We start from the raw sequence: 71,796 nt of genomic DNA on the forward strand, positions 1-71,796 counted from the left end.
ATTGCATTCAAATCACCCCTGACAGATGGCCATCCAGCCTCTGCTTAAAAGCTTCCAAAGAAGGAGCCTCCACCACACTCCGGGGCAGAGAGTTCCACTGCTGAACGGCTCTCACAGTCAGGAAGTTCTTCCTAATGTTCAGATGGAATCTCCTCTCTTGTAGTTTGAAGCCATTGTTCCGCGTCCTAGTCTCCAAGGAAGCAGAAAACAAGCTTGCTCCCTCCTCCCTGTGGCTTCCTCTCACATATTTATACATGGCTATCATATCTCTTTTAAACCTCCTGAGGAAGAATCCCCACTAGGCTCCAAAACTGAACAGCTCTTCTCATTGAATTTCCTCAAAGGATGATACAGTTTAAGGGCATCCTATCACAAAACCTAGGGATTTAAGGGTTTCAGGACCAGAGAAGCAGATGGTGAAAACAGGAGAACTGGTTGCCTCAAGAGAGCATGCTTGGTCCATCAGTGTTTAACATTTACACAAATGACCACCCACTGCCAGAAGGGACAGAGAGTTTCATCTATGCTGACGATCTTGCCATCACCGCTCAAGCAGGGAGCTTTGAAATGGTTCAACAGAAGCTCCCCAAAGCTTTAGATGATCTTACTGCCTATTACAGGGAAAACCAGCTGATTCCTAATCCATCTAAAACGCAGATGTGTGCTTTTCACCTGAAGAACAGACAAGCTGTAAATACTGTTGTATTGTTTTAAATAATGTTCTATTTATTGTTTTAATTGTTGTTATATTGCTTATGTAGGTAAAGATAAAGGTAGTCCCCTGACATTAAGTCCAGTCATGTCTGACTCTGGGGTGTGGTGCTCATCTCCATTTCTAAGCCAAAGAGCCGGCGTTGTCTGTAGACACCTCCAAGGTCATGTGGCCGGCATGACTGCATGGAGCGCCGTTATATGTTATATGTAGTGGCATCAAATTGTTGCCAAATGTAAGCCGTCCTGAGTCTCCCTTCGGGGGTTGAGAAGGACGGGGTGGAAATACTGGAAATAAATAAATAAACAAATAATCTTGAGCTCTGAGGATTACCTGGGAAGGAATCCCACTGCAACACTGTAGCACACCAAATACCTGGGAGTCACTCTGGACCGTGCTCTGACTTACCAGAAGCACTGCTTGAATATCAAGCAAAAAGTAGGTGCTAGAAACAATATCATATTAAAGCTGACTGGCACAACCTGGGGATCACAACCAGACACAGTGAAGACATCTGCCCTTGCGCTTTGCTATTCTGCTGCTGAGTATGCATGCCCAGTGTGGAACACATCTCACCACACTAAAACAGTAGATGTGGCTCTTAATGAGTCATGCCGCATTATCACAGGATGTCTACGCCCTACACCACTGGAGAAATTATACTGTCTAGCCCAGGGGTCCTCAAACTTTTTAAACAGAGGGCCAGGTCACAGTCCTTCAAACTGTCGGAGGGCCGGATTATAATTTGAAAAAAACATGAATGAATTCCTATGCACGCTGCACATATCTTATTGTAATGCAAAAAAAAAACAATTAAAAACAATACAATAATTAAAATGAAGAACAATTTTAACAAATATAAATTTATTAGTATTTCAGTGGCAAGTGTGGACCTGCTTTTGGCTGATGAGATAGGATTGTTGTTGTGTGCTTTCAAGTCGCTTCAGACTTAGGTTGACCCTGAGTGAGTGCTGGGTAAATGACCTTGGAGGGCCATATCCATCCCCCAGGCCTTAGTTTGAGGGCCCCTGGTCTAGCCGGTATTGCACCAGCTGACATCCATCGGGAATTAGCAGCCAATAATGAAAGGACCAAGGCAGTGACATCTCTGGCCCAATCTCTGTTCGGATATTAGCCAACATGCCAATGCCTTAAATCAAGAAATAGTTTTCTAAGATCTACAGCAGTGTTTCTCAACCTGGGGGTCTGGACCCCTGGAGGGGTCACAAGGGGGTATCAGAGGGGTCTTCAAAGACCATCAGAAACCACAGTATTTTCTGTTGGTCGTGGATGTTCTGTATGGGAAGTTTGGCCCAATTCAATTGTTGGTAGGGTTTAGAATGCTCTTTATAGGTGAACTATAAATCTCAGCAACTACAACTCCCAAATGTCAAGGTGTATTTTCCCCAAACTCCATCAGTGTTCACATTTGGGCATATTGAGAATTCGTGCCAAGTTTGGTCCAGATCCATCATTGTTTGAGTCCACAGTACTCTTTTGATGTAGGTGAACTACAACTCCAAAACTCAAGGTCAATGCCCACCAGACACTTCCAGTATTTTCTGTTGGTCATGGGAGTTCTGTATACCAAGTTTGACTCAATTCCATTGTTGGTGGAGTGCGGAATGCTTTTTGATTGTAGGTGTACTATAAATCCCAGCAACTGCAACTCCCACAAGACAAAATCAATACCCTCCCCCAATCCCACCAGTATTCAAATTTGGGTGTATTGGGTATTTGTGCCAAATTTGGTCCAGTGAATGAAAATACATCCTGCATATCAGATATTTACATTACGATTCATAACAGCAGCAAAAATGACAGTTATGAAGTATCAACGGAACTAATTTTATGGTTGGGGGGTCATCATAACATGAGGAAGTGTATTATGGGGTCGTGGCATTAGGAAGGTTGAGAAACACTGATCTACAGAGACACTCGCAGGAACACCTCAGCAAACGAGAGTCCAAAAGTGGCAGGCTAAAACCCGGAACCTCAAGCCATGGCTGATACTGAATGAGAGACACAGAAGACTGGGCAACTTGGAAGGCGCTGAACAGGCTGCACTTTGGCACCGAGATGCAGAGCCAACCTTACGAAATGGGGCTGCAAAGTGGAATCCACGACATGCAAGTGTGGAGGAGAGCAAACCACAGATCACCTATTACAATGAGGTCTGAGCCCTGCCACATGCACAATGGAGGACCTTCTTACAGTGACACCAGAGGCAGTCCAAGTGGCCAAGTCAAAGGACAGTTACTATAATGCCAAATTTTTAACTTTGTTTGTGGTTTTTTAAATGCATTACAACTGTACCCTCAGTTTGCTTCCGATACGATAGATAATCACAAAACCCACCCTGCGCCCCTCGTGATGTGGAGTCGGCTTGGCTGGGGGTTTATTTTTAGCCTCTTTCTGCATCTGAAGGCCGGTCCCATTTGGCGCCCGGGCACCTGCCAGAACAGGTGGGCCTCTCTCGCTCTTTCCTTCCTGCCTGAGCCCTGGCTCTCCTGTGCTCGGCCTCCTTTGCCTCCCCCCGGAATGATATGGACACATTTTCCAATGTAAAGTGATCTCCAAGAGACAAGGCGGCAGGTGGGAGGCCTGGGTGGAAGTGACAGTAAGCGAGGAGGATGCTGTGCCTTCTCCCCCGCCCCCTCCCTCTTGCAGTATTGCAAAGCCCAACTAGCTCTGCTTGACTTCTGCAAGGTAATCAAACCCAAGGCTTGTTTTCAGTCAAACGCAGGCTGCCCTCTAGTGGGCATGTCCCTGATGTTTCATGTTTCCCTTTGATTCTAACACAGTGTTTCTCAACCTTCTTAATGCCGTGCGTGTTGTGGTGACCCCCCAACCATAAGGAACCATGCAGTTGCAGCAGTTCCTTAATGACACAGCCGGACTCGATCCCTTCCAGTCCGGCTTCCGTAGTGGGTACGGGACGGAGACTGCGCTAGTTGCCATCACAGATCAGGTTCGCTGCCAGATGGATCAAGGCGGATCAGCGCTGCTAGTGTTATTGGACCTCACAGCAGTATTTGATACAGTCGATCACAATCTATTGACCCACCACCTAGACATGACTGGGGTTAGGGGGATACCCCTTAAATGGGTGTCCTCCTTCCTCCAGAATCGGGGACAGCGTGTGGTGAGGGGAGGGATGGTTCCCAAGAGATCTCCACTAACTTGCGGGGTCCCACAGGGAGCTATTCTCTCTCCTCTATTATTTAACATCTATATGCAACCACTTGCCCGACTGGTGCAGAGCTTTGGGCTTGAGTGCCACCAGTACGCTGATGACACTCAACTCATTCTGAGGATGGAGGGCCGGCCGGACTCTGTACCCGAAAATTTCCATCAGTGCCTTGAGGTCGTTACTGGATGGTTGCGTGCCAGCAGGTTGAGGGTGAACCCAGCGAAGACGGAGATCCTTTGGCTGGGCCATCCGGGTGGGAGGGAGATCCAGCTTCCTACCCTGGATGGCGAGACACTACATCCGTCGCCTTCTGTAAAAACTCTTGGTGTCTTATTGGACCCTCTGCTCACAATGGAGGCCCAGGTCTCTGCTGTGAGCAGATCTGCGTTTTTCCATCTGCGTCAGGCTAGGCGACTGGCTCCCTTCCTATCTAGGAACGACCTGGCTACGGTGATCCAGGCGACGGTCATCTCAAGGCTTGACTACTGTAATGCCCTCTACATTGGCCTTACTTTGTCAGTGATCCGGAAACTGAAGCTGATGCAAAATGCGACGGTTCGTCTTCTCGCCGGGGTGCCGGCGAGGTGTCGTATCACCCCAATTCTACAACAGCTGCACTGGCTACCGATTGAGTACCGGATTACTTTCAAGGTGCTGGTACTAACCTTTAAGGCCTTATATGGTCTGGGGCCGGCGTACCTGAGGGCCCGCTTAACCCCCTACCAACCCCAGAGATTTGCTTGAAGTCCCCAACATCCGGACTTATCATCTGTCCTCTACTAGGCAGAGAGCCTTCTCGATTGTGGCCCCTTATTTATGGAAGGCCTTGCCAGTTGAAACCCGATCTATCCGAGACCTACTTGCTTTTCAGAAAGCCTGTAAAACCTTTCTCTTCCGACAAGCTTTCGATGGGTGAATAACTCGGGACTATGTCTGTTCTTGTTTTTATTGTATTTTAAAGTTAATTGTATCGTTTTAATCTACTGCTATAAACCGCTCCGAGCCAAATTGGGAGTAGCGGTATACAAGTCAAATTAATAATAATAATAATAATATTTTTGTTGCAACTTCACAACCGTAGTTTTGCTACTGTTATGAATCATCATGTACAAGGATTGAATGAAAAGTAATGCCTCCACCTTCGTTACTTAGGTTTGGATGGGAATATTTTAATAAATCAAACACAGAAATAATCCTTAAAATGTGCTCTTTAACTACCATTATTCACTTTCCCACACAATCACCAGACAATTGGATACATTTCTGCCAATGATGAACCAGTTTTCTGAAACCGTCACAGAAGAAGTCAACACTCTGTTTCCGCAACTAGCATCTCACAACGTCTTCATCAGAAGTATAATAATGTCCCCACATATCTTCTTTCATTATCGGGAACAGATGGAAGTCAGACAGTGCTAAATCTGGACTGTATGGTGGTGAGATCCAATCTCTGAAGTTTCAAGTCTGTGCGCTTTCATTTCAGGCATCAGCATCCTCAGTACCCATCGTGCACAGATCTTCCGATAGCCAAGCAAAGCAATATGACCCATACATTCTTTATTATTTAAAAAGTTGTTTATAAAAACTTTGAAAATTCCCCAAAAGTCCTATAAATGTCATTTCCTAATTGGTTCTATCATAAAAAATATGGCAAAAGGTTATTAAACTGCAAAAACTTTGTCTTTGCATGAGGGACATTGTGTTATAGCACATTTTGCTATCCACTCCACCAATTCAACCTTGTCATCCACCCACTTAACAAGGTTTTTGGTGCAAAAACAAAGGTCCTGGTGTAGAACCATTACTTTCAAAATAAGGACTACACAATTAAACAGGAAATAATACTTTCAAACTAGAAATGTATTTTCTTTATTATTAAAAAAAAGTTGTTTACAAAAACTTTGAAAATTCCCGAAAAGTCCGTGGATAAGTGAAACATTCTGAAATTTGGTGGACTAAGAGTAGTAAAAGTGTTCTAACGTTGTAGTGAGTTTCACCCCAGTAACTGTAAAAATGAAGGAGAAAGGAGCCCCTGAATTTACTCACTTATAGTAATTATGCGCATGGGCAATTACTATAACAAAATAGTAACAAATTTTGTTACTCTCATTTTCTAATGTTACATGCTGTATTTCTGGCATTGGAGAGGGATTGGCTGGTGCCTGTTGAAAGAGCGCTGTGGTTTTCTCGATGTTCAGCGAGAGGCCAAGCTTATTGTATGCTTCTGAAAAGGTGTTTAGAGTGGTTTGTAGGTCTTCTTCTGAATAATCACAGACTACGTTATCAACAGCATAATGGAGTTCTATAACAGCCATTGTTGTGGCCTCGGTTTTGGCTTTCAGACCGCTGAGGTTAAATACGAGGGGTGAATGAAAAGTAATGCCTCCACCTTCGTTACTTGGGTTTGGATGGGAATATTTTAATAAATCAAAAGCAGAAATAATCCTTAGAATGTGCTCTTTAACTACCACTATTCACTTTTCCACATAATCACCAGATAATTGGATACATTTTTGCCAACGATGAACAAGTTTTCTGAAGCTGTCATGGAAGAAGTCGACACTGTTTCTGCAACCCATCATGAACAGATCTTCTGATAGCCTAGCAAAGCAATAATGTGACCCACACGTTCTTGTGAAATGCCGATTATGCTTGAAATTTCTCTTTGAGTGATACGACAATCGTCCTGAATCAATCTGTCAACCTTTTGGTTGTGAAACTCGGTGGTTGCTGTCACAGGACGTCCAACTTTGTCACGCAAGTCAGATGTTCCCACCTCAACATCTTTAAACTTAGTTGCCCAACGATGCACAGTACTCACATTAACACAATCACTATAAACAGCTTGCATTCTCTGATGAATCTCCTTTGGGCTGACACCTCCTGTTGTCAAGAATTCAATGACTGCACGTTGATAAGTCGCATTGACCGACCGTCTGCACAGGGTTCCATACTTTGCACTTTAACACAACCATTAAATGCTAAGGCTTCCTTCCAAAATGGAACTGTAGAGGAAAGTCTACTGAACAATCCAGTACCTGCCACATACCAGCACTGCTATCTGTTGAGGAGTTACGAAGGTGGAGGCATTACTTTTCATTCAACCCTCGTAAATACCTGATATGCAGAATGTATTTTCATTCACTGGACCACATTTGGTACAAATATCCAATATGCCCAAATCTGAATACTGGTGGGCTTGGGGGGGGGGGTGCCATTTGGGAGTTGTAGTTGCTGGGATTCATAGTTCACTTACAATCAAAGTGCATTCTGAACTCCACCAATGATGGAATTGAACCAAACTGGGCACACAGAACTCCCATGACCAACAGAAAATACTGGAAGGGTTTGGTGTTGTAGTTCACCTACATCCGGAGAGCACTGTGAACTCAAACAATGATGAATGTGAGTCACACTTGGCATGGGTACTCAATATGCCCAAATGTGAACACTGGTGGAGTTTGGGGGAAATAGACCTTGACATTTGGGAGTTGTAGTTGCTGTGATTTATAGTTCACCTACAATCACAGAGCATTCTGAACCCCACCAATGATAGCATTGTGCCAGACTTCACACACAGAACCCCATGTTTTGGAGGGACTCGCTGCCGTGAGCCTCCCTCCAGCCTCACGCACTCTCCCTCACCCGCACATATACACCACACTGCCATGCGTTGAACACGCCTGCTCTCCGCTCCTCACTTGGAGTCTCAGAAACAGCCCTCCCCTTGGCTGAGAGGCCGGCCAATCACAGCGGAGGAAGCTTTTGGTGGGAGGATTCGCCGTCTGTTTCCAAAAAGGAAGAGACTCATAGAATCATAGAATCATAGAATCAAAGAGTTGGAAGAGACCTCATGGGCCATCCAGTCCAACCCCCTGCCAAGAAGCAGGAATATTGCATTCAAAGCACCCCTGACAGATGGCCATCCAGCCTCTGTTTAAAAGCTTCCAAAGGAGGAGCCTCCACCACACTCCGGGGCAGAGAGTTCCACTGCTGAACGGCTCTCACAGTCAGGAAGTTCTTCCTCGTGTTCAGATGGAATCTCCTCTCTTGTAGTTTGAAGCCATTGTTCCGCGTCCTAGTCTCCAAGGAAGCAGAAAACAAGCTTGCTCCCTCCTCACTGTGGCTTCCTCTCACATATTTATACATGGCTATCATATCTCCTCTCAGCCTTATCTTCTTCAGGCTAAACATGCCCAGCTCCTTAAGCCGCTCCTCATAGGGCTTGTTCTCCAGACCCTTGATCATTTTAGTTGCCCTCCTCTGGACACATTCCAGCTTGTCAATGTCTCTCTTGAATTGTGATGTCCAGAACTGGACACAATATTCCAGGTGTGGTCTAACCAAAGCGGAATAGAGGGGTAGCATTACTTCCCTAGATCTAGAAACTATGCTCCTATTGATGCAGGCCAAAATCCCATTGGCTTTTTTTGCCACCACATCACATTGTTGGCTCATGTTTAACTTGTTGTCCACGAGGACTCCAAGATCTTTTTCACATGTACTGCTCTCAAGCCAGGCGTCCCCCATTTTGTATCTTTGCATTTCGTTTTTCCTGCCAAAGTGGAGTATCCTGCATTTGTCACTGTTGAACTTCATTTTGTTAGTTTTGGCCCATCTCTCTAATCTGTCAAGATCGTTTTGAATCCTGCTCCTGTCCTCTGGAGTATTGGCTCTCCCTCCCAATTTGGTGTCGTCTGCAAACTTGATGATCATGCCTTCTAACCCTTCATCTAAGTCATTAATAAAGATGTTGAATAGGACCGGGCCCAGGATGTAACCCTGTGGCACTCCACTTGTCACTTCTTGATCAGTTTCTTCTTGATCAGTCGCAGTGGTCTCAGGAAGTGAATGAAGGTACTGCAAATCCCATCATCCATGGTGCATCATCCCACAAACCACAGCAGGATTTAGAGTGGGTCATGGGGGCTCTGTATGCCAAGTTCAATCTTGCTCTGTCATTGGTGAGGGTCACAGTGGTCTCATGAAGTCTGTGAAGGTACTGCAGGTTCCATCATCCATGGTGAATCCTCCTTCAAACCACTACAGGATGTAGAGTGGATCATGGTGGCTCTCAGTGCCAAATTTAATCTAGATTAGGCATTGGTGAGGGTTGCAGTGATCTCAGCAAGTGTGTTTAGGTACTGCAAGTCCCATCATCTGGGGTCCATCCCCCTCCAAACTGCACATGGATGTAGAGTGAGTTATGGGGGCTCTGTGGGCCAAGTTTGGTCTTTATCGGTCTTTGTTGGGGACCACAGTGGTCTTTGGGAACCGATGGGTTTGAAAGTACTACAAATCCCATCATCCATTGTCCCTCCCCCAAACCTCAACAGGAGGTAAAGGAAGTAATGGGGGCTCTGTGTGCCAAGTTTGGTCTTGATCAGTCATTGGATGAGGGTCACAGAGGTCTCAGAAAGTGAGTGAAGGTACTGCAAATCCCTCAGGCCCTTTCCTTTCCCCTCACATTGACTTGAGAATGTTAGAATGTTGAGGCTGGCCAATCAGAGACCATATGCAAATTGTTCCACAGTGGCAACCAATCAAAAAGCTGCCACAGCCTCAGGCCCTTTTTTTCTCTCTCTGTCACCTCAGAATGTTGGAATGTTGAGGCTGGCCAATCAGAGGCCATATGCAAATTGTACCACAGTGGCGGCCAATCAGAAAGCTGCCACATACACCTCCCTCCCGTCCTCCCTCCACATACAAACATTCACTTTTATTATGTACTAATGACTGATCAAGACCAAACTTGAGACACAGAGCCCCCATGAGCAACTCTACATCCCAGTGCTGTTTGGAGGAGGATGGACGATGAATGATGGGACTTGCAGTACCTTCATTCACTTCCTGAAACCACAGCGACACTCATCCAAATACAAATAAAGACCAAACTTGGCACAGAGAGCCCCCATGGCCAACTCAACATTCTGATGCGGTTTGGGGGAGAACAGATTATGGATGATGGGACTTGCAGTACCTTAAATCACTTTCTGAGACCTTACTTACCTACTTTCTTACTTACTTAGGCGATCCCTTGTTGGCCGAGTAGGATAGTCTTCCAGGATCAGAATTCTTGTGAGTCTGTAGGTAGCTATGGAGCCCTATTCTTGATCTGCATCTTCTTCCGCAGTGAGGGCATTGGTTTCCAGGTGGAAGGCGGTCTCGGTCAGGGTTGGCTTGACGCGCCTTCCTCTTGGCACGTTTCTCTCTTTCACCCTCCATTCGTACCTCTTCAAATTCTGCAGCACTGCTGGTCACAGCTGACCTCCAGCTGGAGCGCTCAAGGGCCAGGGTTTCCCAGTTCTCAGTGTCTATGCCAGAGTTTTTAAGGTTGGCTTTGAGCCCATCTTTAAATCTCTTTTCCTGCCCAGCAACATTCCATTTTCCATTCTTGAGTTCGGAGTAGAGCAACTGCTTTGGGAGACGGTGGTCAGGCATCCGGACAATGTGGCCGGTCCAGCGGAGTTGATGGCGGACGACCATCACTTCAATGCTGGTGTCTTTGCTTCTTCCAGCACGCTGACGTTTGTCCGCCTGTCTTCCCAAGAGATTTGCAGGATTTTCCGGAGGCAGTGCTGATGGAATCATTCCAGGACTTGCACGTGATGTCTGTAGACAGTCCACGTTTTGCAGGCATATAGCAGGGTTGGGAGGACAATAGCTTTATAGACAAGCACCTTGGTATCCCTATGGATGTCCCGGTCCTCAAACACTCTCTGCTTCATTCGGAAAAATGCTGCACTCGCTGCGACCCTCATCCAATGAGTGATCAAACCAAACTTGGCACACAGAGCCCCCGTGACCCACTCTCCATCCTGGTGCAGTTTGGAGGAGGATGGACCACAGATTATGGGACTCACAGTACCTTCACTAACTTCCTGAGACCACTACAAGTCATATAAATAACTGATAAAGACCAACCTTGATACACAATTCCTTTCTGAAATAACCCGGGCAGCACTGGGTCCCCAAGCTAGGGTTGCAGCAGTCTTGAGAAGTGAGTGGAGGTACTTGAAATCCCATTATCCATAGTCTGTCCTCCTCGAAAGTGCATCAGGATGTAGAGTGGATTATGGGGGCTCTGTGTGCCAAGTTTGGTCTTTATTGGTAACTAGCTTGGGGACCCGGCGCTGCCCAGGTTATTAGAGAAAGTGGGTAATGGCGGTTCTGTATGCCAAGTTTGGTCTTTATTGGTCATTGGATAATGGCTGCATTATTTTCAGGAAGTGAGTGAAGGAACTTGAAGTCCCATCATCCATGGTCCACCCTCCTCCAAACAGCAGCAGGATATAGAGTGGGTCATGGGGGCTCTGTGTGCCAAATTTGATCTTTATCAGTCATTGGATGAGGGTGGCAGTGGTTTCAGTAAGTTAATGAAGGTACTGCAAGTCCCATCATCCAAAGTCCACCTTCCTCCAAACTGAAACAGGATGTAGAAAGGGTCATGGGGGCTCTGTGTGCCAAGTTTGGTCTTGATTGGTCATTAGATGTGGATTGCAGCAGTCTTCGGGAGTGGAGGTACTTGAAGTCCCATCATCCATGGTCTGTCCTCCTCGAAAGTGCACCAGGATGTAGAATGGGTTATGGGGGCTCTGTGTCAATTTGGCCTTGATTGGTCATTGGATGAGGGTCGCAGTGGTTTCAGTAAGTGGTCCATCCCCCTTAGAACTGCGTCAGGATGTAGAGTGGGCCATGAGTACTCTGTGTGGCAAGTTTGGGCCTGGTCTGTGATTTGTAGGGGCTACAATGTTCTGTGGGAAGTGAATCGGGTGAAGGTACTGCAAATCCCATCATTAGTGGCCCATCCTGCCCTGGACCACACTGGAAGTCCCATCATCCATCGTCCCTCCTTCTCCAAACAGCATCGGGATGTAGAGTGGGTCAAGGGGGCTCTGTGTGCCAAGTTCTTGATCGGACATTAGATGAGGGTTGCAGCAGTCTTGGGAAGGGAGTGGAGGTACTTGAAGTCCCATCATCCATGGTCTGTCCTCCTCGAAAGTGCACCAGGATGTAGAGAGGGTCATGGGGACTCTGTGTGCCAAGTTTGGTCTTGATCAGTCATTGGCGAGGGTCTCAGTGGTCTCAGGAAGTGAGTGAAGTGACTGCAAGTCCCATCATCCATTGCCAAATTCTTCCAAACCACACCAGGATGTAGAGTGGGTCATGCCGGCTCTCTGTGTAAATTGTGGTCCTGATCCATCATTGTTGGCAGTTGTACTGGTCTTAGGAAGGGAGTGCAGGTATTGCAAGTCCCATTGTCCATGGTGCATCCTCCTCCAAACTGCACCAGGATGTAGAGTGGGTCATGGAGACTCAGTGTGCCAAGTTTGGTCTTTATCGGTAATTGGATGAGGGTTGCAGTGGTCTCAAGAATTGAGCAAAGGTACTGCAAGTCCCATAATCTATGGTTCCATCCCCGGCCAAACCACACCAGGACATAAGGTGAGTCATGAGAGGTCCATGTGCTAAGTTTGGTCCTGATCAGTCATTGGATGAGGTTAACAGCGGTCTCAGAATGTGAGTGATAGTACTGCAAGTCCCAACATCCATGGTTCATCCTCCTCCAAACTGCAGTAGGATGTAGAGTGGGTCATGGGGGCTCTGTGTGCCAAGTTTGGTCTGTATTGGTAATTTTCTGACCCAGCCCCTGGCCTTTTCCTTTCCTCTCTTTGTCATCTCGGAATCTTGGAATTGAGGCTGGTCAATCAGAGACCATATGCAAATCTCCTTCTCTCATGTCTCCATTTCTGTCATGAACCCTTTTCTCCACCAGGGGCTCCTGTAAAGCTGGCCAATCAGAGACCATATACAAATAGCACCACAGCGGCAGCCAATCAGAATCTTGGAACTTTCAGGCTGGCCAATCAGAATGCTGGCACATACACCGCCACACCGGCACACTTTTGTCCTCCGCATACAAACTTTGACTTTTATTATATACATACATAGATTGGATGAATGTTGCTGTGGTCCAGGAAGTGAGTGAAGGTACTGCAAGTCCCATCATCCATCATCCGTCCTCCTCCAAACAGTACCAGGATGTAGAGTCGCTCATGGGGGCTCTGTGTGCAAAGTTTGGTCTTGATCAGTCATTGGATGAGTGTCACAGTAGTCACAGAAAGTGTGTGAAGGTACTGCAAATCCCCCAGGTCCTTTCCTTTCCCCCCTCATCCACTTGAGAATGTTAGAATGTTGAGGTTGGCCAATCAGAAACCATGTGCAAATTTCCTTTCCCCTCTCAGCCACTTGAGAATGTTAGAATGTTGAGGCTGGCCAATCAGAGACCATATGCAAATTGTACCACAAATCAGAATGCTGCCACATACACCTCCCTCCTGTCCTCCCTCCACATACGAACATTCACTTTTATTATATACTAGCTTGGGGACCCGGCACTGCCCGGGTTATTTGAGAAAGGAATTGTGTATCAAGGTTGGTCATTATCAGTTATTTATATGGCTCGCAGTGGTCTTATGAAGTTCGTGAAGGTACTGCTAGTCCCATCATCTGTGATCCATCCTCCTCCAAACTGCACCAGGATGTAGAGTGGGTCATGGGGGCTCTGTGTGCCAAGTTTGGTCTTGATCAGTCATTGGATGAGGGTCGCAGGGGTCTCGGGAAGTGGGTGAAGTTACTTCAAGTCCCATTCTCCGTGGTCCATCCTCCTTGAATCTGCACCAGAATGTTGAGTTGGCCATGGGGGCTCTCTGTGCCAAGTTTGGTCTTGATCAGTCATTGGATGAGGGTAGCAGGGGTCTCGGGAAGTGGGTGAAGTTACTTCAAGTCCCATTCTCCGTGGTCCATCCTCCTTGAATCTGCACCAGGATGTAGAGAGGGTCATGGGGGCTATGTGTGCCAAGTTTGGTCTTGATCGGTCATTGGCTGAGTGTCGTAGCGGTCTCGTGAAATGAGTGTAGGTACTCCAAGTCCCATTATTCATGGTCCATCCTCCTCCAAACTGCAGTAGGATGTAGAATCAGTCATGGTTGCTCTATGTACCAAATTTGGTCTTTATTGGTCATTGTTGGGAGCCGCAGTGGTCTGTGGGAACAGAAGTGTTGGAAAGTACTACAAATGCCATCATCCATTGTCCGCCCTCCCCCAAACCTCACCAGGATGTAAAAGGGGTCATGGGGGTTATGTGTGCCAAGTTTGGTCTTGTTCAGTCATTGATGAGGGTTGCAGCGGTCTTAGAAAGCGAGTGGAGGTAGTTCAAGTCCCATCATCCATGATCCACCCTCCTCCAAACCGCAGTAGGATGTAGAGTGGGTCATGGGGGCTTGGTGTGCCAAGTTTGGTCTTTATCGGTCTTTGTTGGGGGTCACAGTGGTCCCTGGGAACCAAACTGTTTGAAAGTAGTACAAATCCCATAATCCGTGGTCCACCTCCCCCAAACCGCACTAGGACGTAAAGGGGTTCATGGGGGTTGTGTGTGCCAAATTTGGCCCAGGTGCGTCACCCGTTTTGGTCAGTGGCCTGTGAAAGTGGCAGCCAGTCAGAAAGCTGCCACATACACTTCTGTCCTTCCCCCCTTCCTCCCTTCATACATAAAAACAAACATTCACTTTTATTATATACTAACTGTACCCAGCCATGTGTTGCTGTGGCATAGTCTGTGGCAACCCCCTTCTACCCTCATGCTGGAAAAGCACAATCAAAACACTCCTGACAGATGGCCATTCAGCCTCTGCTTAATAACAATAATTGCTGGTAGGGTAGGAAGAGACCTCCAAGGGCTATCCAGTCCCGCCCCTTCTGGCAAATGGGAAAAGAACAATCTAACCACTCCTAACAGATGGCCAGCCTCAACTTGATAATGATGATGATGATGATTATGATGATGATAGAATCTTAGGGTAGGAAGAGACCTCCAAGGGCCATCTAGTCTAGCCCCTTCTGGCATAAGGGAAAAGCACAAATAAACCACTCCTGAGAGATGGCAATTCAGCCTCAGTATTATAATAATAATAATGATGATGATGATGATGATGATGATGATGATGAATCCTAGGATAGGAAGAGACCTCCAGGGGCCATCCAGTCCAGCCCCTTTTGGCAAATGGGAGAAGCATAATCTAACCACTCCTGACAGGAGGTCAGCCTCAGCTTAATAATAATAATAATAATAATAATAATAATAATAATAATAATAATAATAACAATAGAATCCTAGGGTAGTAAGAGACCACCAAGGTCCATCCAGTCCAGCCCTTTCTGGCAAATGGAAAAAGCATAATCTAACTATTCCTAACAGATGGCCAACCTCAACTTGATGATGATGATGATGATGATGATGATGATGATGGAATCCTAGGGTAGGAAGAGACCTCCAAGGGCCATCTAGTCCAGCCCCTTCTGGAATAAGGGAAAAGCACAATCAAACCACTCCTGAGAGACGGCCAGCCTCAACTTGATGATGATAATGGTGATGATGATGATGATGATGATGATGATGGAATCCTAGGGTAGGAAGGGACCTCCAAGGGCCATCTAGTCTAGCCTCTTCTGGAATAAGGGAAAAGCACAATCTAACCACTCCTGAAAGATAGCCAGCCTCAGCTCAATAATAATACGGCTCCGGCCCAGCATACCTGTCCGAACGTATCTCCTTCTACGTCCCACCTCGGAGTTTAAGATCTGCTGAGGGGGCCCTGCTCTCGGCCCCACCTTTATCACAAGCAAGGCTGGTGGGGACAAGGGACAGGGCCTTCTCGGTAGTGGCCCCTTGCCTATGGAATGCACTCCCAGTGGAGATTAGGTCATCAACATCCCTCCTCTCTTTCAGAAGGAAGCTAAAAACCTGGATGTGGGACCAGGTCTTTGCGTAAGCTGGCAGATGAACAAAGACAACCAATGACGACCAGAGTAGGAAAGGACAATGACGATGCTAGATGGATTACGGATTATGAATTGGTGAACACTGACCACAAGATGATTTTATTGCCTTTTTGCGCCGTTTTTGGCACTCTGGCTGCCCCATGGTCTACGGGAAAGGCGGGGGTGGGCTGATGGATGGCCCTGGGTCAAGCCACTGTGGAACAGTCCCATGGTCCTGACACAGATGGGCTTTCAGTCAGTGGGGAGAAGGAGGAGTCCTCTCTGCCAGCAACTACTCCTGGGAAAGGCAGGCCAGGCCTCTCCCAGGCGCAGTTGCTATGGCAGCCTCAGCACCAGCAGCATGGCGATGGAGTCGGAGAAGCCTCCTCCCTCTCCTGCTTCTGCTCCCTGGCTTGAGGCTTGAAAAGGCTTGGCGCTGCTACATTGGATGACCGTCGCAGTGGTCTCAAAAAGTGAGTTAAGGTACTGCAAGTCCATCATCCATAGTCTGTTCTCCCCCAAACCTCACCAGAATGTGTGCCAAGTTTGGTCTTTATTGGTATTTGGATGACTGTCGCTGTGGTTTCAGGAAGTGAGTGAAGGTGCTGCAAGTCCCATCATCCATAATCTGTCCTCCTCCAAACGGCACCAGGATGTTGAGTGGGTCATGCGGGCTCTCTGTGAGAATTGCGATCCTGATCCATCATTGTTGGCAGTTGTAATGGTCTCAGGAAGGGAGTGCAGGTATTGCAAGTCCCATCGTCCATGTTGCATCCTCCTCCAAACTGCAGCAGGGTGTAGAGTGCATCATGGAGACTCAGTGTGCCAGGTTTGGTCTTTATTGGTAATTGGATGAGGGTTGCAGTGGTCTCAGGAATGGAGCCAAGGTACTGCAAGTACCATAATCTATGGTCCATCCCCGGCCAAACCACACCAGGGCGTAAAGTGGGTCATGAGAAGTCTATGTGCCAAGTTTGGTCTAGATCAGTCATTGGATGGTCACAGCGGTCTCAGAAAGTGAGTGAAGGTATTGCAAATCCCTCAGGCCCTTTCCTTTCCCCTCTCATTCACTTGATAATGTTAGAATGTCTCAGAAAGTGAGTGATGGTACTGCTAGTCCCATCATCCATGGTCCATCCTCCTCCAAACTGCAGTAGGATGTAGAGTGAGTGAAGGTACTGCAAATCCCTCAGGCCCTTTCCTTTCTCTTTTCTTCCACTTGAGAATGTCAGAATGTTTTGTTGTTGTTGTTGTTGTTGTTGTTTTGTGTCAGGAGTGACTTGAGAAACTGCAAGTTGTTTCTAGCGTGAGAGAATTGACCTTCTGCAAGGACGTTGCCCAGGGGATGCCAGGATGTTTTGATCTTTTACCATCCTTGTGGGAGGCTTCTCTCATGTCTCCGCATGAGGAGATGGAGCTGACAGAGGGAGCCCTTCCCCGCTCTCCCCGGATTCGAACCTGCGACCTGCGGGTCTTCAGTCCTGCTGGCACAGGGGTTTAACCCTCTGTGCCACCAGGGGCTCCTGTTGAGGCTGGCCAATCAGAAACCATATGCAAATTTCTTTTCCCCTCTCAGTCACTTGAGAGTGTTGGAATGTTTTGGCTGGCCAATCAGAGACCATATGCAAATTGTACCCCAGTGGCAGCCAATCAGAATGCTGCCACATACACCTCCCGTCCGCCCTCCACATACAAACACTGACTTCTATTATATAGATAGAGAGAGAGAGAGAGAGAGAGAGAGATGTGTACGTTCCTTACGGTGTTGTTTGTTTTTTATTGTTCACCTTGGATGGTGAAGAGTTTTGTTGCCAAATTTGGTGGGTATTGGCCCAGTGGTTCTTTTGTTTTTAAGGTACTCACGACGACAAGAGCATTTATATATATGTATTAGACATTGTCCCACACAGACTTTGGCAAGGCTGAGGACGTATGCTGGTGTTTTGTATGTCTCACTGGCCAGCTTCTTAGAACAGACCAATGCACATGGGTTGTTTTCTCTCTGTTGTGAATATAGGATTCCGCGAAGAACCAGGTTATTTATTATCATCATAAGGACTCCTTTTGTCCTTCTCCAGATCATGTCCCCCTGAGAAGGCCTTCCTTAGGACGCTCTGATCCCTTCCATTGGTCATCTCTCCCTCTAAAGCAGCTTTTATATATCTATACTGCCATCATGTGGTTGCACTTGTGCACTGAAATCATACAGATCTAGAAGCTGTAGCTAGCTATTTCTATTTCTATACTGCCCCCTTGTGTCTGCATCTGAGCACTGAATACATACATACATAGGCATGTGCAAAAAAATCGGAGAGCGTTGTGGGATCAGTTTCTTATGATTCGTAGTTACGATGCAATATCCGACACACATGCACGTTCTGTACCAAAAATTTAAACTTACCCCATACTTTTTTGTTTTAGTTTTGTAAATCTTGCAAGGAAGCCCAAAAAACAAAAACAAAAAGACTGCCTTAGTGCCTTGCCTTTCCTCTGTAAATTAATGGTCTCTCACCATTCACTTTTCCACATATTCACCAGACAATTGGATACATTTCTGCCAACAATGAACAAGTTTTCTGAAGCCGTCACGGAAGAAGTCGACACTCTGTTTCCGCAACCAGCGTCTCACAACGTCTTCATCAGAAGCATAATAATGTTCCCGCAGATCTTCTTTCGTTATCAGGAACAGATGGAAGTCAGGCGGTGCTAAATCTGGACTTTACGGTGGTGAGATCCAGTCTCTGAAGTTTCAAGGCTGTGCGCTTTCATTTCAGGCGTCAGCATCCCATCGTGCACAGATCTTCCAATAGCCAAGCAAAGCAATAATATGTCCCATACGTTCTTGTGAAATGTTGATTACGCTTGAAATTTCTCTTTGAGTGATACAACAATCGTCCTGAATCAATCTGTCAGCCTTTTGCTTGTGAAACTCGGTGGTTGCTGTCACTGGACTTCCAACTCTTTGTCACGCAAATCAGATGTTTCCACCTCAACATCTTTAAACTTACTTGCCCAATGACACACAGTACTCACATCAACACAATCACTATAAACAGCTTGCATTCTCTGATGAATCTCCTTTGGGGTGACACCTCCTGCTGTCAACAATTCAATGACTGCACGTTGCTTAAGTCACATTGACCGACCGTCTGCACAGGGTTCCATACTTTGCACTTTAACAACACAACAGTTCAATGCTAAGGCTTGCCGCCAAAATGGAGCTGTAGAGGAGGGTCTACTGAACAAGCCAGTACCTGCCGCATACCAGTACTGCTACGAAGGTGGAGGCGTTACTTTTCATTCAACCCTCGTAAATATCTGATATGCAGGATTTATTTTCATTCACTGGACCATATTTGGTACAAATACCCATTACACCCAAATTTGAATACTGGTGGGATTGGGGGGGGGGGGTCATGTTGCCATTTGGGAGTTGTAGTTGCTTGGGGACCCGGCAGTGCCCAGGTTATTTGAGAAAGACATTGCGTATCAAGGTGGGTCTTTATCAGTGCTCTCAGGAAGTTCATGAAGGTACTGTGAGTCCCATTGTCCATGGTCCATCCTCCTCCAAACTGCACCAGGATGTAGAGTGGGTCATGGGGGCTCTGTGTGCCAAGTTTGGTCTTGATCAGTCATTGGATTAGGGTCGCAGTGGTCTCGGGAAGTGAGTGGAGATCACCTACAATCAAAGTGCATTCTGAACTCCACCAAAGATGGAATTGAACCAAACTTGGCACATAGAACTCCCATGACCAACAGAAAATACCGGAAGGGTTTGGTGTTGTAATTCACCTACATCCAGAGAGCACTGTGAACAATGATGGATGTGAGTCACACTTGGCATGAGTACTCAATATGCCCAAATGTGAACACTGGTGGAGTTTTTGGAAATAAACCTTTACATTTGGGAATTGTAGTTGCTGGGATTTATAGTTCACCTACAATCACAGAGCATTCTGAACCCCACCAATGATAGCATTGTGCTAGACTTCACACACAGAACCCCATGTTTTGGAGGGACTCGCTGCCGCGAGCCTCCCTCCAGCTTCGTACGCTCTCCCTCACTTGCACATGTACACCACACTGCCATGCGTTGAACATGCCTGCTCTCTGCTCCCCACTTGGAGTCTCAGAAACAGCCCTCCCCTTGGCTGAGAGGCTGGCCAATCGCAGCGGAGGAGGCTTTTGGTGGGAGGATTCACCGTCCGTTTCCAAAAAGGAAGAGAAGGACAAGCGGAGAGATTTCCAGCCTTCTCTAACAAAGGGGTTCCAAAGACCATTAGAAATATATGTTTTCTGGTGGTCTTTGGTGACCCCTCTGAAACCCCCCCAAGGGTCCCGATCTCCAGGTAGAGGAACACTGTTTTAATACCATGTATTAGAAATGCTCCTTGTTTTAGACATGGTCCCACACAGACTTTGGCAAGGCTGAGGACGTATGCTGGTGTTTTGTAAGTCTCACTGCTCAGCTTCTTAGAACAGACCAACTCACATGAGTTGTTTTCTCCCTGTTTGTGAATATAGGATTCCGCAAAGAACCAGGTTATTTATTATCATCATAAGGACTCCTTTTGTCCTTCTCTAGATCATGTCCATCCTTACCTATCCCACTAAGAAGGCCTTCCTTGGGACGCTCTGATCCCTTCCATTGGTCATCTCTCCCTCTAAAGCAGCTTTTATATATCTATACTGCTGGCATGTGGCTGCACCTGTGCACTGAACTCTAGAAGCCTGTAGCTAGCTATTTATATTTATATACTGCCCTCTTGTGTCTGCATCTGAGCACTGCATACATACATAGGCATGTGCAAAAACATCGGAAAGCGTAAGTCGGATCAGTTTCTTATGATTCGTAGTTACAATGCAATATCCGACACACATGCATGTTCCGCATCAAAATTTAAACTTACCCCATACTTTTTTGTTTTAGTTTTGTAAATCTTGCAAAGAAGCAAAGCCCAAAAAACAAAGCCAAAAAGACTGTCTTAGTGCCTTGCCTTTCCTCTGTAAATCAATGGTCTCTCACCATAAGGTGAGGAGCCCCCGGTGGCGCAGTGGGTTAAACCCCTGTGCCGGCAGGACTGAAGACCAACAGGTCGCAGGTTTGAATCCGGGGAGAGGCAGATGAGCTCCCTCTATCAGCTCCAGCTCCTCATGCAGGGACATGAGAGAAGCCTCCCACAGGGATGATAAAACGAGCTCCCTCTATCAGCTCCAGCTCCTCATGCAGGGACATGAGAAGCCTCGCACAAGGATGATAAAGCACATCAAATCATCCGGGCATCCCCTGGGCAACGTCCTTGCAGACGGCCAATTCTCTCACACCAGAAGCGACTTGCAGTTTCTCAGGTCGCTCCTGACACGACAAAAAAAAAAAAACATAAGGTGAGGGGAACAGAGGGAGCATGTTTTCTGGGAACAGCACAGAAATCTGGAAAATGCAGTTTGGCAAGGGAGGGGTTCTATGCCAGAGAATTCAAAAGACTGTCCTAAACTACATTTCCCAGAATGCAGTGCACTGATCAGCATCAGAACTCTAGCCAGGCAGGGTTCCAAGAAATTATGATCTTTGTTCCTATAAATGTCATTTCGTAATTGGTTCTATCATTAAAAATATGTCAAAAGTTTATTAAACTGCAAAAACTTTGTCTTTTCATCAGGGACATAGTGTTATAGCTCATTTTGCTATCTACTCCACCTTGGTTCCTTTCTCTCTCCATGGGTGTTGAATGACCCCGCCCACTGCCTCTCCCATAATAATTTCCTACCCATTCCTATGGCACACAACAAACAGGAATTGTTCCGAATGCTCTTTGATTGTAGGTGAACTATAAATCCCAGCAACTACAACTCCCAAATGACAAAATCAATTGCTCCCAACCCTACCAGTATTCAAATTTGAGCATATTGGGTTTGTTGTTTATTTGTTCAGTCGCTTCCGACTCTGTGATCTCATGGACCAGCCCACGCCAGAGCTCCCTGTCAGCTGCCACCACCCCCAGCTCCTTCAAGGTCAAGCCAGTCACTTCAAGGATACTATCCATCCATCCTGCCCTTGGTCGGCCCCTCTTCCTTTTTCCTTCCATTTTCCACAGCATAATTGTCTTTTCCAAGCTTTCCTGTCTTCTCATTATGTGGCCAAAATACTTCATCTTGGCCTCTACTATCCTTCCCTTCAATGAGCAGTCAGGATTTAGTTCTGAAGTATGGACTGGTTGGATCTTCTCGCAGTCCAAGGCACTCTCAGAACTTTCCTCCAACACCACAGTTCAAAACATCGATCTTCCTTCACTCAGCCTTCCCTAAGGTCCAGCTCTCACATCCATAGGTGACTACGAGGAATACCATTGCTTTAACTATGCGGATCTTCGTTTCCAGTGTGATGTCTCTACTCTTCACTATTTTATCGAGATTGGTCATTGCTCTCCTCCCAAAAAATAAGCTGATTTCCTGTCGGCAGTCATCTTTGCACCTAGAAATACAAAGCCTGTCACTGCCTCTACGTTTTCTCCCTCTGTTTTCCAGTTATCAATCGGTCTTGTTGCCAGGATCTTGGTTTCTTTATGGTTAACAGCAACCCAGCTTTTGCACTTTCTTCTTTCACCTTGCTGAGAAGGCTCCTCAGTTCCTCCTCATTTTCAGCCATCAAAGTGATATCATCTGCATATCTAAGGTTGTTAATATTTCTTCCAGCAATTTTTACCACAGCCTTGCATTCGTCAGGCCCTGCACAACGCATGATGTATTCTGCATGCAAGTTGAATAGGTTGGGTGAGAGTATACAACCCTGCCGTACACCTTTCCCAGGCCTGAACCAGTCTGTTTTCTATGGTCAGTTCTTACTGTTGCTACTTGGCCCTTATACAGATTCCTCAGGAGACAGACAAGGTGGCTTGGTCTCCCCAGACAACCAAGAACTTGCCACAATTTATTATGATCCACACAGTCAAAGGCTTTAGAATAGTCAATAAAACAGAAATAGATGTTTTTCTGAAACTCCCTGCCTTTCTCCATTATTCAGCGGATATTGGCATATTGGGCATTTGTGCCAAATTTGGTCCAGTGAATGAAAATACATTATTATTATTATTATTATTATTATTATTATTATCTTTATTTGTACCCCGCTAGCATCTCCCGAAGGACTCGATGCGGCTTACAAAGGCCAAGGCCTCAATAAAGCAATAGCATAACAAATACACAACTTAAAGCAAATCAAAACATTAAAGCAATAACAGAAACAACAAAAACAATACACCATAACACAATAAAACTAGGGCCGGGCCAAATGTAATGGGTACAGATTAAAAAGTGCTGGGGGATATACATCCTGCATATCAGATGTTTACATGACGATTTCTAGTAGAACAGTGGTTCTCAACATGGGGGTCGGGACCCCTGAGGGGGTCGCGAGGGGGTGTTAGAGGGGTCGCCAAACACCATCAGAAAACACAGTATGTTGTGTTGGTCATGGGGGTTCTGAGTGGGAAGTTTGGGCCAATTCTATCATTGATGGGGTTCAGAATGCTCTTTGATGGTAGGTAAACTATAAATCTCAGCAACTACAACTCCCAAATGTCAAGATCTATTTTCCCCAAACACCACATTTGAGCATATTGAGTATTTGTGCCAAGTTAGGTCCAGATCCATCATTGTTTGAGTCGACAGTGCTCTCTAAATGTAGGTGAACTACAACTCTAAAACTCAAGGTCAATGCCCACTAAAACCTTCCAGTATTTTCTGTTGGTTGTGGGACTTCTGTGTGCCAAGTTTGGTTAAATTCCATCGTTGGTGGAGTTCAGAATGCTCTTTGATTTTAGGTGAACTATAAATCCCAGCAACTACAACTCCCAATTGACAAAATCAACCCCTCGCCCAACCCCACTAGTATTCAAATTTGGGTGTATTGGGTATTGGTGCCAAATTTGGTCCAGTGAATCAAGATACATCCTGCATATCGGATATTTACATTACCATTCGTAACAGTAGCAAAATTGCAGTTATGAAGCAACAACGAAAATAATATTATGGTTGGGGGTCACCACAACATGAGGATCTGTATTAAGGGGTCACGGCACTAGGAAGGTTGAGAAACACTGTAGTAGAAGCAAAATGACAGTTACGAAGTACAACAACAGAGAGGAAACAAACAAGGACATCCAATCACCTCTCAACAAAAGTTTGCTCCAGGCGTTGTCAGGCCATTAGATGCTGCGCCTGTACCTTGGGAAGTCTGACTTGGCCACGGTAGTCCATGCTCTGGTTACATCCCGTTTACTGCAACGCTCTACGTGGGGTTGCCTTTGAAGACGGCTCGGAAGCTCCAACTAGTCCAACGTGCGGCAGCCATGTTACTAACAGGAGCGGAGCGCAGGGAGCATACAACTCCTTTGCTGCACCAGCTCCACTGGCTGCCGATTTGCTACCAGGCTCAATTCAAAGTGCTGGCGTTGGCCTTTAAAGCCCTAAACGGTTCTGGCCCAAGCTACCTATCCAAACGTATCTCTGCTTATGAACCCACCAGGACTCTAAGATCTTCTGGGGAGGCCCTGCTCTCGATCCCGCCTGCATCACAGGCACGGCTGGCGGGGACGAGGGACAGGGCCTTCTCTGTGGTGGCCCCTCGGCTGTGGAACGCCCTTCCCATGGACATTAGATCAGCCCCTTCGTTAATGGTGTTTCGAAGAAAACTAAAAACCTGGCTGTTCGAACAGGCGTTCGGTTAAACAATGCAATGTACACGATGAATATAGGAAACGGAATTATGGAAGACGAATTGGATCACGATTCTAGTTACGAGACGTTAATGTGTTGTTATTGATGTGTCATTTTGTATATTATGCTGTTAATGGTTTTTAAATTTTGTATGCTGTTGGATTGACTTTTGCTCTTGTTGTAAACTGCGTTGAGTCGCCTACAAGGCTGAGAAATTGCGGTATACAAGCAAAGTAAATAAATAAATAAATAATCAAGGTGGTCAGTTGAAACATTCACACCTAGCTCCAGCAGACAAGAGTCCTTTGTCCCACCCTGGTCATTCCACAGATATATAAACCCTTTTTCCTAGTTCCAACAGACCTCACTACCTCTGAGGATGCTTGCCATAGATGCAGGCAAAACGTCAGGAGAGAATGCTTCTAGACCATGGCCATATATCCCAAAAAAAACTACAAAAACCCAGTGATTCCGACCATGAAAGCCTTCGACAATACAGCAACGAAAATAATGTTATGGTCACCACAACATGAGGAATTGTATTAAGGCATTAGGAAGGTTGAGAACCACTGGGTTAGATATGACAGAGTGCTGTCATCCTTTCCAGCTGGATTGAATAAAATTACCTCGGTGGCTTCTTCTTCAACTGGTGAGATTTCTTGATTGGGGAACATTGGCATAGATAAAGGACATATATCTGCCCTATTCTTGACTGTTGATGTCTATTCATTGCATGTTTATATCATGCAATGTGACTCCCTGTGACTTCCTCTCACATATTTATACATGGCTATCACATCTCCTCTCAGCCTTCTCTTCTTCAGGCTAAACATGCCCAGCTCCTTAAGCCGCTCCTCATAGGGCTTGTTCTCCAGACCCTTGATCATTTTAGTTGCCCTCCTCTGGACACATTCATATCTGTTCCTTTCCCCTTCCCTCTCCCCTTCCTGCCAGAAAAGGAGCTTAGAGCAGGGAGCTTCTTAAGCCACGCCCACTTCGGTCTTCCCGGGGACACGCCCCCCTCCGCCAGAGGCCTAGAGCGCCATGGTTAGAGGCGCTCTAGCCCTCCGCCAGAGAAACCCGGAAGTGGGCCGGAAGTGGATTAGGAAAAGAGTGCCTTTCCCTCCCACGTGGCTTCCAGAGGATGCCCAGAAGCCCTGCTATGGAGGCCAGTGGAGTGGCCCCTATTAAAGCCCAGTGAGTATTATTATTGCTGAAATATTACTGTTTAAATCTTAAATGTATTGTTTTCATGGCTTCTTTTGTGATTATTTAAAATAGTATTATTTAGATTTTTATTTATGTCAATATAGGGAAATATTATTTCGATTTTTATTTGTGTGTATTGCTTGAAATATTACAATCTGGAGGTTTGTATATGCCCTATTCGGATGTATTACTTGCGTTATCATTATTTAAATTGTTGTATTTTTTCGGGCTGTATGGCCATGTTCCAGAAGCATTCTCTCCTAACATTTCGCATGCATCTATGGCATAGATCATAGAATCAAAGAGTTGGAAGAGACCTCATGGCCATCCAGTCCAACCCCCTGCCAAGAAGCAGGAATATTGCATTCAAAGCACCCCTGACAGATGGCCATCCAGCCTCTGTTTAAAAGCTTCCAAAGAAGGAGCCTCCACCACACTCCGGGGCAGAGAGTTCCACTGCTGAACGGCTCTCACAGTCAGGAAGTTCTTCCTCATGTTCAGATGGAATCTCCTCTCTTGTAGTTTGAAGCCATTGTTCCGCGTCCTAGTCTCCAGGGAAGCAGAAAACAATTTATTTATTTACTTTACTTTACTTCTATACCGCTGTTCTCAGCCCGGAGGCGACTCACAGCGGTTCACAAGACACAGGTCACAGCACAATTCAATGTACCAATATAAAAACAGTTAATAACCTAATCTAATTCACAGTTAGAACACAATTACTATCATAACCAGTCACTAGCGTCTCATCACTGAAAACATGATCCAGATTCGTCATCCGTTGTTCCATTCCTATGTCATTTCCAGTCATTGCACTAATTATTCGAACTCCTGCACAAATAACCAGGTCTTTACTTTTTTGCGGAATACCATTAGCGATGGTGCCAATCTGATGTCTGTGGGAAGGGCGTTCCACAGCCGGGGAGCCACCACCGAGAAGGCCCTATCTCTCGTCCCCGCCAGCCGTGCTTGTGAAGCTGGCAGGATCGAGAACAGGGCCTCCCCGGAAGATCTCAAAGTCCTGGTGGGTTCATAGGCCGATATGCGGTCGGATAGGTAGCTTGCTCTCTCCTCCCTGTGACTTCCTCTCACATATTTATACATGGCTATCACATCTCCTCTCAGCCTTCTCTTCTTCAGGCTAAACATGCCCAGCTCCTTAAGCCGCTCCTCATAGGGCTTGTTCTCCAGACCCTTGATCATTTTAGTTGCCCTCCTCTGGACACATTCCAGCTTGTCAATATCTCTCTTCAATTGTGGTGCCCAGAATTGGACACAATATTCCAGGTGTGGTCTAACCAAAGCAGAATAGAGGGGTAGCATGACTTCCCTAGATCTAGACACTATGCTTCTATTGATGCAGACCAAAATCCCATTGGCTTTTTTTGCCGCCACATCACATTGTTGGCTCATGTTTAACTTGTTGTTCACGAGGACTCCAAGATCTTTTTCACACGTACTGCTCTCGAGCCAGGCATTGTCCCCCATTCTGTATCTTTGCATTTTGTTTTTCCTGCCAAAGTGGAGTATCTTGCATTTGTCACTATTGAACTTCATTTTGCTAGTTTTGGCCCATCTCTCTAATCTGTCAAGATCGTTTTGAATCCTGCTCCTGTCCTCTGGCAGGCTTCTTCAGAGGTTGTGAGGTCTCTTAGAAACTAGGAAAATGAGGTGGAATATCCAGGGTGGGAGAAAAATCAGGGCCATCTCCATCTGTATGGATGGAGCACCCAGTAGTGCAGCGGGTTAAACCGCTGAGGTGCAGAACTTGCTGACTGAATGGCCGGTGGTGCAAATCTGGGGAGCGAAGTGAGCTCCTGCTGTTAGCCCCAGCTTCTGCCAACCTAGCAGATCAAAAACATGCAAATGTGAGTAGCTCAATAGGTACCATTTCAGTGGGAAGATAATGGCACACCATGCAGTCATGCCAGCTGCATCACCTTGGAGGTGTCTACAGGCAACACTGGCTCTTCGGCTTAGAAATGGAGATGAGCACCACCCCACAGAGTTGGACACGACTAGACATAATGTCAGGGGAATCCTTTACCTTTACCTATCATCTGTATAATCATATTAATAATAATAATAAACTTTATTTATACCCCACTACCATTTCCTCAAGGGACTCGGTGCGGCTTACATGAGACCGAGCCCACAACACATCAATAATAAAACAATAGCAAACAAACAATACAAAACAGTTAAAATACATCTCATAACAAAATAAAATATAATAAAATATAAGCAGTACATTAACACAACAAGCATTTAAAACCTATGGCTGGGCCAAATGTAAAATTAAAATTTAAAAATATTTAAAAAATAACGCTAGGCATGAGCAAGGTAGGAGATAACTGGGATGGAAACTGGGATGTATGCAGATGATGCCCCATTCTATCACTCCTTTTCACCTGATGCCAAGGAAGTGGTCCTTCTCTTGAGCCATTGTCTGAAGGCAGTGATGGACTGAATGAGGGTGAACAAGTTGAAGCTCAATCCAGACAAGACAGAGGTACTGCTGTTGTCTCGGAGGAGGGATTTGGGAATGTCATTCCAACCTGAGCTGGATGGGGTTGCACTCACTCTGAAATCACAGATGCACGGTTTGGGGGTCATCGTAGACTCTGCTTTAAACCTGGAAGCCAGGATGGCAGCGGTGACTAGGTAGGCATTCACACAACTAAAACTTGTGTGACCGTTCCTGGATACTCCAGACCTGGCCTCGGTGGTGCAGACATTGATTACCTCCAGATTGAACTATTGGAATGCACTCTACATAGGTCTGCCCTTGAAAAGCATCTGGAAATTGCACTTTGCTCAGACTTCTACTACGCCTATCCTGAAGCAGCTCCATTGCTTGCCTGTCCGGTCCCAGGTTCAATTCAAGATGCCAGTCATTGCATATAAAGCCCTATACAGCTTTGGGCTGCCCTATTTGGAGCACCGTGTCCCCCGATATATCCCAGGGCGCAAACTTAGATCAAGCGGAGAAACTGGAATCATCACACGAGCCATTACCAGTATATATTGTCAAAGGGTTTCATGGCTGGAATCACTGGGTTGTTGTAGGTTTTTTCGGGCTATATGGCCATGTTCTAGAGGCATTTCTCCTGACATTTCGCCTGCATCTATGGCAAGCATCCTCAGAGGTTGCTCAGAGGTCCCACCCTGGTCATTCCACAGATATATAAACCCTTTTTCCTAGTTCCAACAGACTTCACTACCTCTGAGGATGCTTGCCATAGATGCAGGCGAAACGTCAGGAGAGAATGCCTCTAGAACATGACCATATAGCCCGAAAAAACCTACAAGAACCCATTACCAGTATGCGTTTACACATAAGTAGAGAAGGCTCCTTCTCGCATGCTTGTGTTATTATTATTATTTAAATATTATTGAGAGTTTTATTTGTCTTATTATATTGAATTATTATTATTATTGAGAGCTTTATTTGTATTGTAACTGAACAGCCATTGTATGAATCTTTTTTTCTTCTCTTTTCCCCCCTGCTAGATATCTTTCGACAAAAGAAGCGTTTCGCTCTTGCCTCGAACAGGAAGGCGAGTCCAAAAGGAACAAAGAGGCAGAGGAGAAGGAGGACATTCTGGAGAAGAATGCGGAGCAAAGCAAAGAAGAACCTCTTCCCAAAATTCAAAAAGTGGAAGATGATGAGAACCATAAAGCAGGGGAAGAGGATCAAAGCAAGCCAGGGCGAAAGCGGGCAAGAGGGCAGAACAAGAGCCGGCCCTGCATGAAGCCCACCCACTTCGAGAAGGTCCGCCTGTGTCCCTCGGTGGTCCAGGTAAGGCAAGAAGGGCTCTTTGTGGGACAGAGAGACACGGCTCCGATGTTAGTGTGCAAAGCTTCAGAGGTCGATGGGTTGCTGTGATTTTTCGGGCTGTGTGGCCATGTTCCAGTAGCATTCTCTCCCGATGTTTCGCCTGTATCTGTGCCAGGCTTTCTCAGAGGTTTGTTCAGAGTTCTGTGAGAAATGAGGCAAGTGGAATATGTGTGTATCTGTGGAATAATGTCCGGGGTGGGAGGGAGTACCCTGGTCTGTTTCAACCAAATGTGAATGGTACAGTTAGCCAGCTGGATTAGCATTGAGTAGTCTTGCAGCTGCAAAGTCAATCAGTGTTGCTGCCTGGAGGCATCCTTTGTTTGGGAAGTGTTGACTGGCACTTGGTTGTTTGTTGTCTAGGATCCCCTTGTTTCCAAGTGGTGTTCCTTATTTATTTATTTATTTACTGTACTGATTTTAGAGTTTTTTTTAATACTGGTAGCCAGATTTTGTTCATTTCCATGGTATCCTCCTTTATGTTGAAATTGCCCACGTACTTGTGGGTTTCAATGGCTTCTCTTTGTAGTCTGACATGATGGTGATCAGAGTGGTCTAGCATTTCCGTGTTCATATTCTGTTTCCAGGTTGGTTCATCAAGAGCTCTGCTATCGCCGACTTCTCTAGTTGAATTAATCTGCAGTAACTTTCATGCCACTCTGACAAATATCGCGTCAGACTACACAGAGAAGCCACTGAAATCCACAAGCACATGGACAATTTCAACAGAAAGGAGTAAACCATAAAAATGAAAATCTGGTGACCAGTATTTAAAAATACCAGAATCAAGACAGTAAATAAAGAAACAGAGGAACTCCAGACGGCAAACAATCAAGTACCAGAGTTGTAAGTTTTTTCAGGCTGTATGGCCTTGTTCTAGAAGCATTCACTCCTGATGTTTCGCCTGCATCTATGGCAGGCATCCTCAGAGGTTGTGAAGTCTGTTGGAAACTAGGAAAAATGGGTTTATATATCTGTAAAATTTCACAGGTATATAAACCTCATTTTCTTAGTTTCCAACAGACCTCACAACCTCAGAGGATGCCTGCCATAGATGCAGGCAAAACGTCAGGAGAGTATGCTGCTGGAACATAGCCATACAGCCCAGAAAACTCACAGCAACCCAGTGATTCTGGCCATGACAATATAGTGAATGTCTCTACGGGGAAAAACAGTTCCAAGACACACTTCAGAGGTTCGTTTTGTAATTTGGAGATTTGTACTATTTGTTGTTAATACAAATCTCTGAATTATTAATCAGAATGGGAACTTCTCCTGCACCCCACCCCCACTCCGAAGCATTACGAAATGAAACAGAAGCTTCCAAGACGTTTCGGAGAGATTACTAAAGATTGTTGTTTCAAAGCATTTCAAGCTGTAATTTTGTTTAAAAATCCTAAAAATCAGTAGATGAGCGAATCTTTCTGAAACTTTGCAGGATTTGTTCCCTGCTTTTGTTGTCTCATTGTGCAGAAATTCAAGGGGATACCCCTTGTAGGAAGGGGTCCTCCATTATGGCAAGTTGAATGGCCATCTGTCAGGAGGGATTGGGTGGTGAAATAATTGGGGAGACATCAAGCCCAAAGATAATGCTTTTTCTTGTTGAAGGAGCGCACCGAGAAGTGTTTCTTCGGCCCACGGTGCCGCTTCCTTCACGATGTGGAGGAATACCTGGCGGCGAAGCCCCCGGACCTGGGCGACCGCTGTGTGCTCTTCCAAACCTTCGGCAAGTGCACTTACGGGGCCACATGCCGCTTTGCCAGCGCGCATTTTGGGTCGGACCGGAAGAACGCCGTGGACACTGAGCGCATGAAAGAGTGGGAGGGGAAGACAGCGGTCCGGAACAGTCTGAGCAAGGAGCTCCAGCAGAGGCTGCGCAAAAGGAAGTTCCCCTTTGAGAAGGCGCAGAAATACCTCCGCCACCTCAGCAAAACCAACGCCGGGGACCGAGACGGGTTGGACTGCAAACCTATTGATGCTGAAGCACCAGATGCGGAACAGCTGCCAAATGAAGACACCGCATCACCAACTAGGCTGGATTCAGATCCTCTGGTGGATGCGATGCTTCCCAAAACCTTGGGTGCTGTGACGGATGAAGACCTCGTGAAGCTGAGACCCAGTGAGAAGCGAAAGGTACTTCTGATGACCACATTCCCTCCTTTTTTCCTTTGTTTTCTATTTCTGATACCTGGGAGTGACCACTAGAGGGTGTTGTTTTCTAACCATGGAATGTAACCGTAATATAATATATAGATTTCATACCTGGGAGTGACCACTAGAGGTGCTGTTTCCTAACCCTAGAATGCATCAGGAATATAATATATAGGTTTAGTACCTGAGATCAACCACTAGAGGTGCTGTTTCCTAACCCATCTATATAAATAAAAATGTAATGTTCGTTTGTGGTATTCACAGAACTCAAAAACCACTGGGGGAATTGACACCAAATTTGGACACAAGACACCTAACAACCCAATGTATGTCCTTCACTAAAAAAAAAATGATTTTGTCATTTGGGAGTTGTAGTTGCTGGGATTTATAGTTCACCTACAATCAAAGAGCTTTTTGAACCCCACCAACGATGGAATTGAACCAAACTTGGCACACAGTTCTCCCATAACCAACAGAAAATACTGGAAGGGTTTGGTTGGCATTGAGCTTGAGTTTGGGACTTGAAGTTCACCTACATCCAGATATCATTGTGGACTCAAACAATGATGGATCTGGACCAAATTCTACATAACTCAACATGCCCAAATGTGAACACTGATGGGGTTTGGGGAAAATAGAATCTTGATATTTGGGATTTGTAGTTGCTGGGATTTGTAGTTCACCTACAATCACAGAGCATTCTGAACCCCACCAACGATAGAATTGGGCCAAACCTCCCACACAGAACCCCCATGTGAGCCACAGCAACGTGTGACAGGGGAGGGCTAGTCAGGAATATAATACAGGGTGAGGCAGCATAACTTCCTTTTTTCAAAACTTAATAAAACCCATTGTATGAATCAGAAATTTTTATTTTTTTATAATGTAGGCGCATACCTAAAGTTTTGTTTTATGTAGTTTTGAAGATCAAATTAGGTGATGTCCCCATTCTCCATTCTCTATACACTGAGTAAACCAATTTTTGGCATTTGTCATGACTCTTGCCAGCATGGCAGGCATTATGTTGGCAATTTCTTCCTGGTTATTGGTTTTCAAATCTTGTAGGGTCCTTGAAAATCACAAGGGGCCAAATCTGGAGAGCGGGCTGGCCACTCCAAATCCGCTCGAAAAATAGGCCTCAACGGCAAAAGCACGCTTCTCACTGTTCCAATGCATGATGGCGGCTGAACAGTGTCAGGACAAAACTTTATACTCCCGCCTCTCAAACGAGACCACTAGCGCTCTGCTCTTCAACCGACTGAATGGCATGCATTTTAAAAAAGGAAGTTATGCTGCCTCACCCTGTATATAGATTTAGTACTTGGGGGTAACCACTAGAGGTGCTGTTTCCTAACCATGGAATGTATCAGGAATATAGTAAATATGTTAAGTACCTGGGGCTGACCACTAGAGGTGCTGTTTTCTAACAATGAAATGCATCAGGAATATAGTATGTGTGTACATTACCTGGAACTGACCACTAGACATGCTGTTTGCTAACCAGGGACTCCATCAGGAATATAATATACTAGTGTCCACTGCCACACTTTGCTGTGGCCCAGTCTGATGATCTGGAAAATAAAGTAATGAGAAAGTGTTGGTTTCTAATATATGTAATTTCTTTATGCTTGTGGGTAAACGGTATTTCTTGCTGTTTCTTTGCCAGTGTTGATGTGGAGAGTGTCTGGTTTGCCCACCCTGGAACATGCAACATATCATTGTCCTTCTTTAAGGATCCCTTTCAAATCTATGATATGATATTATTTATTTATTTGCAGTATTTCTATACCGCTTTTCTCACCCCTAGGGGGATACTATATCTGTGTATGTGTGAATCATATCTATCTATCTTTGTCTATATGGCTGGATGGCTCTGTCAGGAGGACTTTGATTATGTGTTCTTGTCCTGATGAAGGGAGTTGGACTGGATAGCCTTAGGTATTTTCTGTTGGTCATGGGGTTTCTGTGTGGGAAGTTTGCCAAGATTCTGTCGTTCGTGGGGTTCAGAATGCTCTTTGATTGTAGGTGAACTGTGAATCCCAGTGACTACAACTCCCAAATGTCAAGGTCTATTTCCCCCAAACTCCATCTGTGTTCATATTTGGGTGTATTGAGTGCTTGTGGCAAGTTTGGTCTGGTTCCATTATTGTTCAAGTCCACAGTGCTCTCTGGATGTAGGTGAACTGCAACTCCCAAACTAAAAGTCAATGCCCACCAAACCCTTCCAGTATTTGCTGTTGGTCATGGGAGTCCTGTGTGCCAAGTTTGGTTCGATTCCATCGTTGATGGAGTTCAGAATGTTCTTTGATTGTAGGTGAACTATAAATCCCAGTAAATACAACTTCCAAATGACAAAATCATAGATTTTTGAGTGATGGTCACTCCTTGTGTTGTGAGATGTTTTGTTGCCAAATTTGGTGTGATTTCGTTCATTGGTTCTTTTGTTTTTAAGGTACTCATTATGCACAGAGCATTTTTAGATAGATAGATAGATAGATAGATAGAGTACCTGGGAGTGACCACTAGAGGTGCTGTTTGCTAACCATGGAAAGTGTCAGGAATATAGTAGATACGTTTAGTACCTGGGAGTGACCACTAGAGGTGCTGTTTTCTAACCATGGAACGAATCTGGAATATAGTAGATACGTTTAGTACCTGGGAGTGACCATAAGAGGGCACTGTTTTCTAACCATGGAACGAATCTGGAATATAGTAGATACGTTTAGTACCTGGGAGTGACCATAAGAGGGCACTGTTTTCTAACCATGGAACGAATCTGGAATATAGTAGATATGTTTAGTACCTGGGATCGACCACTAAAGAGTGCTGTTTTCTTTTCTTTTTCTCTGCCAGCTGGATCTCAATGGCAAGCTTTATTTGGCTCCTTTAACTACGGTAAGGAGATGGCGAGTGAGCCCTAGCTGCTGGGCTTCAACACTCTGTATGAGTCACACTTTCTCAGCTTCAGGAAGGCAGAAATAGCACACACTCTTCTTGTTTTCCTCAATCCCGCAGTGTGGCAACTTGCCTTTCCGGAGGATCTGCAAGCGCTACGGGGCAGACGTCACCTGTGGAGAGATGGCCGTCTGCACCAATCTGCTGCAAGGGCAGTCGTCCGAATGGGCTTTGCTGAAGAGGCACCACACCGAGGACCTCTTCGGCGTCCAGGTGAGGGCAAGACGGCTTTGGTTGTGCCTTTCTTGCCTGGCCGAAAAGGGTTGGACTGGATGGCCCTTCGGGTTTCCTTCCACCTCGAGGATTCTAACATCCTATTGTCCTATTTCTTCATGAGGCTGGGTAGCCATCTGTCGGGAGGGTTCCATGCTTGCCCCTTGGAGTGCATCCGGTGTCACTGTGAGACGATCCTCCATTGTATATGTGGCAGGGTTCAGACTGCATTGTAGTAGGTGATCTCTGGTTTGCTCTTCTCGACACTTGCATGTCGTGGACTCCACTTCGTGGCCCCATTTCTTAGGGTTGGCTCTGCATCTCGTGATGCCAGAGCACAGCCTGTTTAGCGCCTTCCAAATTGCCCAGCCTTCTGTATGCCCAGGAGGAAGTTTCTCATCTAGTCTCAGCCACTGATTGAGGTTCTGGGTTATAGCCTGCCACTTTTGAACTCTTGCTTGCTGAGGTATTCCTGTGAATAGATCTTAGAAAACTATTTCTTGATTTAAGGCATTGGCGTGCTGGCTGATATCCAAACAGAGGATGGGCCGGAGATGTCACTGCCTTGGTCCTCTCAGTCCCTGGCAGGGACAAGAGACAGGGCCTTCTCAGTGGTGGCCCCTCGGCTGTGGCACGCCCTTCCTACAGATATCAGATCGGCCCCCTCCTTATTGGCATTTCGGAGGAAAGTGAAGACCTGGTTGTTCGAACAGGCATTCGATTAGGCATTGTAATTGATTATAGGAACACGGAATAACGGATGATGAGATTGGATTCTGATTCTATTGATGAGACGTGGATGATTTGTCATATTGCTGTTTAATTGTTGTTATGTTATTGTTTTTAAATGCTCCAATGGTTTTGTAATGTGTGTATTGAAATTGCTGTTGTTAACCGCTTTGAGTCGCCTAAGGGCTGAGAAAAGCGGTATATAAATGAAGTAAATAAATAAATAAGAAGTAAATAATTATTGGCTGCTACTTCCCAATGTATGTCAGGTGGTGCAATACCAGCTAAACAGTATAATTCCTCCAGCAGTGATGGGCGTAGACATCCTGTGATAATGTGCCATGTCTCATTAACGTGTTTTAACGTGATGAGATGTATTCCACACTGGGCATACGTATTCATCAGCAGAGTGGCAAAGCACAAGGGCAGATGTCTTCACTGTGTCTGGTTGTGATCCCCAGGTTGTGCCAGTCAGCTTTCGTATGATATTATTTCTAGCACCCACTTTTTGCTTGATATTCTAGCAGTGCTTCCTGTAAGTCAAATCACAGTCCAAACCTCTTTATTTACAGCTGGAAGGCGCCTTTCCGGACACAATGACCAAGTGCGCCGAACTCCTCAACCGTACCATCGAGGCAGACTTTGTCGACATCAACGTCGGCTGCCCCATTGACCTCATCTATAACAAGGTAGCTGTCCCTTCCACCCCATTGCTCCCTATCTTATGTATTAGAGTTCTTCTCCTAGTGTAATCGAGAGCCCCTTTTCTTTCTTCTTCTCAGGGCGGAGGATGCGCCTTAATGGCCCGCACCAACAAGTTTGAGCAGATCGTCCGTGGCATGGACTACGTGAGTGACCCAAGCCTTTGGAAGCGTAGCACTATCCTGCTAGAACGTATAGAAGAATAGATATAGGGTATATATACAGTCTCCTCCTGTATTGGGGCAGGTGCTGGACGTGCCACTGACAGTCAAGATCCGGACCGGCCTCCAAGAGAAAGCCCACTTGGCCCACAAGGTCATCCCCAGGCTCCGGGAATGGGGAGCCTCCATGGTCACGGTGAGCGGCTTCCTTTGGAGAACTCTTCTTTCTCCTCTTCTTCCTCTGCCTCCTCTTCCTCTTCTTTTTTTCTTTTTTCTTCTTTTTCCCCATTTTCTTCCTTCCTTTCTTTTCTTCTTCCTCCACCTCTACTTCTTTCTCATTTTGCTCTCCTTTTTCTTTCTTTTTCTTCTTGTTGTTCTTATTTTTCTCCTTATTTCTCCTCTTCCTCTTCTTTCTTTTCCTCCTCTTCTTTTTTCCCTTCTTTTTCTTCTTTTTCTCCTCCTCCTCCTTCTTCCTCCTCCTCTTCATTCTCTTCTTCTTTTGCTCCTGCTTTTCTTCCTTTTCATTCTCTTTTTCTTCTTCCTCTTCCTCTTCATTCTCTTCTTCCTCTTCATTCTCTTCTTTTTTCTCCTCCACCTCTTCTTCCTCTTTATTTTCTTTTTCTCCATCTCCTTCCTCCTCTTCTTCTCTTCTTCCACCTCCACCTCTTCTTCATTCTCTCCCTTTTCTCCTTCTTCTTCATTCTCTTCATTCTCCTTTTTTCCTCTTCTTCGTTTTCTTTTTCTTCTTCTCCTTCCTCCTCTTCTTCCTCTTCTTCATACACATTTTCACTTTTATTATGGATATAAAAGATTATTATTAGTAATCAACCCCTTTCAGACTTTAGACAAACTGCAATCTTCCTGAAGTAGTTGTTGTTGTTGTCGTCATCACCACTCCCTTCACATTAGTTGCAACCTTAATAATAATAATAATAATAATAATAATAATAATAATATAAACTTATATAATTAATAATTATTTTATTTTATTGTATTATTATTCTATCATAGTAAGTATCAGGTGGTATGGAGGTGCCTATGCTCAGGAAAGTGCTTGAAAAAATCAGATACAATCAAAGCCTTCCTGACAGATGGCCATCCAGTCGAACCTCTACTACTACTACTACTAATAATAATAATAATAATAATAATAATAATAATAATAATAGCAACGGGCGACAAAAGAATTGCCGAGAAGCAACTGGAAAAGCTGACACAATATGAGGATTTAAAGATCGAACTCCAAAGACTCTGGCACAAGCCAGTCAAGGGGGTCCGGGTAGTGTTCGGCACACAGGGTGCAGTGCCTAAAGACATTGGCCTGCACTTAAATACAATTGGCGCTGACAAAATTAAAATCTGTCAGCTGCAAAAGGCCACCCTACTTGGATCGGCACGCATTATTTGCCGATACATCACACACTTGGGAAGTGTCCGACATGTGATTAAATACAGAAGACAGCATAGTGATCTGATTTGCTGTGTACTAATCTTGTTGTGTATCTAATAATAATAATAATAATAATAATAATAATAATAATAATAATAATAATAATGTTTTTCTGACCCCGGTAGCTTCATGGCCGCTCGAGAGAGCAAAGGTACACAAAAGTGGCCGACTGGGAATACATTGCGGAGTGTGCCAAAATTGCCAGCCCGATGCCTCTCTTTGGTAGGTCTGGCTTTCCTTCTTTCCTCCTCTCCCTCAGCTTAGGCTTTCTTTCCTAATCCCTCCTTTTTGTTTCTCCTTCGTCCCAGGAAATGGGGATATCTTCTCATTCGAAGATGCTGACCGAGGCCTGGAGACGGGTGTTTCGGGGCTGATGATCGCCAGGCAAGTGTCTCTTCTGTCTTTTGTTGAGAGAAATAATAATAATAATAATAATAATAATAATAATAATAATAATAATAATATTTTTTCTATTTTTGCAATGGGCTTGTCACCCTTTGTATCCTATTCTTTCTCCAAATTTGGAAACAATAATATACATTATTGTTGTGGTTGTTGTTGTTGTTTCCATTATTGCAAGGGTCTTGCCCCACCCTCTGAGTCCGAGCCATGGCCAGCCTTCTTAGCTTCCACAATCAGGCGGGATTATATGTCTCCGTCCTTCCTTCCTATCCACAGGGGAGCCCTGATCAAGCCCTGGATCTTCACCGAAATCAAGGAGCGCCGCCATTGGGACATCTCCTCCTCCGAGCGGCTGGAGATCCTTAAGGACTACACCCACCACGGCTTGGAGCATTGGGGCTCCGACACTCAAGGCGTGGAGAAAACCCGCAAGTTCCTGCTGGAATGGCTCTCCTTCCTCTGCCGGTAGAGGAGCCCTTTCCTATCCATGCCTTTAGGCCTTTCCAACAGGAAGGCACCATCTAATCCCTCCCGCCAGATGGCCATCCAGTCCGAACCCTTTCTAACATTACGAAGAAAACCTTATTCTTCCCAACAGTCCGATCATCTTCTGCCAGGCAGTAAGGCACAATCTAATCCCTCCAGATGGATGGCCATCCAATCCAACCCATTCTACCATTACAGACACTATCTAATCCTTCCTGACAGATGGCATTCCGGTCTGACCCCTTCTTCCATTAAGGAAGGCACCATTCAATCCCTCCAGACACATGGATTGCATATCCAACTCCTTCTACCATTATGGATACCATCTAATCCTTCTAAACAGATGGCCTTCCAGTCCAACCCCTTTCTGCCATTACTTAGGACACTATCTAATACTTCCTGACAGAGGCCATCCAGTCCAACCCCTTCTACCATTACAGACACTATCTAATCCTTCCTGACAGATGGCCTTCCGGTCCGACCCCTTCTACCATTAAGGAAGGCACTATTCTACCATTACGGCACCATCTAATCCTTCCTAACAGATGGCCATCCAGCCTCTGCTTTAAAAACCTTCAGAGAAGGAGGCCCGGTCATATGTATCTCACTGTCGGAGAGCTCTGACGGTCAAGAAGTTCTTCTGAATGTTTGGGTTGAATCCATTGCTTCATTGATTTGTTTTTTTCCCTCTTTCTCCCAGGTACATTCCAGCCGGTTTACTGGAGCGCTTGCCACAGCGGATCAACGAGAGGCCCCCATATTACATGGGCCGGGACTACATGGAGACCCTCATGGCCAGCCAAAATGTGGACGACTGGATCAAGATCAGGTAGAAGGATGCTGACTAGGGCCGCTGGGATTTGTAATTCAATGAAATTTTGAAAGCCCCACAATCCTCACTTGGATCTAATTCTGTCTTCTCGTTCTCTCGCTTTTTTTCACCGCAGTGAGATGCTTTTGGGTCCCGTCCCGTCCGGCTTCATTTTCCTGCCGAAGCACAAGGCCAATTCGTACAAATAGGGTCACCGCTGGAAGCATCCCAATGGAAACGGGTGGCTCTTTTGGTTTCTTGGATCATAATAAAGAAAAGAAAGACTGTGTTTTTAACCTTTGTGTTGCGCAAAGCCTTCCCTGCTTCCAGCCTTGAAGCTCATCCACTTGCTTCTCGCTTGCTGTCTGTTATTTTATTTTTTATCCAGTGTTAGAACTCATTCTAATGCTTAACATCTCGAGTCCAGAGTTTGGGGAGTTTTATGTATTGTGCCAGAAGTGAATTGAGGGTACAGTTGTAATGTATTTAGGAACACAAACACAGTTAAAAACTTGGCATTATACTAAATATCCTTTGACCAGAAGCTGGCCGCTTGGAGTGCCTCTGGTGTCGGTGTGAAACGGTCCTCCATTGTGCATGTGGCAGGGCTCAGGTTGCATTGAAGTAGGTGGTCTGTGGTTTGCTCTTTTCCGCACTCACATGTCATGGACCCCACTTTGTGGCCCCATTTCTTAAGATTGGCTCTGCATCTCGTGATGCCAGAGCAGAGTCTGTTCAGCGCCTTCCAAGTCACCCAATCTTCTGTGCACCCAGTAGGGAGTTTCTCATCAGGTGTCAGCCACTGATAGAGGTTCCAGGTTTTCGCCTGCCACTTTTGGACTCTTGCTTGCTGCAGTGTTCCTTCAAGTATCTCTGTAGATCTTACGAAGCTATTTCTTGATTTCAGTCATTGGCGTGCTGGCTGATATCAGGTGGTGCAATACCAGCTAATCAGTATAAATTCTCTACTGGTATTGGGCGTAGACATCCTGTGATAATATGATATGTCTCATTAAGAGTCACAGCCACTGTTTTAACGTAGTGAGGTGTATTCCACACTGCGCACGCATTCTCGGCAGCAGAGTAGCCAAGCTCAAGGGCTTCACTGTGTCTGGTTGTGATCCCCAGGTTCTGCCAGTCAGCTTTCTTTGATATTATTTCTAGCACCCACTTTTTGCTTGATATTCAAGCAGTGCTTCTTGTAAGTCAGAGCATGGTCCAGAGTGACTCCCAAGTATTTGTGTGTGCTGCAATGCTCCAATGGGATTCCTTCCCAGGGAATCCTGAGAGCTCGAGGTGCTTGTCTGTTCTTAAGATGAAAAGCATGCACCTGTGTTTTAGATGGATTAGGGATCAGCTGGTTTTCCCTGTAATAGGCAGTAAGGGCACCTAGAGCCTCGGAGAGCTTCTGTTCAACCGTTTCAAAGCTCCCTGCTTGAGCAGTGATGGCACAATCGTCAGCATAGATGAAACTCTCTGTCCCTTCTGGCAGTGGCTGGTGATTTGTGTAAATATTAAACATTGCTGGATCAAGCACACTCCCCATTTTTCTGCTTCCGCCATCTGCTTCTCTGGCCCTGGAACTCAACATAAAAGCTCCTGTTTTGTAGCAGATTTCCTATGAAGCGAGTGAGGTGATAGGATCGGTATAGGAGGGGGCGAAAAAAGTATAACATCACTAAATGTATAATATCATAGCTATGATTCTGCACCTTATTGACCAGTGTGGAAATCACCTCTTGGATACACGGCAAACTCTTGAAACTCAGCAGGTGAAAGCCAAGAGTAAGGTGACAACAACTAGTCTGCAGTGTCTTTCATGTTTCTTGATTTGTTTTTGGACAATGCTGCATTTGGTGGTCCCTATGTGGACTTGTCCACAGCTGCATGATATAGAGTGAAAGTGTTCTTACATCAAGGGAACCACTGGCCGCATAGGGAAGCTGATGAGGAAACACAACTTTCAAACTATCTACAGACCCGCTAAGAAAATCCAACAAATGCCACATTCGGCAAAGGACAAGAGGGAACCTCTCACCTCTGCAAGAGTCTGTATACCATGCAGCTGTGGACAAGTCTACTTAGGGACCCCCAAACGCAGCAGCATTGCTCAGACACGAATCAAGGAACGGAAAAGGCACTACAGACTAGTTTAACCAGAGAAGTCAGCCATAGCAGAGCACCAGATAAACCAACCCAGACACAGCATATTATCTGAGAACACAGAAATGCTGGACCACTCTAACAACCACCATGTTAGACTACACAGAGAAGCCACTGAAATCCATAAGCATGTGGACAGTTTCAACAGAAAGGAGGAAACCATAGAAATGAACAAAATCTGGCTCCTAGTGTTTAAAAAAACTCTAAAACCAGGACTGTAAAGAAAGAGCAACACTCAGAAAATGAGAATTACAATCAATCAGGGCCAGCTAACACCTCCCAACAAATGCTTTCCCCCAGGCAAGAAGCAGCCAGACTTTGAAACTGTAAGGCCATTAAATGCTAATCAAGATGGCCTATTACAGCATTCACACCTACATCCAACAGATTAGTTCTTTCTCCCAACTTGGGACATTCTACAGATAGATAAACCCCACTTTCCTAGTTTCCAACAGAACTTATCACCTCTTGAGGATGCCTGCCATAGATGCAGGCAAAACGTCTGGAGAGAATGCTTCTGGAACATGGTCAGACAGCCCAGAAAACTCACAACCCACTGCATTGTATGACATTATTAGCCACTTTGGGACCCATTAGGGAGAAATGCAGAATATAAATAAATATTTTATTATTATTATTATTATTATTATTATTATAAATAATAATATTGGGCTGTCCCTTTTTCAGGAAAGAGACAGGATCAAAATTTAAGAGAATTTCCTCTTCGAAACCCCTTCCTTCACTAATGGATCCATCATGCCACTTCTGCACCCAGGAGGTCTTCTTGTGGGAACGCGTGTCAAGCAAGTTTGCTCTAGATGTCTCATCAGTGGGGTTCAGTGTGCTCTCTGGCTGTAGGGCAAACTACAACTCCCACTATGGTGAGTCAGTCCCCTCAAACCCCTCCAGTGGGTTGAGTTTGTCATGGGGGTTCTGTGTGCCAAGTTTGACCCAGGTCCATCCTCGGTGGAGGCAGGGCTGTAGCCAAGGGGGGGGGGGGTTAGGGGTTCAACCCCCCCCCCCCCCCAAAATTTCAGATTCAAAAACTGGTTTACTCATGAATTTTAACTGCAGTTTATCCAAATCCCCTTACTAAGTCTATGAGAAGCAAAAATTAAAGAAGTCCCTCCAGAACTCAAGCAAATTTTGCCAATTTATTCACAGTCATTACTTGTAGCAATAGCTGATATAGTGGAGGCAACCAAGTTGGCGTACCCACAACTGCTAGGCAAAACCTAAGGCAGTGGTTCTCAACTTGGGGTCCCCTGATGTTTTTGGCCTACAACTCTCAGAAATCCCAGCCAGTTTACCAGCTGTTAGAATTTCTGGGAGTTGTAGGCCAAAACACCTGGGGACCCACAGGTTGAGAACCACTGGCCTAAGGCATGGGAGGGATTTGAAGCCCCCCCCCCCCCAGCCATGAAGGAGACGAGAATATTGATTTAATTCAGTCTATATAAAATATAGAATGAATCATACTATTTAAATTATTTTGTGTTGTGGAACTACGGTCCTGGGTGGAGGTCACCGTTTCCCTGGTTGTGGGTAAACTACAACTCCCAGAAAGGAAGGTTGGTTGCCACCAAACCCCTCCAGTAATCCAATTTTGGCATATCGGGTATGCATGCCAAGTTTGGCCCAGATCCATCAGTGTTTGGGTTCACAGTGCTCTCTGGATGTGGGTAAACTACAATTTCCCCAAATCAAGGTGAATTTTCCCCCAAAAAACTCCCATATTTTTTGCTGGTTGTGCGGGCTCTGTGTGCCAAGTTTGTTCCAGGTCCATCATTGGTGGAGTTCAGAGTGCCTACCACAGATGCAGGCAAAACATCAGGAGAGAGTGCATGGCCAGACAGCCCGGAAAACTCACAGCAACCCACCGTATTGTATATTGTGAGGTGCTTTGGGTCCCGCTAGGGAGAAAAAGAGGGATATAAATAAAGATTTATTATCATTATCATTACTATGATTATTATAAATAATCATAATAATTTATTGTTGAAGGCTTTCATGGCCGCAATCACTGTGTTGTGAGTTTTATGAGCTGTCTGTCCATGTTCCAGAAGCATTCTCTCCCGACACTTCCCCTGCATTTATGGCAGGCATCCTCACAGGCTGTGAGGTCTGTTGGAAACTAGGAATATTGGGTTTATATATCTGTGGAATATCCAGGGTGGGAGAAAAATTAAGGCCAGCTAATCACTCCCCAACAAAGGATTCCCCCAGGCAGTAAGAAGCTAAACCTTGAAGCTGCAAAGCCATTAAATGCTAATAAAGGTGGCCAAGTGTAACATTCACACCACCTCCACCAGACAAGAGTTCTGTCTCCCATCCTGGACATCATTCCACAGATATATAAACCCCATTTTCCTAGTTTCCAACAGATTTCACAACCTCTGAGGATGCCTGCCATAGATGCAAGCAAAACGTCAGGAGAGAATGCTCCTGGAATAATGGCCATACAGCCCGGAAAACTCACAGCAACCCACTGTATTGTATTATATTGTGAGCTGCTTTGGGTCCCGTTAGGGAGAAAAGAGGGATAAAAATAAATATATTATTATTATTATTGACACAAAAGCACACTATGTCACAGCAAACAAGATCTCTATACTGGATTTCGTATCACAAAATCACAAGTCAAACACTTCCCAAATGTCTAGGACTGTGTGATGTATTTTCGAATGATGTGCGCGCAGATCCAAGTAAGGTGGCCTTTTGCAGTTGGCTGATCATGATTTTGTCGATGTTTATTGTTTCCAAATGCCAACTGAGATCTTTTGGCACGGCACCCAGTGCGCCAATGACCACTGGGGCCACCTGTACTGGTTTATGCCAGAGCCTTTGCAGTTCAATTTTGAGGCCTTGATAGCGGCTGAGTTTTTCCTGTTGTTTTTCCTCAATGCGACCGTCACCTGGTATGGCGACATCAATAATCCAGACTTTTTTCTTTTCCACAATCGTGATGTCTGGTGTATTGTGTTCAGAGGCAGCCCTAGGTAATTTTCAACGGTAAGCAAACAGTATTTTGGTGCCCACCCCTCCCCCCCAAACCAATCATTGATATATATTTTCTGTTCATCATGGGAGTTCTGTGTGCCATATTTGGTTCAATTCCATCATTGGTGGAGTTCAGAATGCTCTTTGATTGTAGGTGAACTATACATCCCAGTAACTACAACTCGCATATGTCAAGGTCTATTTTCCCCCAAGAGCGCCTCAAGAGCGCCCCTGGGTAAAATCAACTATACTGCAAATGCTTACTTTGCGTAATGGGTTGAGTCGCCCCTGATTGTGTTCCAAAACTTTGTCTGTCTGGATTGAAAAGTCCCACAGTATTTTTGCATGTTCATTTTCCACTACCTTTGCGGGTTTATGGATACACCAATTCTTTACTGCTGGCAGGTGGTACTTGTGACAATAATTATTATAAATAATAATAATAATAATAATAATAATTTATTGATTAATTATTATTATTATTATTAACAACAAAGTCGAAGGTTTTCATGGCCCGAATCACTGGGTTGTTGTGAGTTTTTCAGGCTGCATGACCATGTTCCAGAAGCATTCTCTCCTGACCTTTTGCCTGCATCTATGGCAGGCATCCTCAGAATACAGATATATAAACCCCACTTGCCTAGTTTCAAATAGACCTCATAATCCCTGAGGATGCCTGCCATCAGGAGAGAATGCTTCTGGAACAATGGCCAGACAACCTGGAAAACTCACAAGAACCCAATAATAATATTCTGTTGTGTCCCTAGTTCAGGAAGAAGGCAGGACCAAAATATAAGAGGATTTTCTCTTCGAATCCCCCTTCTTCCCAGATGGATCTATGAAGCCACTTCTGCACTCAGGAGGTCTTGGTTTGCTACAGGAGCTTTGGCGCAGACGCGTGTCTGCCCGCACCTGTCTCGTGGGAACGCGTGTCGGGGGAGGAAAAGGGGGGAGGGGGTTCTAGAGCTCCTCCCGCGTCCGTCGTCACTTCCAGTGCGGATGTCGCTGCGGTCACATCCGCCTCCTCGAGAGGAGGAGGAGGAGAAGGAGCCCCAAAGCTGCTGCTGGCCAAGCTGGTGCGTAATGCAGAGCGCACGGAAAGGCAGCTTCGGGGGCTGTTTAGAAGGGGTTTTGAGGCGGAGGGTTGGGGGCGGAGGGGGCCAAGGGGGCTGAAGGCAGCTTGGGGGGACCCTTGCCCTCGGACTAAGCCCTTTTGGGGGGAGAAAGAGGGAGCCGGAGGGGCGCCAAAGCCACGAGAAAGAGCAGCAGACCGAGTCGCGCCCCGTGCGCCTTCTCCCATCACTGTGCGCCCAGGTGAGTCTTTTGGAGAGGTTTGGGGGGACCCTCTTTCCTCCTCGCTTGGGGGCCCCACCAAAGGGGAATCGCCCCTCAGTTGGGGGGAAAGGGAAGGGGAAAGAAGGATCTTTGGGGAGGCCTGCCTTTTAGGCTGCATCCTTAAGGAGTTTCGTGTCTACACTCGAGGAAAGCCAATACTCCCGCTCTCTTCTGCTTTGGTCAGAGCTCCTCACCTGGTAACGCTTTTGTGTCCGGTTCTGAACATCAGCCAACAGTGGGATGCAGCAGCTGAAGAAGCCAACCCGATTCTGGGCTGCATCTAGTGCATCATGTGGCAGGAAGTTCCACAGGGTATAGAAGTCGGAAGGTACCCCTAAAGGTCATCTAGACTACCTATTTGGAAGGCCATCTTGTCTAGTGCAGAGCAGGAAGGGGCACCCAAAGGCCATTTAGTCCATACCTTCATAGTGCATCTTGTGGCAGGAGGTGCCAGAGTACAGAAGTCAGAAGGGACCCCTAAAGTTCATCTAGACCAGTGGTTCTCAACCTGGGGTCCCCAGATGTTTCTGGCTGGGATTTCTGGGAGTTGTAGGCCAAAACGCCTGGGGACCCACAGATCGAGAACTACTGATCTAGACTATCTATTTGGAAGGCCATCTAGTCTAGCATAGGGCTGGAAGGGGCGCCCAGAGGCTATCTAGCCCATAGCTTCTTAGTGTGTCATGTGGCAGGAGGTTCCCCAGGGTATAGGAGTCAGAAGGGACCCCTAAAGTTCATCTAGACCAGTGGTTCTCAACCTGGGGTCCCCAGATGTTTCTGGCTGGGATTTCTGGGAGTTGTAGGCCAAAACACCTGGGGACCCACAGATTGAGAACTACTGATATAGACTATCTATTTGGAAGGCCGTCTAGTCTAGCGTAGAGCTGCAAGGGGTACCCAAAGGCCATTTGGTCCATAACTTCTTAGTACATCATGTGGCAGGAAGTTCCGCAGGGTATAAATGTCAGAAGGGACCCCTAAAGGCCATCTAGAATATTTGAAAGGCCATCTAGTCTAGCATAGGGCTGGAAGGGGCGCCCAGAGGCCATCTAGCCCATAGCTTCTTAGTGTGTCATGTGGCAGGAGGTTCCCTGGGGTATAGGAGTCAGAAGGGATCCCTGAAGATCATCTAGACCAGTGGTTCTCAACCTGTGGGTCCCCAGGTGTTTTGGCCTACAACTCCCAGAAATCCCAACCAGTTTACCAGCTGTTAGGACTTCTGGGAGTTGAAGGCTAAAAACACCTGGGGACCCCAGGTTGAGGACCACTGATCTAGACTCTATAGGAATCTACATAGAGTCTGACTCTATTCTACTTTGGTCAGATCTCCCCTGAAATAATCTAGTTGTCATTCATTATAATTTAAGAAGCTGGAAGGTGTCCATGGAAGGGTCAAAGGTCTGGAAGCCAAGCCTTATGAGGAGTGGCTTAAGGAGCTCGGGGTGTTTACCTTGAAGAGACCATTAACAGGAATGGATTTTAAACTGGATGTTAAATACCTGTGATATGTAATTCTGTTTTAATGTTTGTATATTTGCAGATTTTAAATTGTATGGAGATGCTTTCAGTGTAAGCCACTTTGAGTCTCCTGCTGGATAGAATTTATTATTGTTATACAATTTTGAATGCATTTTTCCTGCTTCTTGGCAAAAGATGGGACTGGATGGCCCACGAGGTGTCTTCCAACTCTCTGATTCTACTGTTTACCCCACATTTTCTCTCCCATCAGGAGACTCAAAGTGGCTATGTATCCATTGTTAGTGTTAGAATGTATTATTGTTTTTATTGTTGTTGTGGTCGTTGTGTATACCCTGCTTTTCTCTCCACCAAGAGACTCAAAGTGACTATGTATCAATTAGTATTAGATTCTGTTGTTGTTATATTTACCCTGCTTTCCCCCTCCACCAGGAGACTCAAAAGTGGCTATGTATCCATTAGTAGTATTAGAATGCATTATTATTATTATTATTATTATTATTATTATTATTATTATTATTTGAAACCCAACAAGATTAGTCCACAGCAGACAAGATCACTCTACTGGCTGTTGTAATGGATCACACGTCGGACACTTCCCAAATGTTTTAGGAGAATAATGCGTGCAGATCCCAGTATGGTAGCCTTTTGCAACCGGCAGATGGTAATTTTGTCAGCGCCGATTGTGTTTAAGTGTAGGCCAAGGTCTTTAGGCACTGTACCCAGTATGCCGATCACCACTGGGACCACATTGACTGGCTTGTGCCAGAGTCTGCAGTTCGATCTTTAAATCCTCATATCGTGTCAGCTTTCCAGTTGTTTCTCTTCAATCATGCTGTCACCTGGGATTGCAATTATTATTATTATTATTATTATTATTATTATTATTATTATTTATACCCCGCTAACATCTCCCAAAGGACTCCGTGCGGCTTACAAGAGGCCAAGGCCCAACACATCAATAAAACAACAGCATAACAAATACAACAATAAATAAACTCATAAAGCAAAGCAATAAACATTAAAACAATAACAATAAGCATTAGACAGTAACACCACGACACATTTAAAGACTTATTATTATTATGTTTACCCCAGTTCTTCTCTCTACCAGGAGACTCAAAGTGACTATGTATCCAGTATTGGTATTAGATTGTGGTGTTGTTGTTGTTATATTTACCCCACTTGTTCCCTCCACCAGGAGACTCAAAGTGGCTATGTATCCATTATTAGTATTAGAATGTATTACTATTATTATTATTATCCTTATTATGTTTCCCCACTTATCTCCACCAGGAGACTCAAAGTGACTATGTATCCATTATTACTATTAGAGTGTGTTGTTGTTGTTACGTTTACCCCACTTTTTCTTGCCCACCATGAGACTCAAAGTGGCTATATATCCTATTATTAGTATTAGATTGTATTATTATTATTATTGTTATGTTTACCCCACTTTTTCTCTCCGTAAAGAGATTCAAAGCGGCTATGTATCCATTATTTAACCTGTAACCCATACAGAGCTCTGCTATGTATAATAATAATGTAATGTTATGTATAATAATATAGTAATATAATATAATATAATTAATAATACGAGGGGTATTTTTTAAGTAAGGTCCTTTGGGACATAAGTACACAATGAAAGTTTATTTCAAAAAAGTAAATTTATTTTCAGAAAGTACATACTTCATTCTATTTTTCAACATAGTTGCCAAGTTTGTTCAAACACTTATCATTCCTCTGAACCAATTTTAAAATACCCTCTTCATAAAAACTTGCCGCCTGCTCCGATAACCAAATAGTCTGTAATCAAAGAAGGGCGACCGGAGCGGTCCTCATCTTGGACGTTGTCACGGCCATCTTTGAATTGTCGCACCCACTTACGCACTTTGCTTTCACTCATAACAGTATCACCGTACACTTCACAAATCTGTCAATGAATTTCTGCAGCAGGCAGGTTCCTTGCTGACAAAAACCGTATCACTGAGCGAACCTCACATGCGGAGGGTGAGTTGACAGTCTTAAACATGTTTAAAGCACAGAACAGAACCGTACAGGTTAGCTACAGAGCGGAAACTGAGCACAGTTGTTCCCGAGGCATGCCGGTACACGACGCAGGCACTCGTTGCAGTATGTGCGCGAACTACTAGTGTCTACACCAAAACGGACCTTACTTAAAAAATACCCCTCGTATTAATATAATGTAATAATACATTCTAATACTACTAAAATAGTAATAATAATAATAGGGAACCCCTGGTGGTGCAATGGGTTAAACCCTTGTGCTGGCAGGACTGCTGACTGAAAAGTCAATGGTTCGAATCCGGGGAGCGGGGTGAGCTCCTGTCTGTCAGTTCCAGCTTCCCATGCGGGGACATGAGAGAAGCCTCCCACAGGATGGTAAAAACACTGGGCAACATCCTTGTAGATGGCTAATTCTCTCACACCAGATGTGACTTGCCGTTTCTCAAGTCGCTCCTGACACAAAATAATAATAATAATACATTCAAATACTAATAATGAATACTTAGATGCTTTGATTCTCCTGGTGGGAGAGAAAAAGCAGGATATAAATAAACATCATGATAATAATCGCAATATTTTAATATTACAAAGGATGCAACATCACTTTCTAGTCTAGGGACTAATATGAGTGGTCAAAAACATATCCGTTGCTTAAGAAAATCCTATCAAATCCATGGGGTTTTGATTAAAAAAAAACACTGGTCAAATCACTCCTGAGGACTCCTTGCCTTAAGAAAATCTTACGAGATTCATAGGGTCACTCTAAGTCAGCGTTTCTCAACTTGGGGGTCGGGAGCCCGGGAGGGGGGAACATGAGGAGGTATCAGAGGGGTCGCCAAAGACCATGAGAAAACACAATATTTTCTGTTAGTCATGGGGGTTTTGTGTGGGAACTTTGGCCCAATTCTGTTGCTGATGGGGTTCAGAATACTCTTTGATTGTAGGTGAACCATAAATCCCAGCAACTACAACTCCCAAATGTCAAGGTCTACTTTCCTCAAACTCCACCAGTGTTCACATTTGGGCATATTGAGTACTCATGCCAAATGTGGCTCACATCCATCATTGTTTGAGTCCACAGTGCTCTCTGGATGTAGGTGAACTAAAACTCCAAAACTCAAGGTCAATGCCCACCAAACCCTTCCAGTATTTTCTGTTGGTCGTGGGAGTTCTGTGTGCCAAGTTTGGTTCAATTCCATCGTTGGTGGAGTTCAGAATGCTCTTTGATTTCAGGTGAACTATAAATCCAAGCAACTACAACTCCCAAATAACAAAATAAATCCCTTCCCAACCCCACCAGCATTCAAATGTGGGCGTATCGGGTATTTGTGTCAAATTTGGTCCAGTGAATGATACATTGCGATTCAGATACATTGCGATTCATAACCGTAGCAAAATTACAGTGATGAAGTAGCAATGAAATTAATGTTATGGTTGGGGGTCAGCACAACATGAGGAACTGTATTAAGGGGTCGCGGCATTCGGAAGGTTGAGAACCACTGCTCTAAGTAACAAGACAAAAGGATATTCGCCTTTGTATAGGGACTGTGTAGTACAACTCCACCAAGGGATATTTTATGTGGAATGGATGTCGGGTTTTGTCCTGCTTTCCGCTATCTGTTTACTCTGAATTAATTCCCAGGGAATTAATTCCCTCTTTCTTTCTTTCCAAGCTGCATCTGGCGGAGCATCGGATGCCATAAATTGACCCTTGTTTCTTTTCAGTGACAAAAGGCCATGAGCTCATCTTGTGCTTCCTTTTCACTCTGGCCAGGAAATCGCTCTGTTACTCCTTTTTAGTATTTTTTTCCTTTTCCTTTCCTTATGCCATTATGTGTTTTTAAATATGTTGTAAGCCGCCTCGAGTCACGAGGAGAGGTGGGTAAGAAACACATGGCCATACAGCCCGAAAAACTCATAGCAACCCAGCGATTCCATCCATGAAAGCCTTCAATAACATAGTTACAGTCTCGCTTATCCGACCTTTGCTTATCTGACATTCTGTCTTATCCAATGCTATTATCCGATGCCCTCCTTTTCCTCCAGCATTTCCCCTTCAATTAAAGGAGCGCTCCCCAATTCTCTCTCCATTCCCAATAAGTGAAAAAGGCAAGACAAGGAGGAGGAGGAGGAAGAGGAGGGAGGAAAGGGGGAAAAGAGGCAGGACTGAAAGCGGAAGCGTCCTCCCTCCTTCCCTCTGTGATTTCCACGCTTCTCTTCTGCATCCGGGTACTTCCTGCTGGGCCGCTCTAGCCCCGACGTGTTGCCTTGCCTGAACCTTTTCAGTCCCTGTTGTTAGTATTCTAGGTGTCTAACGCCATGTCAGACTGCTAACAGTAGGAGACTGTATTATCCGACATTTTCATTTATCCAACGTTCTGCCGGCCCGTTTATGTCGGATAAGTGAGGGGGTGTCAGGGGGATCACCAGAGGCCATCAGGAAATACAGTATTTTCTGTAGATGATGGGGGTTCTGTGTGCCAAGTTTGGTTCAATTTTATCATTGGTGGAGTTCAGAATGCTCTTTGATTTAGGTGAACTATAAATCCCAGCAGCTACAACTCCCAAATGTCAAGGTCTATTTTCCCCAAACTCCAACAGTGTTCACCTTTGCGCATATTGAATATTTGTGCCAAGTTTGGTCCTGATCCATCATTGTTTGAGTCCACAGTGCTCTCTGGATGTAGGTGAACTACAACTCCAAAACCCTTCCCACCAAACCCGTCCAATATTTTCTGTTGGTCATGGGAGTTCTGTGTGCCAAGTTTGGTTCAGTTCCCTTGTTGGTGGAGTTCGGAATGCTCTTTGATTATAGGTGAACTATAAATCCCAGCAGCGACAACTCCCAAATGTCAAGGTCTATTTTCCCCAAACTCCACCAGTGTTCACCTTTGCGCATATTGAATATTCGTTCGGAATGCTCTTTGATTTCGGAATGCTCTTTGATTATAGGTGAACTATAAATCCCAGTAACTACAACTCTCAAATGACAAAATCAATTCCCCCCACCAGTATTCAAATTTAGGTGTTTCAGGTATTTGTGCCAAATTTGGTCCAGTGAATGAAAATACATCCTGCATATCAGATATTTACATGACGATTCATAACAGTTACAAAATGACAGTTATGAAGTAGCAATAAAAATAATTAAGTGGTCACTGCATTAGGAAGGTTGGGGTAGATGGACATCTGTTGGGTGGGTTGGTTGTACTTTTCCTGCATGAAAGAAGGGGTTTGGACTGAATAACCTTTGGGAGTCTCTTCCAACTCTTCTATGGTTCAATGCTTCCATTTGGTTTTGTCATAGGACCTTCCTTGGAACATTTCCCAGAGACGAAGCACCGCACCGGGATTCTCAAACCTGGCGCCGGAATGTGGGAGGCGCACGTTCCGACTGGAGATGTCATAAAGACGTTGCTTCTGCCCGCCCTGTCCTTTCTTTCACCACCGGGCTCCTCTGTTTTGATTCGGGAGGTCCTCCAATAACCTTAACACACACACAGCAAGAGACCCTGTTCTGGCCCTTCCGCTGCCATGAACGGCCTCTCCGTGAGCGAACTCTGCTGCCTCTTCTGCTGCCCGCCGTGCCCCGGGCGCATCGCCGCCAAGCTGGCCTTCTTGCCACCGGAGCCGACATACGCCATCGTCCCTGAACCGGAGCCTGCGGGGTCTTCCTCTTCCGGTGGTGGTGGATCCTCCCCTCGGAGTGGGGCCTTGGCCCGCTGGAAACTACATTTGTCTGACCGGGCTGACTTCCAGTACACCCAGCGTGAGCTCGACACCATGGAGGTCTTCCTGACCAAAAGCAGCCGGGGGAACCGGGTGGGCTGCATGTACGTCCGCTGCGCACCAGGCGCCAGGTGAGCACAAGGGAATCCCCCCCAAACAGGTGGTAATCGTCCCTCCTGCTCTGACCGGTCGACTGGTCCTCGCCAATGGTTTCTCTTAGAGAGAAGGGAAGTTGTCATCTCGGAGTCTTAGTATAGGCCCGTGGCAGCTAAAAATACCAATTCAATTCTCGGCAGTGTCCACAGATCAAGGGAAGTCAAAGTCCACATGAAAGGGATCTAGGGGTCTTCATGGATTTAAGCAAGGGTGTGACGCTGCGGCGAAAAAGGCCAATGCGATTCAAGGTGGAGTCTTTAGAACAAGGGAAGTCATAGTCTATGTGAAAGGGATCTAGGCGTCTTAGTACGTCAAAAGCTCAGCTTTGACTTAATAATAATATACTTTGTTGAAGGCTTTCATGGCTGGAATCACTAAGTTCTTGTGGGTTTTTTTCCGGCTATAGGGCCATGTTCTAGAGGCATTTCTCCTGACGTTTCACCTGCATCTATTGCAAGCATCCCCACCTCTGAAGATGCTTGCCATAGATGCAGGTGAAACGTCAGGAGAAATGCCTCTAGAACATGGCCATATAGCCCGAAAAAACCCACAAGAACTTAATAATATACTTTATTTATCATATATACTTGGGTATAAGCCAGGTTTTTCAGCCCGTTTTTAGGCTGAAAAAGCCCCCCCCCCCCAAGTGAGTCAAGGTTATTGTTATTTTACTCTGTTATTTTTTTAATTTTACTCTATTTATTATTATTACATTTATTATTTTATTATTATTCTATTACATTTATTATTTGACTCTATTATTAATTTTTTTATTACATTTATTATTTTACTCTCATTATTGGAAGGAAACGTAAGCACATTTACATTGAAGAAGGTTAGGATAATGGTTTATTCAGAGTTGGATAGTCTTATCTTAAATTACAGTGTTATGTAAATATTCCAAAACGTCTGACCTCCTGATGCCTCAATTAATGTAATTTTATTGATATCTATGTTCATTTTGAAATTTACCAGTAGCTGCCGCATTTCCCACTCTCGGCTTATACTTGAGTCAATATGTTTTCCCAGGTTTTGTGGTAAAATTAGGCGCCTCGGCTTATATTCGGGTTGGCTGCCCTAACTCCTCGAGGAGACTCAGGGCGGATTACAGGACATATATACGGCAAATATTCAGTGCTGTTAATCAATTAACAAGACAGACAAGACATAAACAGAGGTAAAGGCTTCCCATCTTTTTCAATCTTTGGCATCTGGAGGCTGTGCTCGGCTCCAACCACAGGGAGGTGCTGTGGCTCTACCATGCTGAGGCGCTTTGTTGTCCTGATCAAATCGTAGCATGTCCACATGGGTGCCTTTTATTACCTTTCTGCCAAAACGGTATCTACTCACATTGCTGTTTTCGAACTGCTAGGTAGACCGAAGCTGAGCTGACAGTTGGGAGCTCACCCCAAACCGGGCTTGAACTGTCGACCTTTCAATCAGCAAGATTTTCTGCAGCTGGTGGTTTAACCCACTGCACTAAAGCCCTGACCTATGAGTGTGATGAGGCAACAAAAAGGCCAATACTATTCTCAGCAGCATCCACAGATCACGGGAAGTCAAAGTCCATATGAAAGGGATCTAGGGGTCTTCATGCATCTACACGGAACTTAAGTAAAGAGTATGACGCTGCAGCAAAAAAGGCCAATGCTATTCTAGATGGCATCCATAAGAGCGTTTAGAACAAATGAAGTAATTATCGATGTGAAAGGGATTTAGGGGTCTTAGTACGTCACGAGCTGAACCTGAGTCAAGAGTGTAACACGGCAGCAGAAAAGGCCAGTGCAATTCTAGATGGCATCCATAGGACTCTAGTGTCCAGATCACAAAAAGACCATTGCAATTTCAGCCACATTCATAGTAGTGTCTAGAGATCAAGGGAAGTCATAGTTCATGTGAAAGGGATATAGAAGTTTAAGTGGGCCAAAGCTGAAGGTGAGCCAAGAGTGTGCTGCAGCAGCACAAATAGCCAATGCAATTATAGATGCATCAAGAGTTGTGTCTTGATCAGGTATGGGCAAACCCAGGCCCGGAGGCCAGATGCGGCCCCTTGGGCTTTTTTCTTAGGCCCTCCTCTCTCTCGCCATCTTATCCTTCCTTCTCTCTTTTCTTCCTCCATCCCTCCCTCCTACCCTTACCTCCCTTTTTCTCCTTCCATCCTTCCTTCCCTCTTTCCTGCCTCCTTCCCCCTCTCTCTTTCTTCTTCCTTCCCTTTTGTCTTTCCTTCCTTCTCTCTTCCCTCCCTCCCTTCTTTCCCTCTCTTTCTCCCTCCCTCTATTCCAGTCCAAACTTTCCTCCTTCCTTCCCTCTTTCCTCCTTCCTTCCCTCTCCCTCTTTCCACTTCCTTCCTTCCTTTTTGTCTTCCCTTCCTTCTCTCTTTCTCCCTCCCTCCATTCCCTTCCACCCTTTCATCCTTCCTTCCTTCTCTCTTCCCTCCCTCCCTTCGCTCTCTTTTTCTCCCTCCCTCCATCCCCTTACATCTTTTCTCTCTTTGCTTCCTTCTTCCCTTCCTTTTTCTCTTCCACCCTTTTGTCTTTCCTTCCTTTTTGTCCTTCCTTCTCTCTTTACTTCCTCCTTTCCTTCCTTCCATCTTTTCCTTCCTTTCATCTTTCCTTCCCTCTTCCCTCCCTCCTTCCCTCCCTCTTTCTCCTTCAGTCCTCCCCTTTTGTCTTTTCTTTCTTTCCTCTTTCCTCTCTCCTTGCCTCCCTCTTTCTTCTTCCTTCCTTCCCTTTTGTCTTTCCTTCCTTCTCTCTTTCCTTCCTACAAGAGAGGAGATTCCATCTGAACATGAGGAAGAACTTCCTGACTGTGAGAGCCGTTCAGCAGTGGAACTCTCTACCTCGGAGCGTGGTGGAGGCTCTTTCTTTGGAAGCTTTTAAACAGAGGCTGGATGGCCATCTGTCAGGGGTGATTTGAATGCAATATTCCTCCTTCTTGGCAGGGGGTTGGACTGGATGCCCCATGAAGTATCTTCCAACTCTTTGATTCTATGATTCCTCCTTACCTCCCTCCAAGCACCCTTCTTTTTCCCTTTTGTCTTTCCTTCCTTCTTTCCTCCCACCTTCCCTCCCTCTCTCTTTCTTCTTCCTTCCCTTTTGTCTTTCCTTCCTTCTATCTTTCCTCCCTCCCTCCTTCCCTTTCGTCTTCCTCCCTCCATTCCCTTCCACCCTTTTGTCGCTTTTCTTCCTCATTCCCTTTATTCCTGCCTTCCTTCTCTTTTTCCTTCTTTCTTCCCTTCCACCATTTCATCCTTCATTCTTTTTAGTCTTTCCTTCCTTTTCTTTCCTTCCACCTTCCCTCCCTCTTTCTCCTTCCATCCTTCCCTCCCTCCCTCCCTCCCTCCCTTCCTTCCTTCTCTCTTTCCTTCCTTCCTCCTTCCCTTCTTTCTTCCCATCACCGGGCAAACCGTCCTCCTAGCAGGGAATACTAGCATGCGGGCCCCAAGTTGGAAAGTTTGCCCAGGCCTGGTCTAGATCAAGGGAAGTCATAGTCCCGCTCTCTTATGTTTTTGTCAGACCTTACATGGAAGAATCCCATGTCTACTTCTAGGAAAATCAATTCAAACAGAAGATGGACAAGGTGGAATATGTCCAGAGGAGGGCGACCAAAATGATCAAAGGATTGAAAACCAAATCTTACGTAGAGCAACTTAGCGATCTAGTATGTTAATAATAATAATAATAATAATAATAATAATAATACTTTTATGTAAGTTTGGAGAAGTGGAGTGGCAAGTAGAGGAAAATCCCTCTTGTTTCCGATCTTGCCTTCAGGACATCAGAGTGCCCCTTTAAAGTTCGAACTACAGTCCGGAGCGGACTGAGACTCTCTATCCATGTAACCTCCCTGTATGTGTCTTCCGAACGCCCGGCAGGTTCACGGTGCTGTTTTCACATGGGAATGCCGTGGACCTGGGCCAGATGTGCAGCTTCTACATCAGCCTGGGCACCCGCATCAACTGCAACATCTTCTCCTACGACTATTCGGGCTATGGGGTCAGCACCGGGAAGCCCTCCGAGAAGAACCTCTACGCTGATGTCGACGCCGCCTGGCAGGCGCTGCGCACCCGGTGAGTTGGTAAAAGGAGGATAGACTACATGACCTCTTGGGATCCCCTTCGAAAGCAGGGATAGACTAGATGACCTCTGGGGATCTCTTTCCAATTGTAAGTCTATTCCCCGTTGGCACCTGGTCAACGGGGGATAGACTAAATGACTTTTGGAGATCCCCTTCCAAACTCTGGAGGTCAAGATGGGAGCCTGGCAATAGCGGGGATAGACTAGAGGTCATCTAGTCTATCCCTGTTTTTCGAAGGGGATCCCAAGAGGTCCCCTTCCAAACTCTGGAGGTCATGATGGGAACCTGGCAATAGTGGGTATAGGTTAGATGACCAACTGTAAGAGTTTAAGGTGGGCACCTGGTCAAAGGGGGATAGACTAGATGACCTCTAGAGACCCCCTTCCCAGGTCATGATGGGAACCTGGCAATAGTGGGTATAGGTTAGATGACCAACTGTAAGAGGTTAAGGTGGGCACCTGGTCAAAGGGGGATAGACTAGATGACCTCTAGAGACCTCCTTCCAACTCATTTCTTTGAGCCATACACCACCAGCTCTGGAAACGGTGTCCTTTTCTCCCCCTCTCCCTCTACCCCAGATATGGGATCAGCCCTGAGAATATTATCCTATATGGACAGAGCATTGGGACGGTGCCCACAGTGGACCTAGCCTCCCGCTATGAATGTGCCGCTGTGGTCTTGCACTCACCTCTCACCTCGGGCATGCGGGTGGCCTTTCCGGAAACCAAGAAGACCTATTGCTTTGACGCTTTCCCAAAGTGAGTATAAAACCCGGAACAGATCCACATGAAAGCTGCAAATGTGGAATCCTCCACGTGGGAGTCCGATAGTTTCCTTCTCCTGAGGTTGGATGGGCATCTGTCAGGGGTGCTTTAATTGTGCCTTTGGAGTCCCTTCTGAATTGAGCGTTCTATGATTCAAATATTTATACTATTAAGAGCCGTCTTTCTGTTTTGCTTTGTCCCTGTCTTTCTGCAGCATCGACAAAGTATCCCGGATCACCTCCCCTGTCCTTTTCATCCATGGCACAGAGGACGAGGTGATTGACTTCTCCCACGGCTTGGCCCTCTACGAACGCTGCCCCAAAGCTGTCGAGCCCCTCTGGGTTGAGGGAGCCGGGCACAACGACATCGAGCTCTACAGCCAGTATCTGGAGCGGCTACGCAAGTTCATCGCACAAGACCTGGCTGGGCAGCACAACTGAGCATCCGTCCCTTTTCTGAAAGCGCAAGCGAATGCCTCTGGAGCAGCCAAATCCGTTGTTGGCGCTCTTCGGACCCGGAGGAGACTGGAGTCCCCTTTTTTCTATTATTGGGCAATAGCCAAAGACCTCTTGAACATCATCCAAGGGCCAGACTGATCAAAAGCCCCTCGTCAAAAAGCTGCGCATTGAGGATGGGTTTTGTTTTATTTCGGTAGCATCAGGATTGTGCAGTTTCACCTTTTCGGACTCCAACCTTTCTCTATTTTAGGGGCCCACGTTTTGAAGGTAACAGCTGTAGACATCTTAAACAACATCATCCAAGGGCAGGACCGAACAAAAGACCCTTGTCAAAAAGCTGCGCATTGAGGATGGTTGTTTTTGCAACATTGGGACTGCGCAGTTTCGGATCCGTTGCCCCGTCGTTTTAGGAGCCCACGTTTTGAAGGTAACAGCTATAGAGATCTTGATCAACATCATCCAAGGGCGGCACTGATCGAAAGACCCTCGACGGAAAGCTGCATATTGAGTGTGGTTATTTTTGCAACATCGGGACTGCGCAGTTTTGCCTTTTTGTACTCCGACCTTGCTCCATTTTAGGGCCCCACGTCTTGAAGATAAGAACTGCAGAGCTCTTGAACAACATCATCCAAGGAATAATCAACAGGAATAATCAAAAGGACAGGAATAATCAAAAAGACAGGAATAATCAAAAGGACAGGAATAATCAAAAAGACAGGAATAATCAAAAGGACAGGAATAATCAAAAAGACAGGAATAATAAAAAAGACAGGAATAATCAAAAGACCCTCATTGAAAAGCTGCATATTGGAGATGGTTATTTTTGCAGCATCGGGACCGCGCAGTTTTGGATCCATCGCCCCATCATTCTTTCTCAATTTTATGGCCTGCATCCCGATAGTAATCGCAGGCCTCTTGAACAACATCATCCAAAGGCATCATTAACTTCATTGATCCTTGTTGGAAAACTTGCACATCACAGATTGTTATTTTTTTAGCACCGAGAGTGCGCAGTTTCGTGCTTTCGGATCTCCGTTTTTGCCCAATCTGAAAGCAGTTAGCTGTGGGCAGAGGGATGCAAAACACTAATGCCGTTCTGTGGAAAAATGGGAGCGGCTTGCAAAATAAGCTGGAAGGTGTGGGCGCAGCACCCCCAGAGGCAGGAGGACTTTGGGACATGCAGGGGCTGGGACACACTCTGAAGGCTGAAATTGTGGAATGTAACACAGCGGAGCTACACAAGTTGCCGTTTAACAGGAGAAGGGGATGATGGGAGGTGTGTGTCTGGTTTACTCCGTCCACAACCGCCTCGATTCTCCTGTTATTTTTAGACAACACCTTCCGATGTGCAAAGGAGGAGCTCTGTGTTTTAGTCCAAAATTTAAGGGAAAGCCCCAAAGGGAAAGGACTTCAATGCTTTTAAATTTCGGACTGACATGCGGGGTGAAACAGATCCGCCCTTCATTTCCAACTCCATCTTACTTAATTCCAAGAGTATAGGAACTTGGAGGGGGAATTAGAGGGGGGGATCCGCATTATGTTTCTTCCTTTCTTCTTTTCTTTTTTCTTTCATTCATTCATTCTTTTTTGTGGAAGATAAGAAGAATAAAAGTTTGAATCACCGGCATTTCTGGTTTCCTTTCCGAGAAAGATTTGGAGAGTGCCTCCAAGTTCAAAGCGATCGGAGTATTTCTGTGGTTTTCTAAACAAGTTTCCATCCTAGGGAAGTATGCGGAGCACACACGTTAACAGACAAATTCCATGTATTCCTGTGTATAACTTTGGTCAAATTTGGGGCGGGGGAGGTCCCTAGAAAACAAGAAGGAAAAGCTGTCTGAATAAGCAAGGTTAGAATCGGAACTGGCCACCCTCCTGATGAGGCCACAGAAAGTCTCTTCTCCAAATTTTATAATAGGTTATTAGTAAAGCACTGAGCTGCTGAGCTTGTTGATTGAAAGGTAGCAGGTTCGATTCCGGGGAGCGGCGTGAGCTTCCGCTGTCAGCCCTAGCTTCTGCCAACCTAGCAGTTTGAAAACATGCAAATGTGAGTAGATCAATAGGTACCGCTCCGGCGGGAAGGTAACGGCGCTCCATGCAGTCATGCCGGCTACATGACCTTGGAGGTGTCTACGGACAACGCAGGCTCTTGGGCTTAGAAATGGAGATGAGCACCACACCCCAGAGTCAGAAATGACTGGACTTAATGTCAGGGGACTACCTTTACCTTTACCCTAGACCTGTGTGAAACTGAAATCCGGTTAGTATTTTGTTTCGGAGATTCAGAGGTGTCCCATTTCGTTTTATAATCCAAAGCTCAGTTATCATTTCGTTAAGATTTGTTCAATTAGCGGCAAAGGTGTAAATTTCAAGGCGTGTTTCGGCATCATTTCAATGGCTGATGATGATGCAGAAACACGCCTTGAATTTTACACCCTTGCCTCATTTCAATGGCTGGAGCCCCCAATGGCGCAGTGGGTTAAACCCCTGTGCCGGCAGGACTGAAGACCGACAGGTCACAGGTTCTAATCCGAGGAGAGGCGGATGAGCTCCCTCTATCAGCTCCAGCTCCTCATGCGGGGACATGAGAGAAGCCTCCCACAAGGATGATAAAAACATCAAATCATCCAGGCGTCCCCTGGGCAACGTCCTTGCAGACGGCCAATTCTCTCACACCAGAAGTGACTTGCAGTTTCTCAAGTCGCTCCTGACACGACAAAAAAAAAATTCAATGGCTGTTGGGATGAATCTTGACACACTTGTAGGCAACCTTTACAACTTTAAGTCTGCCAAGTTTCAGAAGGTTTTAGTCATCCACTAATTTTTAGGAATTTTTTTAAGTTTTTAAAAATAAAGGGAGGGCAGCTTTACAGAAAGTCACGTGGTTGGCTGACAAGGAAAAAATCAAACAGCTGCCGCTGTCAATCACATCCTTGCATCATTTCTGTGGCTTTTGGGATGAAACTTGGCACACTTGTAGGCAACCTTTGCGACTTTAAGCCTGCCAAGTTTCAGAATGTTTCAGTCATCCACTGATTTTTAGGAAATTCTTAAAGTTTTTACAAATCAAAGCAAGAGACCGACTGTGCAGAAAGCCGTGTGATTGGCTGATAAGGGAAAAACAACAGCACACAGCTGCCATTGTCTATCACATCATCCCTCTCCCACCCCAGAAAATTACAGACTATGTTACATTGAAAAACAACTACATCTTGAAATGCTCCAAAACAACAAATCTTTACTAATTTGGCACAATGCGTTAAACCCTTTTGCTGCTGAATGTGCTGACCTGAAGGTTAGCAGTTCAAAGCCATGGGGCAGGGTGAGCTCACGCTATCCTGCCAACCTAGCAAACTGAAAACATGCAAATATGAGTAGATCAATAGGTACCGCTTCAGCAGGAAGGTAATAAAGGCAGCCATGCTGGCAACACGACCAGAGAGGAGTCTACGGATAACAGGCTCCTTGGCTTGGAAAAAGAGCCCTTGGCCATGGCTACAGTAAGCACCACCTCCGGAAGCCAGAGATGAAAGGGGAAGCCTTTACCTTTGTCTGTGTATAGAATCATAAAATTCTATACAAGAGAATGGAAGAGAACTAGTGGGCCATCTAGTTCTGTCCCATTCTGCCAAGAAGCAGGAAAATTGCATTCAAAGCACCCCTGACAGATGGCCATTCAGCCTCTGTTTAAAAGCCTCCAAAGAAGGAGCCTCCACCACACTCCAAGGCAGAGAGCTCCACTGCTGAACAGCTCTCACCGTTAGGAAGTTCTTGCTCATGTTCAGGTGGAATCACCTTTCTTTCCTGTAGTTTTAAGCCATTGCGTCCGACTCTCCAGGACAGCAGGAAACAAGCTTGCTTCCTCCTCCCTATGATTTCCCCTCACATCTTGATACATGGCCCTCATCATGTCTCCTCTCAGCCTTCTCTTCTACAGGCTAAACATGCCCAGCTCTTGAAGCCGCTCCTCATAGGGTTTGTTCTCCAGACCCTTGATCATTCGAGTCGCCCTCCTCTGGACAACTGCAGTGCCCAGAATTTGACACACTATTCCAGGTGTGGTCCGACCAAGGCAGAATAGAATAGACGAGTAGCATGACTTTCCTGGATCTAGACGCTACATTCCTATTGATGCAGGCCAAAATCCCATTGGCTTTTTTTGCTGCCGCATGCCATTGTTGGCTCATGTTTAACTGCCTCCCCACAAGGGCTCCCAAGATCTTTTCACACATACTGCTGTCGTGCCAGGCATCATCCCCCATTCTGTATCTATGCCTTTCCTTTTTTCTGCCTTAGTGGAGTATCTTGCATTTGTCCCTGTTGAACTTCATTTTCTTGGTTTTGGTCCATCATCTCTCTAATCTGTTAAGATCGTTTTGAATTCTGCTCCTGTCTTCTGGGGTATTAGCTATCCCTCCCAGTTTGGTGTTATCTGCAAACTTGGTGATCATTCGTTCTAAAGGCAGTGATTGTTTGCCTATCTGTGTATGTTGTAATACTTGGGGAGATGGAGTGGAGTATAAATAAAGTATTATTATTACTGTTGTTGCTGTTGTTATTGGAGCCCCCGGTGGCGCAATGGGTTAAACCCTTGTGCCGGCAGGATTGAAGATTGACAGGTCACAGATTCAAATCCGGGGAGAGCATGGATAAGCTCCCTCTGTCAACTCCGGCTCCCCATTTGGGGACATGAGAGAAGCCTCCCATAAGGATGGTAAGACATCAAAACATCCGGGCGTCCTTTGGGCAATGTACTTGCAGACAGCCAATTCTCTCATACCAGAAGCGACTTGCAGTTGCTCAAGTCGCTCCTGACACTAATAATAATAATAATAATAATAATAATAATAATAATAATCTCTCTGAAACGTTCCGGAGGCTTCCGATTAGTTTCAAAGCTCACTGGGAGACCCTTCCCTTGTTTTGTCTCCTTTGTGTCTGGATCAATCAAGTCCCAAATCCCTTTTTTGTGTTTTGAACTCGGCTTGAAAGACTTGAAGTGAGCCGAAGATGAAGGCAGAGGAGGAAAGAGAAAGCGGGGACACTTCGAAAACCGCAGAGAATGTGGGACGTAAGAGGATTAATGGGCAAGCTACATTTCAAGGTGTAGTTGTTGTTTTTTCAATGTGACATATTCTGTAATTGTCTGAGGTGGGAGCGGGATGATGTGAATTACAACAGCAGCTGCATGCTGTTTTTATTTTTTCCTTGTCAGCCAATCACATGACTTTCTGCAAAGCCAGACAAATGAAGAGCAGCATGTTTGACGTGAAGAATGTCACCTTCCCCTGTGCAATTTCCCCAAAATTTCAAGCCTTTGTGGAGAATGAGACTCTTTCTATTTCTCATTACTTTGACGTGTTGCAAGTTTCCTCTGGTCACTTCTAGCGTGAATCAGCCATCTACAAAGACGTTGCCATGGGGATGCCCCGGTGTGTTGCAATCTTGCAGGGAGGCTTCTCTCATGTCCCCTCGCCCGTTTCATAGGAAATCTGTTACAAAACAGGCGCTTTCTTGTTGAATTCCAGGGCCAAAGAAGCACATGATGAAAACAGAAGAATGGTCTGCCTCAGGGGAGTGTGTTCACTCCATCAATGTTTAACATTTACACAAATGATCAGCCACTACCAGATGGGGGAGAGAGTTTCAACTATGCTGACAATTGTGGCATCACTGCCCAAGCAGGGAGCTTTGAAATGGTTGAACAAAAGCTCTCCAGAGCTTTAGGTGTTCTTACTGCCTATTACAGGGAAAACCAGTTGATTCGAATCCATCTAAAACACAGACGTGTGCTTTTCACCTTCAGAACAGACATGCATCTCGAGCTCTGAGGATTGCCTGGGAAGGAATCTCACTGGAGCATTGCAGCACACCCAAATACCCGGGAGTCACTCTGGACCGTGCCCTGACTTATAAGAAGCACTGCTTTAATATCAAGCAAAAAGTAGGTGATAGAAATAATATCATATGAATGTTATCGCTAGCACAACCTGGGGATCACAACTAGACACAGTGAAGACATCTGTCCTTGCGCTTAGCTATTCTGCTGCTAAATCCACATGCCCAGTGTGGAATACATCTCACCGCATTAAAATAGTGGATGTGGCTCTTAATGAGACATGCTGTATTATCACAGCATAGAATCAAAGAGTTGGAAGAGACCTCATGGGCCATCCAGTCCAACCCCCTGCCAAGAAGCAGGAATATTGCATTCAAAGCACCCCTGACAGATGGCCATCCAGCCTCTGTTTAAAAGTTTCCAAAGAAGGAGCCTCCACCACACTCCGGGGCAGAGAGTTCCACTGCTGAACGGCTCTCACAGTCAGGAAGTTCTTCCTCATGTTCAGATGGAATCTCCTTTCTTGTAGTTTGAAGCCATTGTTCCGCGTCCTAGTCTCCATGGAAGCAGTAAACAAGCTTGCTCCCTCCTCCCTGTGGCTTCCTCTCACATATTTATACATGGCTATCATATCTCCTCTCAGCCTTCTCTTCTTCAGGCTAAACATGCCCAGCTCCTTAAGCTGCTCCTCATAGGGCTTGTTCTCCAGACCCTTGATCATTTTAGTCGCCCTCCTCTGGACACATTCCAGCCTCTCAATATCTCTCTTGAATTGTGGTGTCCAGAATTGGACACAATATTCCAGGTGTGGTCTAACCAAGGCAGCATGTCTATGTCCTACACCACTGGAGAAATAATACTGTTTAGCCCAGGGGTCCTCAAACTAAGGCCCGGGGGCCGGATGCAGCCCTCCAAGGTCATTTACTCGGCCCTCGCTCAGGGTCAACCTAAGTCTGAAACTAATTGAAAACACACATCAACAACAACAACAACAACGACAATGCTATCTCATCAGCCGAAAGCAGGCCCACACTTCCCATTGAAATACTAATATGTTTATATTTGTTAAAATTGTTCTTCCTTTTAATTATTGTATTTTTAGTGGTTTTGCACTACAAATAAGGTATGTGCAGTGTGCATAGGAATTAATTCATTTTTTGAAATTATAATCCGGCCCTCCAACAGTTTGAGGGACTGGGACCTGGCCCTCTGTTTAAAAAGTTTGTGGTCCCCTGGTTTAGCCGGTACTGCACCACCTGACATCCACAGGAAAGTAACAACGTGTAATGAAAAGACCCAGGCAGTCCACCCATCCCTTGCTCGGATATCAGCCTGTATGCCAGCACCTTAAATCAAGAAATAGTTTTCTAAGATCTACCGAGATACTCACAGGAACACCTCAGCAAGTGAGCGTCCAAAAGTGGCAGGCTAAAACCCAGAACCACAATCCATGGTTGGTACCCTAGGTAATTTTCAACGGTAAGCAAACAGTATTTTGCCCCCCCCCCCAACCAATCATTGATATATATTTTCTGTTCGTCGTGGGAGTTCTGTGTGCCATATTTGGTTCAATTCCATCATTGGTGGAGTTCAGAATGCTCTTTGATTGTAGGTGAACTATACATCCCAGTAGCTACACTTGCCGCACTTGCTCCCTTGCCTGGCCCGCTTCTCCTGACTTTCTCCTCAGCCATTGGGACCGAGAGAGAGAGAGAGAGAGAGGTGGAGATGCCCACCTTTCCTGAAGGTAGGCGCAAAAACAAAGGAGGGAGCGGAGGTGGGAGATACCTCCAGCCGGAGGGGCTCTCTCTCTCTCTCTCTCTCTCTTGGTCCCAATGGCTGAAGAGAAAGTCAGGAGAAGAGGCGACTTTTGGCGCGCACGCTGGGGTCTTCAGACACGCCTCTGGATCTGAAGCGCGCCAGGCGTGGCGGCTCCGCCCCTTGGCCCACCCGTGGATTGGGGAGAGGAGAGGAGGCTGGTGGAGCACCGGGGGATCGAGAAAGGGAGCCGGTCATGGGGAAGGGATCGAACACGGAGAACGATTCACACCGGCTCTGCTTGCGCACCCGGTAGCCAGGTGGAGCAGGAACGAGAGGGGCTAGGCGAGGCTCAAGGGCCCGGCCCCTTTGGGAAGAGGATCGCCCAGCAGCAAAGCAAGACAGCAGAGGCTCCCCCCGGACTGCTAGGGCGGTTGTGAGCTAAGGGGGCGCTCCTCAAGTGGCAGTCGAGGGGCATTTACAGAGGCGCCTCTGCGCCCCTGGCAAAAAAAAGTGTTCTGCGACTGCTTACTTCGCGTAATGGACGAGCCGCCCCTGCTGATACCGAATGAGAGACTCCCCCCTGGGCACTCAGAAGATTCGACGACTTGGAAGATGCCAAACAGACTGCGCTCTGGCACCATGATATGCAGAGCCAACCTTAAGAAATGGGGCTTCAAAGTGGAGAGCACAACATGCGAGTGCGAAGAAGAGCAAACTACAGACCACCTACTGCAATGCAGTCTGAGCCCTGTCATAAACACAATGGAGGACCTTCTTATAGCAACACCAGAGGCACTCCAAGTGGCCAGCTTCTGGTCAAAGGACATTTAGTATAATGCCAAGTTTTTTAAACTTTATGTTTTTTAAATGTACATTACAACTGTACCCTTAGTTCGCTTCTGACACAATAAATAAATATCTACCTCTGTAATTGTCTGGGGTGGGAGGGGGATGATGTGATTAACAACGGCAGCTGCATGCTGTTTTATTTTTTCCTTGTCAGCCAATCACACAACTTTCTGCAAAGCCAGGCAAATGGACAGTGTCGGGCTCGATGGGAAGAATGTCACCTTCCCCTATGCAATTTCCCCAAATTTCCAGCCTTTGCGGAGGACAAGACTTTTTCTGTTTCTCATTACTTTGACGTCGCCAACTTGGGTTTCCAAAGGTTTTGCGTTTGGAAGGAATTTTGGGACAAAACTAGTAATATTGGGCCGTGTTGCAGCAAAGAAATGCGGATTCCGAAAGGAACGAAGGAGACAAAGGTCACACAAGCCTTGTCTCTCCTCCTCCTTTTTTTATTTTAATCTAGTTGTCCCCAATGGCCTCCGATTAGCAAAGCGGCTGGAACAGCCTGGAGCGGCCTTAATCCTAGGAGAGAAAGCCAGTGTGTTTGTGCCAGAAGCGGGAGGAAAAATATGTATTTTTATCCTCTTAGGCGCAATCCACTTCCTCTCGAAGAGCTTGAGGTCCCCAGGAAATAGGAAATGGGGGAGGAAAAACAGCAGAAAGCATTAGATTTATGGGGGGAAACGGAAAGATCCTCATTCCACAAACACTAAGGAAACGGACCACGGCGTTTGTAACAAAGGAAATAAACGGATATTATAGTCTAATCGTTTATCTATGTACATCCTGTCGGGAGGGAGTGGATGGTGTTTTCCTGCATCCTATAATGAAGCTTAAGTTTCAGACAAATAGATGGAATTGTAGCATGGCAGAGTCGGAAAGAGGGGACCTAAGGGTCATCTAGTCTGACCCCGAAAGTGGCACGATTCTTCATTAATGCCATTTGGATCCGACGGTTCTCTCCTTTCTGGTTTGTGGAGCAGCTGAAAACAAGCTTGTTCTGTCATCTTTGGAGATTCAAAGAGTCTCCGAAGAGCGAAACCTATCCCGTTTGTGCTTCATAAGGCTTGGTTTCCAGACCTTTGACTCTCCTCTGGACCCTCCCCGGCTTGTTCCTATTCCTCTTGAACCCGGAATGTGTTAGGGATTCATTCCCTGCAGTTCTAGGAAACAATGGAGCCATGGATTCAAGTGGCAGGAAAAGGGATTCCACCTGAACATTAGGAAAAACTTCCTGAGTGGAATATACGCCCTTTCAATATTTTCTCACCAGAGGTTAGATGGCCATCTGTCAGGAGGGCTTAGATTGTGTCTTCCTGCATGTATGGATGAATGGGGTTGTACTGGATGACTTTTGGGACCTCTTCCATAGGATCCTGGAATGGGAAGAGTCATCAAGGCCATCCAGTCCAACCCCTTTCTGCCATACAGAGAAACACCATCAAAGCCTTCCCAACAGATGGCCATCTAGTTCAGCTTCATTCTACTATGCAGGAAGACATCATCCAATGCCTGCTGACAGATGGCCAACCAGGCCGGCTTCATTCTAGTATGCAGGAAGACACCGCCCAATCCCTCTCAACAGATGGCCATCGAGTCCGGCTTTATTCTACTATGCAGGGAAACACCATCCAAGTCATCCCAACAGATGGCCATCTAGTCCAGCTTCATTCTATATCCAGGAAGACACCATCAAATCCCTTTAGACAGATGGTCATCCAGTCCGGCTTCATTCTATATGTAAGAAAAAACAATTCCTCCCAACAGATGGCCATCTACTCCGGCTTCATTCGACTATGCAGGAAGACACCATCCAATCCCTCCTGACAGATGGTCATCCAGGCCAGCTTCATTCTAGTATGCAGGAAGACACCATCCAATTCCTCCCAACGGATGGCCATCTAGTCCGGCTTCATTCTATATGCAGGAAGACACCATCCAATCCCTCTCGACAGATGGCCATCCAGTCTGGCTTCATTCTACTATGCAGGGAAACACCATCCAATTCCTCCCAACAGATGGCCATCTAGTCCGGCTTCATTCTATATGCAGGAAGACACTATCCAATTCCTCCCGACAGATGGCCATCCGGGTCAGCTTCATTCTACTATGCAGGAGGACACTGTCCAATCCCTCTCGACAGATGGCCATCCAGTCCGGCTTCATTCTACTATGCAGGAAGACACCATCCAATCCCTCCTGACAGATGGCCACCCAGGCCAGCTTCATTCTACTATGCAGGAAGACACCATCCAATCCCTCCTGAGTCCTGACAGATGGCCATCCAGGCTGGCTTCATTCTACTATGCAGGAAGACACCATCCAGTCCCTCCCGATAGATGGCCATTTAGTCCAGCTTCATTCTACTATGCAGGAAGACACCATCCAATCCCTTCTGACGGATGGCCATCCAGTCTGGGTTCATTCTACTATGCAGAAAAACACCATCCAGTCCCTCCCGACAGATGGCCATCCAGTCCAGCTTCATTCTAGTATGCAGGAAGACATCTTCCAAGCCCTCCCGACAGTCCAATTCTCTTTTGTCAGACAGGAAGATACCATCACAGCCTTTCTGACAGAGGGCCATCCACCTCTATGAAAAAGAACCTCGATGTGATGCTTTGCAAGAAACTGACAACATTTCCTGGCATTCGACAGATTAAATGTGGGGGTCGCCTTGGGTTTGGGACAAACCCGAGTAAGTTAGATTCAACAGCGAAAGAACCAGGCGGAGAAATGGAGGTCACGGCCAAGAAGAAAAGGCTCTTTGACTGCGTTCGCCTTGGTCATAGGACCCCTTTCAGGGCGGTCATGGGATCTGGGGAGAGGGAAACACACACTCCCCGGATCCCAATTAAGTCCTTAAATCGGGTTTTGCATTCCTGCCCTCACCCACCCTTTCCCTTCTCAGCTCTTGGGATTTGCACGTGGTGGTCATATGAACGAGGAGGGTATAAAAGCCAGGCAGAAAGGCCCCCTTCCCCATTATCTGGAAGGAAAAGAGGAGGCAGAGAGCAGGCCGGATGCATTGGTTGGCCAAACTAAGGGGTTCAGACCCAAAGAATAAGATCTCCAGCTGCTTTGGAACGGTAAGTGGGTCCCAATGGAAGAATTTAGAAGTGCTATGGCTGTAAGTGAGCCTTAATGACAGATTTTGGGGTTTATAGGGCAGTGAGTCCCAGTGACACATCATGGAAGTTATTGTGGCAGTAAATAGGTTAGATATTGTTATATGACAGTAAATAGGTCCCAATGAAATATTTTGGGGGTTATGTGGCAGTAAATGGGTTCCATTCGAAGATTTTGTAATTTACATAGAATAAGTGGGCACCAATGCAATCTTTTTTGAGTTACTACCTTGGGTACCCGGCATTGCCCAGGTTATTTGAAAAACTCAATTTTTAATTGCATGAAATGCATACGGTCGTGGGTGAACTACAAGTCCCATCATGCCAGGCTAACCCCGAAAAGCTCCAAATTTTGATATGTTGGGCAAGTTTGCATCATCGGTGGAGTTCAGTGTGCTATCTGGCTGCAGAGTAAACTACAAGTCCCACTATGGTGAGTCGGTCCCCTCCAACCCCTCCAGTAGGTTGAGTTATTCATGGGGGTTGTGTGTGCCAAGTTTGGTCCAGGTCCATCATTGGTGGAGGTCACAGTTTCTCTGGTTGCGGGTGAACTACAACTCCCAGAAAGGAAAGCCAGTTCCCCCCAAACCCCTCCGATAATCAAATTTCAACATAATAGGTCTGTGTGCCAAGTTTGGTCCAGATCCATTGGAGTTTGGGTTCACAGTGCTCTCTGGATATAGGTGAACTACAACTCCCTCGAATCAAAGTGAATTTCCCCAAAAAACCTCCAGTATTTTTGGCTGGTCATGGGAGCTCTGTGTGCCAAGTGTGGTCCAATCCCATCTTTGGTGGAATTCGGCGTGCTCATTGATTGCAGGTGAACTATAAATCCCAATAGCTACAACTCCAAAATGTCCAGGCTAATTCCCCTCAAAACCCATCAGTATTCAAATTTAAGAATATCTGGTATGCATGTCGAGTTTGTTCCAGATCCATTCTTGTTTGGGTTTATAGTGTGCTCTGGATGTAGGTGAACTACAACCAGGGGCGGCTCGTCCATTACGCGAAGTAAGCGGTCGCAGAACACTTTTTTTGCCAGGGGCGCAGAGGCGCCTCTGTAAATGCCCCTCGACTGCCACTTGAGGAGCGCCCCCTCAGTTCACAACAGCCCTAGCAGTCCGGGGGGAGCCTCGGCTTTCTTGCCTCGCTGCCGGGCGATCCTCTTCCCAAAGGGGCCGGGCCCTTGAACCTCGCCTAGCCCCTCTCGTTCCTGGTCCACCCGGCCACCGGGTGCACGAGCAAAGCCGGCGCTCAATCGTTCTCCGTGTTCGATCCCTTCCCCATGACCGGCTCCCTTTCCCGATCCCCCGGCGCTCCACCTTCCTCCTCTCCTCTCCCCAATCCGCGGGTGGGCCAAGGGGCAGAGCTGCCGTGCCTGGCCCGCTTCGGGTCCAGAGGCGTGTCTGAAGACCCCAGCGTGCGCACCAAAAGTCGCCTCTTCTCTTGACTTTCTCTTCAGTCATTGGGACCAAGTGAGAGAGAGAGA

At 45.9% G+C, this 71,796-nt stretch overlaps 2 protein-coding genes across 2 annotated transcripts; both read left to right on the top strand.

Annotated features, from left to right (window-relative positions):
* The first annotated feature begins 25,507 nt into the window (after window positions 1-25,507).
* Window positions 25,508-39,843, top strand: DUS3L (dihydrouridine synthase 3 like). Its single transcript, XM_060784935.2, has 13 exons — window positions 25,508-25,637; window positions 29,163-29,451; window positions 31,096-31,620; window positions 34,492-34,533; window positions 34,654-34,806; window positions 36,108-36,224; window positions 36,318-36,383; window positions 36,484-36,594; window positions 37,974-38,070; window positions 38,157-38,232; window positions 38,527-38,715; window positions 39,437-39,565; window positions 39,684-39,843. The coding sequence occupies exons 1-13, from the start codon at window positions 25,585-25,587 to the stop codon at window positions 39,754-39,756; spliced, it is 1,920 nt and encodes a 639-aa protein (XP_060640918.2). The 5' UTR covers window positions 25,508-25,584; the 3' UTR covers window positions 39,757-39,843.
* Window positions 39,844-45,694: 5,851 nt separating this feature from the next.
* Window positions 45,695-60,360, top strand: LOC132781020 (alpha/beta hydrolase domain-containing protein 17A). Its single transcript, XM_060784934.2, has 5 exons — window positions 45,695-46,024; window positions 52,857-53,409; window positions 57,309-57,503; window positions 58,090-58,269; window positions 58,490-60,360. Exons 2-5 carry the CDS (start codon window positions 53,084-53,086, stop codon window positions 58,713-58,715), a joined length of 927 nt encoding a protein of 308 aa, XP_060640917.2. The 5' UTR covers window positions 45,695-46,024; window positions 52,857-53,083; the 3' UTR covers window positions 58,716-60,360.
* Window positions 60,361-71,796: the final 11,436 nt, after the last annotated feature.

Source organism: Anolis sagrei, chromosome X (genome assembly GCF_037176765.1).
Source record: "Anolis sagrei isolate rAnoSag1 chromosome X, rAnoSag1.mat, whole genome shotgun sequence".
In the NCBI taxonomy this organism is placed as follows: Eukaryota; Metazoa; Chordata; class Lepidosauria; order Squamata; family Dactyloidae; genus Anolis; species Anolis sagrei.

Coding starts and splice junctions, on each gene's coding strand:
- DUS3L (XM_060784935.2), top strand. CDS start 25,585: ATGCCCAGAAGCCCTGCTATGGAGGCCAGTGGAGTGGCCCCTATTAAA. Junction 25,638..29,162: donor GTGGCCCCTATTAAAGCCCA/GTGAGTATTATT, acceptor CCCCCCTGCTAG/ATATCTTTCGACAAAAGAAG. Junction 39,566..39,683: donor GACGACTGGATCAAGATCAG/GTAGAAGGATGC, acceptor TTTTCACCGCAG/TGAGATGCTTTTGGGTCCCG.
- LOC132781020 (XM_060784934.2), top strand. CDS start 53,084: ATGAACGGCCTCTCCGTGAGCGAACTCTGCTGCCTCTTCTGCTGCCCG. Junction 53,410..57,308: donor CGCTGCGCACCAGGCGCCAG/GTGAGCACAAGG, acceptor AACGCCCGGCAG/GTTCACGGTGCTGTTTTCAC. Junction 57,504..58,089: donor TGGCAGGCGCTGCGCACCCG/GTGAGTTGGTAA, acceptor CCTCTACCCCAG/ATATGGGATCAGCCCTGAGA.